Here is a 72,089-nt window from a genome sequence, read left to right as displayed (position 1 = left end):
GGGGTACCCTCACACATATTATTCCCTCATTTAGTGGATATTTTCACAAAAAAGTGAAATTTTCAAAAATCGAAAATATTGGCTGAAAATTCCTAAATATCAAGGACTCATTGGGCGAATCGCTCTGGAACTGAAATCGGAATGCTCACTGACATTTACCCTATCTGAAAGTCTGATAAACGCCGGAAAAACGACTAAGTCAAAAAAAATTTTTTTCAACTTTTTTCAATTTTACCCCCGTGGGATATATATTCAACCCACACATTTGGAACTCTCCTGGGGTACCCTCACACATATTATTCCCTCATTTAGTGGATATTTTCACAAAAAAGTGAAATTTTCAAAAATCCAGAAAATTGGCTGAAAACGACTAAATATCAAGGACTCATTGGGCGAATCACTCTGTAACTGAAATTGGAACGCTCACTGACATTTGCCCTATCTGAAAGTCTGATAAACGCCGGAAAAATGACAGTCCAAAAAAAAATAATTTTTCAACTTTTTTCAATTTTACCCCCATGGGATATAGATTCTACCCACACTCATTTGGAACTCTCCTGGGGTACCCTCACACATATTATTCCCTCATTTAGTGGATATTTAGACAAAAAACTGAAATTTTCAAAAATCCAAAATATTGGCTGAAAACGGCTAAATATCAAGGACTCATTGGGCGAAACGCTCTGGAAATGAAATCGTAACACTCACTGACATTTGCCCTATCTGAAAGTCTGATAAACGCCGGAAAAATGACAGTACAAAAAATAATAATTTTTCAACTTTTTTCAATTTTACCCCCATGGGATATATATTCTACCCACACTCATTTGGAACTCTCCTGGGGTACCCTCACACATATTATTCCCTCATTTAGTGGATATTTTCACAAAAAAATGACATTTTCAAATATTCAGAAAATTGCCTGAAAACGACGAAATATCAAGGACTCATCCGGCGAATCGCTCTGGAACTGAAATCGGAACGCTCGCTGACATTTCCCCTATCTGAAAGTCTGATAAACATCGGAAAAATGACTAAGTCCAAAAAAAAAAGTTTTTCAACTTTTTTCAATTTTACCCCCGTGGGATATATATTCTACCCACACACATTTGGAACTCTCCTGGGGTACCCTCACACATATTATTCCCTCGTTTAGTGGATATTTTCACAAAAAAGTGAAATTTTCAAAAATCCAGAAAATTGGCTGAAAATGACTAAATATCAAGAACTCATTGGGCGAATCGCTCTGGAACTGAAATTGGATCTCTCCCTGACATTTGCCCTATCTGAAAGTTTGATAAACGCCGGAAAAATGACAGTCCAAAAAAATAAAATTTTTAAACTTTTTTCTATTTTACCCCTGTGGGATATATATTCTACCCACACACATTTGGAACTCTCCTGGGGTACCCTCACACATCTTATTCCCTCATTTAGTGGATATTTTCACAAAAAAGTGAAATTTTCAAAAATCCAGAAAATTGGCTGAAAACGACTAAATATCAAGGACTCATTGGGCGAATCACTCTGTAACTGAAATTGGAACGCTCACTGACATTTGCCCTATCTGAAAGTCTGATAAACGCCGGAAAAATGACAGTCCAAAAAAAAATAATTTTTCAACTTTTTTCAATTTTACCCCCATGGGATATAGATTCTACCCACACTCATTTGGAACTCTCCTGGGGTACCCTCACACATATTATTCCCTCATTTAGTGGATATTTAGACAAAAAACTGAAATTTTCAAAAATCCAAAATATTGGCTGAAAACGGCTAAATATCAAGGACTCATTGGGCGAAACGCTCTGGAAATGAAATCGTAACACTCACTGACATTTGCCCTATCTGAAAGTCTGATAAACGCCGGAAAAATGACAGTACAAAAAATAATAATTTTTCAACTTTTTTCAATTTTACCCCCATGGGATATATATTCTACCCACACTCATTTGGAACTCTCCTGGGGTACCCTCACACATATTATTCCCTCATTTAGTGGATATTTTCACAAAAAAATGACATTTTCAAATATTCAGAAAATTGCCTGAAAACGACGAAATATCAAGGACTCATCCGGCGAATCGCTCTGGAACTGAAATCGGAACGCTCGCTGACATTTCCCCTATCTGAAAGTCTGATAAACATCGGAAAAATGACTAAGTCCAAAAAAAAAAGTTTTTCAACTTTTTTCAATTTTACCCCCGTGGGATATATATTCTACCCACACACATTTGGAACTCTCCTGGGGTACCCTCACACATATTATTCCCTCGTTTAGTGGATATTTTCACAAAAAAGTGAAATTTTCAAAAATCCAGAAAATTGGCTGAAAATGACTAAATATCAAGAACTCATTGGGCGAATCGCTCTGGAACTGAAATTGGATCTCTCCCTGACATTTGCCCTATCTGAAAGTTTGATAAACGCCGGAAAAATGACAGTCCAAAAAAATAAAATTTTTAAACTTTTTTCTATTTTACCCCTGTGGGATATATATTCTACCCACACACATTTGGAACTCTCCTGGGGTACCCTCACACATCTTATTCCCTCATTTAGTGGATATTTTCACAAAAAAGTGAAATTTTCAAAAATCCAGAAAATTGGCTGAAAACGACTAAATATCAAGGACTCATTGGGCGAATCACTCTGGAACTGAAATTGAAACGCTCACTGACATTTCCCCTATCTGAAAGTCTGATAAACGCCGGAAAAATGACTAAGTCCAAAAAAAAAAATGTTTCAACTTTTTTCAATTTTAACCCCGTGGGATATATATTCCACCCACACACATTTGGAACTCTCCTGGGGTACCCTCACACATATTATTCCCTCATTTAGTGGATATTTTCACAAAAAAGTGAAATTTTCAAAAATCCAGAAAATTGGCTGAAAACGACTAAATATCAAGGACCCATTGGGCGAATCGCTCTGGAACTGAAATCGGAATGCTCACTGACAGTTGCCCTATCTGAAAGTCTGATAAACGCCGGAAAAATGACTAAGTCCAAAAAAAAAATTTTTCAACTTTTTTCAATTTAATCCCCGTGGGATATATATTCTACCCACACACATTTGGAACTCTCCTGGGGTACCCTCACACATATTATTCCCTCATTTAGTGGATATTTTCACAAAAAAGTGAAATTTTCAAAAATCCAGAAAATTGGCTGAAAACGACTAAATATCAAGGACTCATTGGGCGAATCGCTCTGGAACTGAAATCGGAACGCTCACTGACATTTGCCCTATCTGAAAGTCTGATAAAATGACTAAGTCTTAAAAAAAAAATTTTCAACTTTTTTCAATATTACCCTCGTGGGATATATATTCTGCCCACACACATTTGGAACTCTCCTGGGGTACTCTCACACATATTATTTTCTCATTTAGTGGATATTTTCACAAAAAAGTGAAATTTTCAAAAATCCAGAAAATTGGCTGAAAACGACTAAATATCAAGGACTCATTGGGCGAATCGCTCTGGAACTGAAATCGGAACACTCACTGACATTTGCCCTATCTGAAAGTCTAATAAACGCCGGAAAAATGACAGTCCAAAAAAATAAAATTTTTAAACTTTTTTCAATTTTACCCCTGTGGGATATATATTCTACCCACACACATTTGGAACTCTCCTGGGGTACCCTCACACATATTATTCCCTCGTTTAGTGGATATTTTCACAAAAAAGTGAAATTTTCAAAAATCCAGAAAATTGGCTGAAAATGACTAAATATCAAGAACTCATTGGGCGAATCGCTCTGGAACTGAAATTGGATCTCTCCCTGACATTTGCCCTATCTGAAAGTTTGATAAACGCCGGAAAAATGACAGTCCAAAAAAATAAAATTTTTAAACTTTTTTCTATTTTACCCCTGTGGGATATATATTCTACCCACACACATTTGGAACTCTCCTGGGGTACCCTCACACATCTTATTCCCTCATTTAGTGGATATTTTCACAAAAAAGTGAAATTTTCAAAAATCCAGAAAATTGGCTGAAAACGACTAAATATCAAGGACTCATTGGGCGAATCACTCTGGAACTGAAATTGAAACGCTCACTGACATTTCCCCTATCTGAAAGTCTGATAAACGCCGGAAAAATGACTAAGTCCAAAAAAAAAAATGTTTCAACTTTTTTCAATTTTAACCCCGTGGGATATATATTCCACCCACACACATTTGGAACTCTCCTGGGGTACCCTCACACATATTATTCCCTCATTTAGTGGATATTTTCACAAAAAAGTGAAATTTTCAAAAATCCAGAAAATTGGCTGAAAACGACTAAATATCAAGGACCCATTGGGCGAATCGCTCTGGAACTGAAATCGGAATGCTCACTGACAGTTGCCCTATCTGAAAGTCTGATAAACGCCGGAAAAATGACTAAGTCCAAAAAAAAAATTTTTCAACTTTTTTCAATTTAATCCCCGTGGGATATATATTCTACCCACACACATTTGGAACTCTCCTGGGGTACCCTCACACATATTATTCCCTCATTTAGTGGATATTTTCACAAAAAAGTGAAATTTTCAAAAATCCAGAAAATTGGCTGAAAACGACTAAATATCAAGGACTCATTGGGCGAATCGCTCTGGAACTGAAATCGGAACGCTCACTGACATTTGCCCTATCTGAAAGTCTGATAAAATGACTAAGTCTTAAAAAAAAAATTTTCAACTTTTTTCAATATTACCCTCGTGGGATATATATTCTGCCCACACACATTTGGAACTCTCCTGGGGTACTCTCACACATATTATTTTCTCATTTAGTGGATATTTTCACAAAAAAGTGAAATTTTCAAAAATCCATAAAATTGGCTGAAAACGACTAAATATCAAGGACTCATTGGGCGAATCGCTCTGGAACTGAAATCGGAACGCTCACTGACATTTGCCCTATCTGAAAGTCTAATAAACGCCGGAAAAATGACAGTCCAAAAAAATAAAATTTTTAAACTTTTTTCAATTTTACCCCTGTGGGATATATATTCTACCCACACACATTTGGAACTCTCCTGGGGTACCCTCACACATATTATTCCCTCATTTAGTGGATATTGTCACAAAAAAGTGAAATTTTCAAAAATCCAGAAAATTGGCTGAAAACAACTAAATATCAAGGACTCATTGGGCGAATCGCTCTGGAACTGAAATCGAAACGCTCACTGACATTTCCCCTATCTGAAAGTCTGATAAACACCGGAAAAATGACAGTCCAAAAAAAAATAATTTTCAACTTTTTTAATTTTACCCCCGTGGGATATATATTCTACCCACACACATTTGCAACTCTCCTGGGGTACCCTCACACATATTATTCCCTCATTTAGTGGATATGTTCACAAAAAAGTGAAATTTTAAAAAATCGAAAATATTGGCTGAAAACGACTAAATATCAAGGAGTCATTGGGCGAATCGCTCTGGAACTGAAATCGGAATGCTCACTGACATTTGCCCTATCTGAAAGTCTGATAAACGCCGGAAAAACGACTAAGTCAAAAAAAAATTTTTTCAACTTTTTTCAATTTTACCACCGTGGGATATATATTCAACCCACACACATTTGGAACTCTCCTGGGGTACCCTCACACATATTATTCCCTCATTTTGTGGATATTTTCACAAAAAAGTGAAATTTACAAAAATTCAGAAAATTGCCTGAAAACAACGAAATATCAAGGACTCATCCGGCTAATCGCTCTGGAACTGAAATCGAAACGCTCACTGACATTTGCCCTATCTGAAAGTCTGATAAAATGACAAAGTCTTAAAAAAAAAATTTTTCAACTTTTTTCAATTTTACCCCCGTGGGATATATATTCTACCCACACACATTTGGAACTCTCCTGGGGTACCCTCACACATATTATTCCCTTATTTAGTGGATATTTTCACAAAAAAGTGAAATTTTCAAAAATCCAGAAAATTGACTGAAAACGACTAAATAACAAGGACTCATTGGGCGAATCGCTCTGGAACTGAAATCGGAACGCTCACTGACATTTGCCCTATCTGAAAGACTGATAAACGCCGGAAAAATGACAGTCCAAAAAAGAAATTTTTCAACTTTTTTCAATTTTACCCCCGTGGAATATATATTCTACCCACACACATTTGGAACTCTCCTGGGGTACCCTCACACATATTATTCCCTCATTTAGTGGATATTTTCACAAAAAAAGTGAAATTTTCAAAAATCCAGAATGTTAGAACCTTGCTGTTAGGTTTTTTTTCCTTTGCTGGTCACATGACCTTGTTGGCCTATTTAATCCTGCTCCGCCCTTCTGGCTTTGCTGGACTTCATTGTATATCTACTTTCTAGCTAGCCTGTGCTCTGTATCTAACTCTGTTAGTTTGCTTGGTCTACGGACCTCTAGGTTCTATCTATTTTGTTTGTTCGTCTGTCTGCTGCTATTTCTGTTAGGAGGTGTCCTATATTCCTCCCAGTCCTTAGTACTTGTAGGGATTCCCTCCCCAAATCTATAGGTCTCCGTACAGACTAGATTAGGACTTTAGCAGGTCTGATCGCAGGATCAGGTTCCCTGTTACATCGTAGGGATTCAGCTGAGTCTTATAGTAGGGACAGATCTCCTCTCTTTCCTTAGCTTTGGTAGCAGAACATAACAGTAAGTCCAGCCTGTAAATTCTCTAAGGAAAGATTTTTTTTTGTTCCATCATGGTGTCGGTTCAGGATTTGGCTAAACACCTGCAGGGACTCTCTCTGGAAGTGGCCGAGCTCCGTCAGCACGTGAGTAACTGTCCTGGAGCATATTTCTTGGAGCCTAAGGTATGTTTGCCGGATTTATTTTTTGGTGAACATCGAGAATTTTTTTCATTTAAAAATGCTTGCTTATTGTATTTTCGTTTGAGACCCAAGTCCTCTGGGGATGAATCCCAGCGCGTAGGGTTCATAATGTCACTTTTGCGCAAAGAGCCTCAGGAGTGGGCCTTTTCTTTGCAACCTAGTGATACATGCTTCAGATCAGTGGATAGTTTTTTTTCTGCTTTAGGACTATTATATGATGATCCTGACCGTGTGGCATCAGCTGAGACTGAGTTGAGACGTTTAAAACAAGGATCAGGTAATATGGAAAAATATTGTACACATTTTCGTCGTTGGTCCACTCAAACAGGGTGGAACGATTCTGCTCTGAAAAGTCTATTTCTTGCTGGGCTCAGTGAAAAGGTTAAAGACCTGCTAATTGCTTATCCTACACCTGAGGATTTGCAACAGGCTATGCAATTAGCTATACGGGTGGACAGAAGACTGCGTGCTAGGGTTAATGAGAGCAAATCCTCTGCTATGTCAGTTTCTGGTTATGATAATGTGTGTACTAACAGTGGTGAACCGATGGAGATTGGATCGGTGGCACCTCGCTCTCAAGAAAAACACCGTCGTTTTTCAGAAGGCTTGTGTTTCTATTGTGGAAAATCTGGTCATTTGATTAAAGGCTGTGAGCTTCGTATGAAGAAAGAAAAAAAAATGGTCAGTCACGCCCGTATTGCCTGTTTAAATTCCAAGGGTATATTTTTAGCTGCTTCCACGATTGCTCAGGAAAAATTAATGGAATTTCGGGTGTTTGTTGATTGCGGGTCTACACTGAATGTAATTGATGGGGGATTCGTGGAAAAACTCAATTTAAAACCTGAACCTTTATCATCCCCCATTGCTGTGGTTTCTGTGGATGGCTCCCCTTTGAAGAATATTACTCTCAAGGTCAGTGAATTTCCTCTCACTATTAATGGTGTTCACCATGAGAAATTGGATTTGGTAGTGTTGAATAACTTGCCTTCTCCAGTAATATTGGGTTTGCCCTGGTTAAAATTTCACAATCCTGTACTGGATTGGTCTACCAGTGAAATTAAATCCTGGAGCCATAAATGTTATGACAAGTGTTGTAACGGGCGTATTGCAGCTTTGGATAGGGGAGAATTGCCTGTTCCTATTCAGGATTTTTGGAGAGTTTTTTCTGAGAAAGAATCGCAGGTTTTGCCTCCCCATAGAGACTATGATTGTTCTATTGAATTTGTCCCTGGAGCGACTCTTCCTAAAAGTCGTTTATTTAACCTTACTATTCCTGAGAGGAAGGCTTTGGAGGAATACATACAGACAAGTTTGGCCGCCGGTCACATTAGGCCCTCTAAGTCTCCTGTGGCGGTTGGATTTTTTTTTGTAAAAAAAAAGGACGGCGGTTTACGTCCTTGTCTGGATTTTCGTGAGATTAACAAAATTACGGTACGCAATCCTTACCCACTGCCATTGATTCCTGATCTGTTTAACCAGTTATTGGGGGCCAAGTGGTTCTCTAAAATTGACCTTAAGGGGGCATACAATCTGTTGCGCATGAAGGAGGGTGATGAATGGAAGACTGCTTTTAACACTCCTGTGGGTCATTTTGAGAATCTGGTTATGCCTTTTGGTCTTACTAATGCTCCTGCATTTTTTCAGAATCTGATTAATGACATCCTTAGACCTTTGATCGGTAAAAATGTGGTTGTGTATTTGGATGACATTTTGATTTATTCGCCAGATCTGGAGTCTCATTGGCGGAGCGTGCGTGAGGTATTACAGTTATTAATGGACAATTCGCTTTTTGCTAAGCTGGAGAAATGTGAGTTCGCTGTACAGAGAATTAGTTTTTTGGGCTACATTATCTCCAGCAAAGGTTTTGAGATGGATCCGGTTAAGGTTCAGGCTGTGCAGGAATGGCCTAGGCCTATTGGTTTGAAATCAATACAGAGGTTTTTGGGTTTCGCCAATTACTATAGAAAATTCATAAAAAATTTTTCTAGTATTGTCAAACCTCTGACTGATCTCACCAGGAAAGGTGCTGATGCGGTTCAGTGGTCTTCTGAGGCCATTGAAGCTTTTGTGTATCTCAAGGAGAGGTTCACCTCTGCTCCCATCCTTATGCAGCCTGATGTTACTAGGCCGTTTTTGGTTGAGGTTGATGCTTCCTCTGTGGGGGTTGGCGCAGTATTGTCTCAGGATAACGGGGATGGATTACATCCCTGTGCATTTTTTTCAAAAAAATTTTCGGAGACTGAATTGAATTACGATATTGGTAATCGGGAATTATTGGCTATTAAACTCGCATTTGAACACTGGCGCCACTTCTTGGAAGGTGCGGAATTTCCCGTTCAGGTTCTTACGGATCATAAAAATCTGATATATCTTGACGCTGCCAAGCGCCTGAATGCCCGTCAGGCTAGGTGGGCACTGTTTTTCTCGCGGTTTAATTTCTCCGTTACTTACATCCCTGGTACTAAGAATGTTAAGGCGGATGCCTTGTCTCGCAGTTTTTCTCCCATAGTCGGTGCTGAGAAAGAGGAAAACATTTTACAAGAAGGTGTTGTGATAGCTGCTTTAGACTCCGTTTTGGAAGATGAGATTCTTAAAGCTCAGGAGAATGCCCCATCTAACACTCCTCATGGGAGGTTGTTTGTGCCTGGGACCTTTAGGAGAGATTTGTTTGTTGAGTGTCACGAATCTCGGTTGGCAGGTCATCCCGGAATCTCTGAGACCAAGAGACTGGTGGGTCGCAGTTTTTGGTGGCCTGGATGGCAGAAGGAAGTCATTAAGTGGGTGCGCCAATGTACTATATGTGCTAGATCTAAGTCCTCACATACTCCTGCTGCGGGGTTGCTTTGTCCTTTGGAGGTCCCCAGTGCTCCTTGGACACATTTGGCTATGGACTTTATAACTGACCTTCCCCCCTCTGAGGGTTTTACTGTCATCTGGGTGGTCGTGGACCGTTTTAGCAAGATGTGTCACTTGGTTCCCTTCGTCAAACTGCCCTGCGCTAAAACTCTCGCTAAGGCCTTTGTCAAGGAAATTGTCAGACTTCATGGCGTTCCTACTGACATTGTTTCTGATAGGGGTCCTCAGTTCGTGGCTCGTTTTTGGCGTGCCTTTTGTGACAGGTTGGGAATTCATTTGTCGTTTTCGTCCGGATATCATCCTGAATCTAATGGCCAGACAGAAAGGAAAAACCAGGATGTTGAGCAGTTCTTGCGTTGTTTTGTGGCAGACAATCAAGATGGGTGGTCTGAGTTTCTGCCACTTGCCGAATTTGCTCTGAACAATCATACATCTTCTTCTGCTGGTTGTTCGCCTTTTTTTTGTTGTTCTGGGAGACATCCGTCGTTTGGGTCGTTCTCCAAGTTGGGATCTGCCGTGCCTGAGGAGGAGAATTTTTCCGGTGATTTGGAAAGAGTTTGGACGGATGTGCGTGGTAATCTTCAGGAGGCCAACAGAAAATCTAAAGACTACTTTGATAGGAAACGACAGGAGGTTTTGTTCGCTGTTGGTGACATGGTTTGGTTGTCCTCTAGGAATCTGCGGTTGAGGATTCCTTCTAAGAAATTGGGTCCCAAGTTTGTAGGGCCCTTTAAGGTGCTTCAGGTTGTCAACCAATCTGCTGTTAGGTTGGAGGTTCCTACCTCCTGGAGAATTAATCCGGTCTTTCATGTCTCTCTGTTAAAAAAAGCTGTTGTGTCGGATGGTGACGCCTCTGCCTCTGTTCCTCCGGTGGTGGAGGACGGGGAATATGAAATTTCTCGCATCCTTGACTCTAGACGGTATAGAGGTAGTTTGCAGTATCTTGTGGCCTGGAAAGGTTTCGGACCCGAGGATAACTCTTGGGTGAGGTCAGATGATGTTTCCGCGTCCAGACTTATCAGAGCGTTTCACAGGAGATTTCCTGATAAGCCTGGTCCTAGGGGATCCGGAGGATCCTCTTAGAAGGGGGGGTACTGTTAGAACCTTGCTGTTAGGTTTTTTTTCCTTTGCTGGTCACATGACCTTGTTGGCCTATTTAATCCTGCTCCGCCCTTCTGGCTTTGCTGGACTTCATTGTATATCTACTTTCTAGCTAGCCTGTGCTCTGTATCTAACTCTGTTAGTTTGCTTGGTCTACGGACCTCTAGGTTCTATCTATTTTGTTTGTTCGTCTGTCTGCTGCTATTTCTGTTAGGAGGTGTCCTATATTCCTCCCAGTCCTTAGTACTTGTAGGGATTCCCTCCCCAAATCTATAGGTCTCCGTACAGACTAGATTAGGACTTTAGCAGGTCTGATCGCAGGATCAGGTTCCCTGTTACATCGTAGGGATTCAGCTGAGTCTTATAGTAGGGACAGATCTCCTCTCTTTCCTTAGCTTTGGTAGCAGAACATAACACAGAAACTTGGCTGAAAACGACTAAATATCAAGGACTCATTGGGCGAATCGCTCTGGAACTGAAATCGGAATGCTCACTGACATTTGCCCTATCTGAAAGTCTGATAAACGCTGGAAAAATGACAGTCCAAAAAAAAATTTTTTTCAACTTTTTTCAATTTTACCACCGTGGGATATATATTCTACCCACACACATTTGGAACTCTCCTGGGGTTCCCTCACACATATTATTCCCTCATTTAGTGAATATTTAGACAAAAAAGTGAAATTTTCAAAAATCCAAAATATTGTCTGAAAACGACTAAATATCAAGGACTCATTGAGCGAATCGCTCTGGAAGTGAAATCACAACGCTCACTGACATTTGCCCTATCTGAAAGTCTGATAAAATGACTAAGTCCCAAAAAAAAAAATTTTCAACTTTTTTCAATTTTACCCCTGTGGGATATATATTCTACCCACACACATTTGGAACTCTCCTGGGGTACCCTCACACATATTATTCCCTCATTTAGTGGATATTTTCACAAAAAAGTGAAATTTTCAAAAATCCAGAAAATTTGCTGAAAACGACTAAATATCAAGGACTCATTGGGCGAATCGCTCTGGAACTGAAATCGGAACGCTAACTGACATTTCCCCTATCTGAAAGTCTGATAAAAGCCGGAAAAATGACTAAGTCCAAAAAAAAAATGTTTTCAACTTTTTTCAATTTTACCCCCGTGGGATATATATTCTACCCACACACATTTGGAACTCTCCTGGGGTACCCTCACACATATTATTCCCTTATTTAGTGGATATTGTCACAAAAAAGTGAAATTTTCAAAAATCCAGAAAATTGGCTGAAAACGACTAAATATCAAGGACTCATTGGGCGAACCACTCTGGAACTAAAATCGGAATGCTCACTGACATTTGCCCTATCTGAAAGTCTGATAAACGCCGGAAAAATGACTAAGTAAAAAAATTTTTTTTCAACTTTTTTCAATTTTACCACCGTGGGATATATATTCTCCCCACACACATTTGGAACTCTCCTGGGGTTCCCTCACACATATTATTCCCTCATTTAGTGGATATTTTCACAAAAAAGTGAAATTTTGAAAAATTCTGAAAATTGCCTGAAAACGACGAAATATCAAGGACTCATCCGGCAAATCGCTCTGGAACTGAAATCGGAACGCTCACTGACATTTGCCCTATCTGAAAGACTGATAAACGCCGGAAAAATGACTAAATCCAAAAAAAAATTTTTTTCAGCTTTTTCAATTTTACCCCCGTGGGATATATATCCTACCCACACACATTTGGAACTCTCCTGGGGTACCCTCACACATTTGATTCCCTCATTTAGTGGATATTGTCACAAAAAAAGTGAAATTTTCAAAAATCCAGAAAATTGCCTGAAAACGACGAAATATCAAGGACTCATCCGGCAAATCGCTCTGGAACTGAAATCGGAACGCTCATTGACATTTTCCCTATCTGAAAGTCTGATAAACGCCGGAAAAATGACTAAGTGCAAAAAAAAATTTTTTTCAACTTTTTTCAATTTTACCCCCGTGGGATATATATTCTACCCACACACATTTGGATCTCTCCTGGGGTACCCTCACACATATTATTCCCTCATTTAGTGGATATTTTCACAAAAAAGTGAAATTATTAAAAATCCAGAAAATTGTCTGAAAACGACTAAATATCAAGGACGCATTGGGCAAATCGCTCTGGAACTGAAACCGGAATCCTCACTGACATTTGCCCTATCTGAAAGTCTGATAAACGCCGGAAAAATGACTAAGTAAAAAAAATTTTTTTTCAATTTTACCACCGTGGGATATTTATTCTACCCACACACATTTGGAACTCTCCTGGGGTTCCCTCACACATATTATTCCCTCATTTAGTGGATATTTTCACAAAAAGGTGAAATTTTCAAAAATTCAGAAAATTGCCTGAAAACGATGAAATATCAAGGACTCATCCAGCAAATCGCTCTGGAACTGAAATCGGAACGCTCACTGACATTTGCCCTATCTGAAAGTTTGATAAACGCCGGAAAAATGACTAAGTCGAAAAAGAAATTTTTTTCAACTTTTTTCAATTTTACCCCCGTGGGATATATATTCTACCCACACACATTTGGAACTCTCCTGGGGTCCCCTCACACATATTATTCCCTCAATTAGTGGATATTTTCACAAAAAAAGTGAAATTTTCAAAAATCCAGAAAATTGGCTGAAAACGACTAAATATCAAGTACTCATTGGCCGAATCGCTCTGGAACTGAAAACGGAACGCTGACTGACATTTGACCTATCTGAAAGTCTGATAAACGCCGGAAAAATGACTAAGTCCAAAAAAAAATTTTTTTCAACTTTTTCAATTTTACCCCCGTGGGATATATATCCTACCCACACACATTTGGAACTCTCCTGGGGTACCCTCACACATATGATTCCCTCATTTAGTGGATATTGTCACAAAAAAAGTGAAATTTTCAAAAATCCAGAAAATTGCCTGAAAACGACGAAATATCAAGGACTCATCCGGCAAATCGCTCTGGAACTGAAATCGGAACGCTCACTGACATTTTCCCTATCTGAAAGTCTGATAAACGCCGGAAAAATGACTAAGTGCAAAAAAAAATTTTTTTCAACATTTTTCAATTTTACCCCCGTGGGATAAATATTCTACCCACACACATTTGGATCTCTCCTGGGGTACCCTCACACATATTATTCCCTCATTTAGTGGATATTTTCACAAAAAAGTGAAATTTTTAAAAATCCAGAAAATTGTCTGAAAACGACTAAATATCAAGGACTCATTGGGCAAATCGCTCTGGAACTGAAACCGGAATCCTCACTGACATTTGCCCTATCTGAAAGTCTGATAAACGCCGGAAAAATGACTAAGTAAAAAAAAAATTTTTTCAATTTTACCACCGTGGGATATTTATTCTACCCACACACATTTGGAACTCTCCTGGGGTTCCCTCACACATATTATTCCCTCATTTAGTGGATATTTTCACAAAAAAGTGAAATTTTCAAAAATTCAGAAAATTGCCTGAAAACGGTGAAATATCAAGGACTCATTGGGCGAATCGCTCTGGAACTGAAATCGGAACGCTCACTGACATTTGCCCTATCTGAAAGTTTGATAAACGCCGGAAAAATGACTAAGTCCAAAAAGAAATTTTTTTCAACTTTTTTCAATTTTACCCCCGTGGGATATATATTCTACCCACACACATTTGGAACTCTCCTGGGGTACCCTCACACATATTATTCCCTCATTTAGTGGATATTTAGACAAAAAAGTGAAATTTTCAAAAATCCAAAATATTGTCTGAAAACGACTAAATATCAAGGACTCATTGGGCGAATCGCTCTGGAACTGAAATCGGAACGCTCACTGACATTTGCCCTATCTGAAAGTTTGATAAACGCCGGAAAAATGACTAAGTCCAAAAAGAAATTTTTTTCAACTTTTTTCAATTTTACTCCCGTGGGATATATATTCTACCCACACACATTTGGAACTCTCCTGGGGTCCCCTCACACATATTATTCCCTCAATTAGTGGATATTTTCACAAAAAAAGTGAAATTTTCAAAAATCCAGAAAATTGGCTGAAAACGACTAAATATCAAGTACTCATTGGGCGAATCGCTCTGGAACTGACATCGGAACGCTCACTGACATTTGCCCTATCTGAAAGTCTGATAAACGCCGGAAAAATGACTAAGTAAAAAAAAAATTTTTTCAACTTTTTTCATTTTTACCACCGTGGGATATATATTCTACCCACACACATTTAGAACTCTCCTGGGTTTCCCTCACACATATTATTCCCTCATTTAGTGGATATTTTCACAAAAAAGTGAAATTTTCAAAAATTCTGAAAATTGCCTGAAAACGACGAAATATCAAGGACTCATCCGGCAAATCGCTCTGGAACTGAAATCGGAATGCTCACTGACATTTCCCGTATCTAAAAGTCTGTTAAAAGACGGAAAAATGACTAAGTCCAAAGAAAAAATGTTTTCAACTTTTTTCAATTTTACCCCCGTGGGATATATATTCTACCCACACACATTTGGAACTCTCCTGGGGTACCCTCACACATATGATTCCCTCATTTAGTGGATATTGTCACTAAAAAGTGAAATTTTCAAAAATCCAGAAAATTGGCTGAAAATGACTAAACATCAAGGACTCATTGGGCGAATCGCTCTGGAACTGAAAATGGAACGCTGACTGACATTTGACCTATCTGAAAGTCTGATAAACGCCGGAAAAATGACTAAGTCCAAAAAAAAATTTTTTTCAACTTTTTCAATTTTACCCCCGTGGGATATATATTCTACCCACACACATTTGGAACTCTCCTGGGGTAACCTCACACATATTATTCCCTCATTTGATGGATATTTTCACAAAAAAGTGAAATTTTCAAAAATTCAGAAAATTGCCTGAAAACGACGAAATATCAAGGACTCATCTGGCAAATCGGTCTGGAACTGAAATCAGAACGCTCACTGACATTTCCCCTATCTGAAAGTCTGATAAACGCCGGAAAAATGACTAAGACCAAAAAAAAATTTTTTTTCAATTTTACTCCCGTGGGATATATATTATACCCACACACATTTGGAACTCTCCTGGGGTACCCTCACACATATTATTCCCTCATTTAGTGGATATTGTCACAAAAAAGTGAAATTTTCAAAAATCCAGAAAATTGGCTGAAAACGACTAAATATCAAGGACTCATTGTGCGAATCGCTCTGGAACTGAAATTGGAACGCTCACTGACATTTCCCCTATCTGAAAGTTTGATAAACGCCGGAAAAATGACTAAGACCAAAAAAAAATTTTTTTCAACTTTTTTCAATTTTACCCCCGTGGGATATATATTCTACCCACACACATTTGGAACTCTCCTGGGGTACCCTCACACATATTATTCCCTCATTTAGTGGATATTTTCACAAAAAAGTGAAATTTTCAAAAATCCAGAAAATTGGCTGAAAACGACTAAATATAGAGGACTCATTGTGCGAATCGCTCTGGAACTGAAATTGGAACACTCACTGACATTTCCCCTATCTGAAAGTTTGATAAACGCCGGAAAAATGACTAAGACCAAAAAAAAATTTTTTTCAACTTTTTTCAATTTTACCCCCGTGGGATATATATTCTACCCACACACATTTGGAACTCTCCTGGGGTACCCTCACACATATTATTCCCTCATTTAGTGGATATTTTCACAAAAAAGTGAAATTTCCAAAATCCAGAAAATTGGCTGAAAACGACTAAATATCAAGGACTCATTGGGCGAATCGCTCTGGAACTGAAATCGGAATGCTCACTGACATTTCCCCTATCTGAAAGTTTGATAAACGCCGGAAAAATGACTATGACTAAAAAAAATTTTTTTAAACTTTTTTCAGTTTTACCCCCGTGGGATATATATTCTACCCACACACAGTTGGAACTCTCCTGGGGTACCCTCACACATATTATTCCCTCATTTAGTGGATATTGTCACAAAAAAGTGAAATTTTCAAAAATCCTGAAAATTGGCTGAAAAAGACTAAATATCAAGGACTCATTGGGCGAATCGCTCTGGAACTGAAATCGGAACGCTCACTGACATTTCCCCTATCTGAAAGTTTGATAAACGCCGGAAAAATGACTAAGTCCAAAAAAAAATTGTTTTCAACTTTTTTCATTTTTATCCCCGTGGGATATATATTCTACCCAAACACATTTGGAATTCTCCTGGGGTACCCTCACACATATTATTCCCTCATTTAGTGGATATTTTCACAAAAAAGTGAAATTTTCAAAAATCCAGAAAATTGGCTGAAAACGACTAAATATCAAGGACTCATTGGGCGAATCGCTCTGGAACTGAAATCGGAACGCTCACTGACATTTGATCTATCTGAAAATCTGATAAACGCCGGAAAAATGACTAAGACCAAAAAAAAATTTTTTTTCAATTTTACTCCCGTGGGATATATATTATACCCACACACATTTGGAACTCTCCTGGGGTACCCTCACACATATTATTCCCTCATTTAGTGGATATTGTCACAAAAAAGTGAAATTTTCAAAAATCCAGAAAATTGGCTGAAAACGACTAAATATCAAGGACTCATTGTGCGAATCGCTCTGGAACTGAAATTGGAACGCTCACTGACATTTCCCCTATCTGAAAGTTTGATAAACGCCGGAAAAATGACTAAGACCAAAAAAAAATTTTTTTCAACTTTTTTCAATTTTACCCCCGTGGGATATATATTCTACCCACACACATTTGGAACTCTCCTGGGGTGCCCTCACACATATTATTCCCTCATTTAGTGGATATTTTCACAAAAAAGTGAAATTTTCAAAAATCCAGAAAATTGGCTGAAAACGACTAAATATCAAGGACTCATTGTGCGAATCGCTCTGGAACTGAAATTGGAACGCTCACTGACATTTCCCCTATCTGAAAGTTTGATAAACGCCGGAAAAATGACTAAGACCAAAAAAAAATTTTTTTCAACTTTTTTCAATTTTACCCCCGTGGGATATATATTCTACCCACACACATTTGGAACTCTCCTGGGGTACCCTCACACATATTATTCCCTCATTTAGTGGATATTTTCACAAAAAAGTGAAATTTTCAAAAATCCAGAAAATTGGCTGAAAACGACTAAATATCAAGGACTCATTGTGCGAATCGCTCTGGAACTGAAATTGGAACGCTCACTGACATTTCCCCTATCTGAAAGTTTGATAAACGCCGGAAAAATGACTAAGACCAAAAAAAAATTTTTTTCAACTTTTTTCAATTTTACCCCCGTGGGATATATATTCTACCCACACACATTTGGAACTCTCCTGGGGTACCCTCACACATATTATTCCCTCATTTAGTGGATATTTTCACAAAAAAGTGAAATTTTCAAAAATCCAGAAAATTGGCTGAAAACGACTAAATATCAAGGACTCATTGTGCGAATCGCTCTGGAACTGAAATTGGAACACTCACTGACATTTCCCCTATCTGAAAGTTTGATAAACGAGGGAAAAATGACTAAGACCAAAAAAAAATTTTTTTCAACTTTTTTCAATTTTACCCCCGTGGGATATATAGATATATATTCTACCCACACACATTTGGAACTCTCCTGGGGTACCCTCACACATATTATTCCCTCATTTAGTGGATATTTTCACAAAAAAGTGAAATTTTCAAAAATCCAGAAAATTGGCTGAAAACGACTAAATATCAAGGAGTCATTGGGCGAATCGCTCTAGAACTGAAATCGGAACGCTCACTGACATTTCCTCTATCTGAAAGTTTGATAAACGCCAGAAAAATCACTAAGTCCAGAAAAAAAAATGTTTTCAACTTTTTTCAATTTTACCCCCGTGGGATATATATTCTACCCACACACATTTGGAACTCTCCTGGGGAACCCTCACACATATTATTCCCTCATTTAGTGGATATTTTCACAAAAAAGTGAAATTTTCAAAAATCCAAAATATTGGCTGAAAACGTCTAAATATCAAGGACTCATCGGGCGAATCGCTCTGGTACTGAAATCGGAATGCTCACTGACATTTGCCCTATCTGAAAGTCTGATAAACGCAGGAAAAATGACTAAATCCCCAAAAAAAAATTTTTCAACTTTTTTCAATTTTACCCCCGAGGGATATATATTCTACCCACACACATTTGGAACTCTCCTGGGGTACACTCACACATATTATTCCCTCATTTAGTGGATATTTTCACAAAACAGTGAAATTTTCAAAAATCCAAAATATTGGCTGAAAACGACTAAATATCAAGGAGTCATTGGGCGAATCGCTCTGGAACTGAAATCGGAACGCTCACTGACATTTGCCCTATCTGAAAGTCTGATAAACGGCGGAAAAATGACTAAGTCCCAAAAAAATATGTTTTCAACTTTTTTCAATTTTACCCCCGTGGGATATATATTCTACCCACACACATTTGGAACTCTCCTGGGGTACCCTCACACATATTATTCCCTCATTTAGAAGATATTTTCAAAAAAAAGTGAAATTTTCAAAAATCCAGAAAATTGGCTGAAAACGACTAAACATCAAGGAGTCATTGGGCGAATCGCTCTGGAACTGAAATGAGAATGCTCACTGACATTTTCCCTATCTGAAAGTTTGATAAACGCCGGAAAAATGACTAAGTCCAAAAAAAAATTTTTTTCAACTTTTTTCAATTTTACCCCCGTGGAATATATATATTCTACCCGCACACATTTGGAACTCTCCTGGGGTACCCTCACACATATTATTCCCTCATTTAGTGGATATTTTCACAAAAAAAGTGAAATTTTCAGAAATTCAGAAAATTGTTTGAAAACGACTAAAAATCAAGGACTCATTGGGCGAATCGCTCTGGAACTGAAATCGGAACGCTCACTGACATTTGCCCTATCTGAAAGTCTGATAAATGCCGGAAAAATGACTAAGTCCAAAAATAAATTTTTTTCAACTTTTTTCAATTTTACCCCCGTGGGATATATATTCTACCCACACACATTTGGAACTCTCCTGGGGTACCCTCACACATATTATTCCCTCATTTAGTGGATATTTTCACAAAAAAGTGAAATTTTCAAAAATCCAGAAAATTGGCTGAAAACGACTAAATATCAAGGAGTCATTGGGCGAATCGCTCTAGAACTGAAATCGGAACGCTCACTGACATTTCCTCTATCTGAAAGTTTGATAAACGCCGGAAAAATCACTAAGTCCAGAAAAAAAAATGTTTTCAACTTTTTTCAATTTTACCCCCGTGGGATATATATTCTACCCACACACATTTGGAACTCTCCTGGGGAACCCTCACACATATTATTCCCTCATTTAGTGGATATTTTCACAAAAAAGTGAAATTTTCAAAAATCCAAAAAATTGGCTGAAAACGACTAAATATCAAGGACTCATTGGGCGAATCGCTCTGGAACTGAAATCGGAACGCTCACTGACATTTGCCCTATCTGAAAGTCTGATAAACGCCGGAAAAATGACTAAGTCCAAAAAAAAATTTTTTTCAACTTTTTTCAATTTTACCCCGTGGGATATATATTCTACCCACACACATTTGGAACTCTCCTGGGGTACAGTCACACATATTATTCCTTCATTTAGTGGATATTTTCACAAAAAAGTGAAATTTTCAAAAATCCAGAAAATTGGCTGAAAACGACTAAATATCAAGGAGTCATTGGGCGAATTGCTCTGAAATTGAAATCGGAATGCTCACTGACATTTGCCCTGTCTGAAAGTCTGAGAAACGCCGGAAAAATGACTAAATCCAAAAAAAAATTTTTTTCAACTTTTTTCATTTTAACCCCCGTGGGATATATATTCTACCCACACGCATTTGGAACTCTCCTTGGGTACCCTAACACATATTATTCCCTCCTTTAGTGGATATTTTCACAAAAAAGTGAAATTTTCAAAAATCCAAAATATTTGCTGAAAACGACTAAATATCAAGGACTCATTGGGCGAATCGCTCTAGAACTGAAATCGGAATGCTAACTGACATTTCCCCTATCTGAAAGTCTGATAAACGCCTGAAAAATGACTAAGTCGAAAAAAAAAATGTTTTCAACTTTTTTCAATTTTTACCCCCGTGGGTTATGTATTCTACCCACACACAATTGGAAGTCTCCTGGGGTACCCTCACACATATTATTCCCTCATTTAGTGGATATTTTTACAAAAAAGTAAAATTTTCAAAAATCGAAAATATTGGCTGAAAACGACTAAATATTAATGACTCATTGGGCGAATCGCTCTGGAACTGAAATGGGAGTGCTCACTGACATTTCCCCTATCTGAAAGTCTGATAAGCGCCGGAAAAATGACTAAGTCCAAAAAAAAATTTTTTCAACTTTTTTCAATTTTTACCCCCGTGGGTTATATATTCTACCCACACATATTTGGAACTCTCCTGGGGTACCCTCGCACATATTATTCCCTCATTTAGTGGATATTTTCACAAAAAAAGTGAAATTTTCAGAAATTCAGAAAATTGTTTGAAAACGACTAAAAATCAAGGACTCATTGGGCGAATCGCTCTGGAACTGAAATCGGAACGCTCACTGACATTTGCCCTATCTGAAAGTCTGATAAATGCCGGAAAAATGACTAAGTCCAAAAATAAATTTTTTTCAACTTTTTTCAATTTTACCCCCGTGGGATATATATTCTACCCACACACATTTGGAACTCTCCTGGGGTACCCTCACACATATTATTCCCTCATTTAGTGGATATTTTCACAAAAAAGTGAAATTTTCAAAAATCCAGAAAATTGGCTGAAAACGACTAAATATCAAGGAGTCATTGGGCGAATCGCTCTAGAACTGAAATCGGAACGCTCACTGACATTTCCTCTATCTGAAAGTTTGATAAACGCCGGAAAAATCACTAAGTCCAGAAAAAAAAATGTTTTCAACTTATTTCAATTTTACCCCCGTGGGATATATATTCTACCCACACACATTTGGAACTCTCCTGGGGAACCCTCACACATATTATTCCCTCATTTAGTGGATATTTTCACAAAAAAGTGAAATTTTCAAAAATCCAAAATATTGGCTGAAAACGTCTAAATATCAAGGACTCATCGGGCGAATCGCTCTGGTACTGAAATCGGAATGCTCACTGACATTTGCCCTATCTGAAAGTCTGATAAACGCAGGAAAAATGACTAAATCCCCAAAAAAAAATTTTTCAACTTTTTTCAATTTTACCCCCGAGGGATATATATTCTACCCACACACATTTGGAACTCTCCTGGGGTACACTCACACATATTATTCCCTCATTTAGTGGATATTTTCACAAAACAGTGAAATTTTCAAAAATCCAAAATATTGGCTGAAAACGACTAAATATCAAGGAGTCATTGGGCGAATCGCTCTGGAACTGAAATCGGAACGCTCACTGACATTTGCCCTATCTGAAAGTCTGATAAACGGCGGAAAAATGACTAAGTCCCAAAAAAACATTGTTTTCAACTTTTTTCAATTTTACCCCCGTGGGATATATATTCTACCCACACACATTTGGAACTCTCCTGGGGTACCCTCACACATATTATTCCCTCATTTAGAAGATATTTTCAAAAAAAAGTGAAATTTTCAAAAATCCAGAAAATTGGCTGAAAACGACTAAACATCAAGGAGTCATTGGGCGAATCGCTCTGGAACTGCAATGAGAATGCTCACTGACATTTTCCCTATCTGAAAGTTTGATAAACGCCGGAAAAATGACTAAGTCCAAAAAAAAATTTTTTTCAACTTTTTTCAATTTTACCCCCGTGGAATATATATATTCTACCCGCACACATTTGGAACTCTCCTGGGGTACCCTCACACATATTATTCCCTCATTTAGTGGATATTTTCACAAAAAAAGTGAAATTTTCAGAAATTCAGAAAATTGTTTGAAAACGACTAAAAATCAAGGACTCATTGGGCGAATCGCTCTGGAACTGAAATCGGAACGCTCACTGACATTTGCCCTATCTGAAAGTCTGATAAATGCCGGAAAAATGACTAAGTCCAAAAATAAATTTTTTTCAACTTTTTTCAATTTTACCCCCGTGGGATATATATTCTACCCACACACATTTGGAACTCTCCTGGGGAACCCTCACACATATTATTCCCTCATTTAGTGGATATTTTCACAAAAAAGTGAAATTTTCAAAAATCCAGAAAATTGGCTGAAAACGACTAAATATCAAGGAGTCATTGGGCGAATTGCTCTGAAATTGAAATCGGAATGCTCACTGACATTTGCCCTGTCTGAAAGTCTGAGAAACGCCGGAAAAATGACTAAATCCAAAAAAAAATTTTTTTCAACTTTTTTCATTTTAACCCCCGTGGGATATATATTCTACCCACACGCATTTGGAACTCTCCTTGGGTACCCTAACACATATTATTCCCTCCTTTAGTGGATATTTTCACAAAAAAGTGAAATTTTCAAAAATCCAAAATATTTGCTGAAAACGACTAAATATCAAGGACTCATTGGGCGAATCGCTCTAGAACTGAAATCGGAATGCTAACTGACATTTCCCCTATCTGAAAGTCTGATAAACGCCTGAAAAATGACTAAGTCGAAAAAAAAAATGTTTTCAACTTTTTTCAATTTTTACCCCCGTGGGTTATGTATTCTACCCACACACAATTGGAAGTCTCCTGGGGTACCCTCACACATATTATTCCCTCATTTAGTGGATATTTTTACAAAAAAGTAAAATTTTCAAAAATCGAAAATATTGGCTGAAAACGACTAAATATTAATGACTCATTGGGCGAATCGCTCTGGAACTGAAATGGGAGTGCTCACTGACATTTCCCCTATCTGAAAGTCTGATAAGCGCCGGAAAAATGACTAAGTCCAAAAAAAAATTTTTTCAACTTTTTTCAATTTTTACCCCCGTGGGTTATATATTCTACCCACACATATTTGGAACTCTCCTGGGGTACCCTCGCACATATTATTCCCTCATTTAGTGGATATTTTCACAAAAAATTGAAATTTTCAAAAATCCAAAATATTTGCTGAAAATGACTAAATATCAAGGACTCATTAGCCGAATTGCTCTGGAACTGAAATCGGAATGCTCACTGACTTTTCCCCTATCTGAAAGTCTGATAAATACCAGAAAAATGACTAAGACCAAAAAAAAAATTTTTTTCAACTTTTTTAAATTTTACCCCCGTGGGATATATATTCTACCCACACACATTTAGAACTCTCCTGGGGTACGCTCACACATATTATTCCCTCATTTAGTGGATATTTTCACAAAAAAGTGAAATTTTCAAAAATCCAGAAAATTGGCTGAAAACGACTAAATATCAAGGAGTCATTGGGCGAATTGCTCTGAAATTGAAATCGGAACGCTCACTGACATTTCCCCTATCTGAAAGTCTGAGAAACGCCGGAAAAATGACTAAATCCAAAAAAAAATTTTTTTCAACTTTTTTCATTTTAACCCCCTTGGGATATATATTCTACCCACACGCATTTGGAACTCTCCTTGGGTACCCTAACACATATTATTCCCTCCTTTAGTGGATATTTTCACAAAAAAGTGAAATTTTCAAAAATCCAAAATATTTGCTGAAAACGACTAAATATCAAGGACTCATTGGGCGAATCGCTATAGAACTGAAATCGGAATGCTAACTGACATTTCCCCTATCTGAAAGTCTGATAAACGCCTGAAAAATGACTAAGTCGAAAAAAAAAATGTTTTCAACTTTTTTCAATTTTACCCCCGTGGGTTATGTATTCTACCCACACACAATTGGAAGTCTCCTGGGGTACCCTCACACATATTATTCCCTCATTTAGTGGATATTTTTACAAAAAAGTAGAATTTTCAAAAATCGAAAATATTGGCTGAAAACGACTAAATATCAATGACTCATTGGGCGAATCGCTCTGGAACTGAAATCGGAGTGCTCACTGACATTTGCCCTGTCTGAAAGTCTGAGAAACGTCGGAAAAATGACTAAATCCCCAAAAAAAATTTTTTCAACTTTTTTCAATTTAACCCCCGTGGGATATATATTCTAGCCACACGCATTTGGAACTCTCCTTGGGTACCCTAACACATATTATTCCCTCATTTAGTAGATATTTTCACAAAAAAGTGAAATTTTCAAAAATCCAGAAAATTGGCTAAAAACGACTAATTATCAAGGACTCATTGGGCGAATCACTCTGGAACTGAAATTGGAACGCTCACTGACATTTGCCCTATCTGAAAGTCTGATAAACGCTGGAAAAATAACTAAGTCCAAAAAAAAATTTTTTCAACTCTTTTCAATTTTACCCCCGTGGGTTATATATTCTACCCACACACATTTGGAACTCTCCTGGGGCACCCTCACACATATTATTCCCTCATTTAGTGGATATTTTCACAAAAGGTGAAATTTTCAAAAATCCAAAATATTGGCTGAAAACGACTACATATCAAGGAGTCATTGGGCGAATCGCTCTGGAACTGAAATCGGAACGCTCACTGACATTTCCCCTATCTGAAAGTCTGATAAACGCAGGAAAAATGACTAAGTCCAAAGAAAAATTTTTTCAACTTTTTTCAATTTTACCCCCTTGGGATATATATTCTACCCCCACACATTTGGAACTCTCCTGGGGTACCCTCACACATATTATTCCCTCATTTAGTGGATATTGTCACAAAAAAGTGAAATTTTCAAAAATCCAGAAAATTGGCTGAAAACGACTAAATATCAAGGAGTCATTGGGCGAATCACTCTGGAACTGAAATCGGAACGCTCACTGACATTTCCCCTATCTGAAAGTCTGATAAACGCCAGAAAAATGACTAAATCCAAAAAAAAAAATTTTTCAACTTTTTTCAATTTTACCCCCGTGTGATATATATTCTACCCCCACACATTTGGAACTCTCCTGGGGTACCCTCACACATATTATTCCCTCATTTAGTGAATATTTTCACAAAAAAGTGAAATTTTCAACAATCGAGAAAATTGGCTGAAAACGACTAAATGTCAAGAACTCATTTTGGCGAATCGCTCTGGAAGTGAAATCGGAACGCTCACTGACATTTCCCCTATCTGAAAGTCTGATAATCGCTGGAAAAATGACTAAATACCAAAAAAAAATTTTTTCAACTTTTTTCAATTTTAACCCCTTGGGATATATATTCTACCCACACACATTTGGAACTCTCCTGGGGTACCCTCACACATATTATTCCCTCATTTAGTGGATATTTTCACAAAAAAGTGAAATTTTCAAAAATCCAAAATATTGGCTGAAAACGACTAAATATCAAGGAGTCATTGGGCGAATCGCTCTTGAACTGAAATCGGTACGCTCACTGACATTTCCCCTATCTGAAAGTTTGATAAACGCCGGAAAAATGACTAAGTCCAAAAAAAAAAATGTTTTCAACTTTTTTCAATTTTACCCCCGTGGGATATATATTCTACCCACACACATTTGGAACTCTCCTGGGGTACCCTCACACATATTATTCCCTCATTTAGTGGATATTTTCACAAAAAAGTGAAATTTTCAAAAATCCAGAAAATTGGCTGAAAACGACTAAATATCAAGGACTCATTGGGCGAATCGCTCTTGAACTGAAATCTGAACGCTCACTGACATTTCCCCTATCTGAAAGTTTGATAAACGCCGGAAAAATGACTAAGTCCAAAAAAAAAAATGTTTTCAACTTTTTTCAATTTTACCCCCGTGGGATATATATTCTACCCACACACATTTGGAACTCTCCTGGGGTACCGTCACACACAATATTCCCTCATTTAGTGGATATTGTCACAAAAAAGTGAAATTTTCAAAAATCCAGAAAATTGGCTGAAAACGACTAAATATCAAGGACTCATTGGGCGAATCGCTCTGGAACTGAAATCGGAACGCTCACTGACATTTCCCCATCTGAAAGTCTGATAAACGCCGGAAAAATGACTAAATTCCAAAAAAAAATTTTTTCAACTTTTTTCAATTTTACCCCCGTGGGATATATTCTACCCACACACATTTGGAACTCTCCTGGGGTACCCTCACACATATTATTCCCTCATTTAGTGGATATTTTCACAAAAAAGTGAAATTTTCAAAAATCCAGAAAATTGGCTGAAAACGACTAAATATCAAGGAGTCATTGGGCGAATCGCTCTGGAACTGAAATCGGAATGCTCACTGACATTTCCCCTATCTGAAATGTTGATAAACGCCGGAAAAATGACTAAATCCAAAAAAAAAAATTTTTCAACTTTTTTCAATTTTACCCCCTTGGAATATATATTTTACCCCCACACATTTGAAACGCTCCTGGGGTACCCTCACACATATTATTCCCTCATTTAGTGGATATTTTCACAAAAAAGTGAAATTTTCAAAAATCCAAAATATTGGCTGAAAACTACTAAATATCAAGGACTCATCAGGCGAATCGCTCTGGAACTGAAATCGGAACGCTCACTGACATTTCCCCTATCTGAAAGTCTGATAAACGGCGGAAAAATGACTAAATTCCAAAAAAAAATTTTTTCAACTTTTTTCAATTTTAACCCCGTGGGATATATATTCTACCCACACACATTTGGAACTCTCCTGGGGTACCCTCACACATATTATTCCCTCATTTAGTTGATATTTTCACAAAAAAGTGAAATTTTCAAAAATCCAAAATATTGGCTGAAAACGACTAAATATCAAGGAGTCATTGGGCGAATCGCTCTGGAACTGAAATCGGAATGCTCACTGACATTTCCCCTATCTGAAAGTCTGATAAACGCCGGAAAAATGACTAAATTCCCAAAAAAAAATTTTTCAACTTTTTTCAATTTTACCCCCGTGGGATATATATTCTACCCACACACATTTGGAACTCTCCTGGGGTACCCTCACACATATTATTCCCTCATTTAGTGGATATTTTCACAAAAAAGTGAAATTTTCAGAAATTCAGAAAATTGTTTGAAAACGACTAAATATCAAGGAGTCATTGGGCGAATCGCTCTGGAACTGAAATCCGAATGCTCACTGACATTTCCCCTATTTGAAAGTCTGATAAACGCCGGAAAAATGACTAAATTCCCCCAAAAAAATTTTTCAGCTTTTTTCAGTTTTACCCCCGTGGGATATATATTCTACCCACACACATTTGGAACTCTCCTGGGGTACCCTCACACATATTATTCCCTCATTTAGTGGATATTTTCACAAAAAAGTGAAATTTTCAAAAATCCAGAAAATTGGCTGAAAACGACTAAATATCAAGGAGTCATTGGGCGAATCGCTCTTTAACTGAAATCGGAACGCTCACTGACATTTCCCCTATCTGAAAGTCTGATAAACGCCGGAAAAATGACTAAATTCCAAAAAAAAATTTTTTCAACTTTTTTCAATTTTACCCCCGTGGGATATATATTCTACCCACACACATTTGGAACTCTCCTGGGGTACCCTCACACATATTATTCCCTCATTTAGTTGATATTTTCACAAAAAAGTGAAATTTTCAAAAATCCAAAATATTGGCTGAAAACGACTAAATATCAAGTTCACGTTTACTGGATAAGTTCTGTCAGTCACAGTGCCACGTAGTTCACTCACGTTTACTGAACACGTTCTGTCAGTTACAGTGCCACGTAGTTCAGACACGTTTACTGAATAAGTTCTGTCAGTCACAGTGCCACGTAGTTCACTCACGTTTACTGAACAAGTTCTGTCGGTCACAGTGCCACGTAGTTCACTCACGTTTACTGGATACGTTTTGTCAGATTGGGCGAATCGCTCTGGAACTGAAATCAGAATGCTCACTGACATTTCCCCTATCTGAAAGTCTGATAAACGCCGGAAAAATGACTAAATTCCCCCCAAAAATTTTTTCAACTTTTTTCAATTTTACCCCCGTGGGATATATATTCTACCCACACACATTTGGAACTCTCCTGGGGTACCCTCACACATATTATTCCCTCATTTAGTGGATATTTTCACAAAAAAGTGAAATTTTCAAAAATTCAGAAAATTGGCTGAAAACGACTAAATATCAAGGAGTCATTGGGCGAATCGCTCTGGAACTGAAATCGGAACGCTCACTGACATTTGCCCTATCTGAAAGTCTGATAAACGGCGGAAAAATGACTAAGTCCCAAAAAAAAATTTTTTCAACTTTTTTCAATTTTACCCCCGTGGGATATATATTCTACCCACACACATTTGGAACTCTCCTGGGGTACCCTCACACATATTATTCCCTCATTTAGTGGATATTTTCACAAAAAAGTGAAATTTTCAAAAATCCAGAAAATTGGCTGAAAACGACTAAATATCAAGGAGTCATAGGGCGAATCGCTCTAGAACTGAAATCGGAACGCTCACTGACATTTCCTCTATCTGAAAGTTTGATAAACGCCGGAAAAATCACTAAGTCCAGAAAAAAAAATGTTTTCAACTTTTTTCAATTTTACCCCCGTGGGATATATATTCTACCCACACACATTTGGAACTCTCCTGGGGAACCCTCACACATATTATTCCCTCATTTAGTGGATATTTTCACAAAAAAGTGAAATTTTCAAAAATCCAAAAAATTGGCTGAAAACGACTAAATATCAAGGACTCATTGGGCGAATCGCTCTGGAACTGAAATCGGAACGCTCACTGACATTTGCCCTATCTGAAAGTCTGATAAACGCCGAAAAAATGACTAAGTCCAAAAAAAAAATTTTTTCAACTTTTTTCAATTTTACCCCGTGGGATATATATTCTACCCACACACATTTGGAACTCTCCTGGGGTACAGTCACACATATTATTCCTTCATTTAGTGGATATTTTCACAAAAAAGTGAAATTTTCAAAAATCCAGAAAATTGGCTGAAAACGACTAAATATCAAGGACTCAATGTGCAAATCGCTCTTGAACTGAAATCGGAACCCTCACTGACATTTCCCCTATCTGAAAGTTTGATAAACGCCGGAAAAATGACTAAGTCCAAAAAAAAATTTTTTTCAACTTTTTTCAATTTTACCCCCGTGGGATATATATTCTACCCACACACATTTGGAACTCTCCTGGGGTACCATCACACATATTATTCCCTCATTTAGTGGATATTTTCACAAAAAAGTGAAATTTTCAAAAATCCAGAAAATTGGCTGAAAACGACTAAATATCAAGGAGTCATTGGGCGAATTGCTCTGAAATTGAAATCGGAACGCTCACTGACATTTCCCCTATCTGAAAGTCTGATAAACGCCAGAAAAATGACTAAGTCAAAAAAAAAAATTTTTCAACTTTTTTCAATTTTACCCCCGTGGGTTATATATTCTACCCACACGCATTTGGAACTCTCCTGGGGTACCCTCACACATATTATTCCCTCATTTAGTGGATATTTTCACAAAAAAGTGAAATTTTCAAAAATCCAAAATATTTGCTGAAAACGACTAAATATCAAAGACTCATTGGGCGAATCGCTCTAGAACTGAAATCGGAATGCTAACTGACATTTCCCCTATCTGAAAGTCTGATAAACGCCTGAAAAATGACTAAGTCGAAAAAAAAAATGTTTTCAACTTTTTTCAATTTTTACCCCCGTGGGTTATGTATTCTACCCACACACAATTGGAAGTCTCCTGGGGTACCCTCACACATATTATTCCATCATTTAGTGGATATTTTTACAAAAAAGTAAAATTTTCAAAAATCGAAAATATTGGCTGAAAACGACTAAATATTAATGACTCATTGGGCGAATCGCTCTGGAACTGAAATGGGAGTGCTCACTGACATTTCCCCTATCTGAAAGTCTGATAAGCGCCGGAAAAATGACTAAGTCCAAAAAAAAATTTTTTTCAACTTTTTTCAATTTTACCCCCGTGGGATATATATTCTACCCACACACATTTGGAACTCTCCTGGGGTACCCTCACACATATTATTCCCTCATTTAGTGGATATTTTCACAAAAAAGTGAAATTTTCAAAAATCCAAAATATTTGCTGAAAACGACTAATTATCAAGGACTCATTGGGCGAATCACTCTGGAACTGAAATCGGAAAGCTCACTGACATTTCCCCTATCTGAAAGTCTGATAAACGCCGGAAAAATGACTAAGTCCAAAAAAAAATTTTTTTCAACTTTTTTCAATTTTACCCCCGTGGAATATATATATTCTACCCGCACACATTTGGAACTCTCCTGGGGTACCCTCACACATATTATTCCCTCATTTAGTGGATATTTTCACAAAAAAAGTGAAATTTTCAGAAATTCAGAAAATTGTTTGAAAACGACTAAAAATCAAGGACTCATTGGGCGAATCGCTCTGGAACTGAAATCGGAACGCTCACTGACATTTGCCCTATCTGAAAGTCTGATAAATGCCGGAAAAATGACTAAGTCCAAAAATAATTTTTTTTCAACTTTTTTCAATTTTACCCCCGTGGGATATATATTCTACCCACACACATTTGGAACTCTCCTGGGGTACCCTCACACATATTATTCCCTCATTTAGTGGATATTTTCACAAAAAAGTGAAATTTTCAAAAATCCAGAAAATTGGCTGAAAACGACTAAATATCAAGGAGTCATTGGGCGAATCGCTCTAGAACTGAAATCGGAACGCTCACTGACATTTCCTCTATCTGAAAGTTTGATAAACGCCGGAAAAATCACTAAGTCCAGAAAAAAAAATGTTTTCAACTTTTTTCAATTTTACCCCCGTGGGATATATATTCTACCCACACACATTTGGAACTCTCCTGGGGAACCCTCACACATATTATTCCCTCATTTAGTGGATATTTTCACAAAAAAGTGAAATTTTCAAAAATCCAAAATATTGGCTGAAAACGTCTAAATATCAAGGACTCATCGGGCGAATCGCTCTGGTACTGAAATCGGAATGCTCACTGACATTTGCCCTATCTGAAAGTCTGATAAACGCAGGAAAAATGACTAAATCCCCAAAAAAAAATTTTTCAACTTTTTTCAATTTTACCCCCGAGGGATATATATTCTACCCACACACATTTGGAACTCTCCTGGGGTACACTCACACATATTATTCCCTCATTTAGTGGATATTTTCACAAAACAGTGAAATTTTCAAAAATCCAAAATATTGGCTGAAAACGACTAAATATCAAGGAGTCATTGGGCGAATCGCTCTGGAACTGAAATCGGAACGCTCACTGACATTTGCCCTATCTGAAAGTCTGATAAACGGCGGAAAAATGACTAAGTCCCAAAAAAATATGTTTTCAACTTTTTTCAATTTTACCCCCGTGGGATATATATTCTACCCACACACATTTGGAACTCTCCTGGGGTACCCTCACACATATTATTCCCTCATTTAGAAGATATTTTCAAAAAAAAGTGAAATTTTCAAAAATCCAGAAAATTGGCTGAAAACGACTAAACATCAAGGAGTCATTGGGCGAATCGCTCTGGAACTGAAATGAGAATGCTCACTGACATTTTCCCTATCTGAAAGTTTGATAAACGCCGGAAAAATGACTAAGTCCAAAAAAAAATTTTTTTCAACTTTTTTCAATTTTACCCCCGTGGAATATATATATTCTACCCGCACACATTTGGAACTCTCCTGGGGTACCCTCACACATATTATTCCCTCATTTAGTGGATATTTTCACAAAAAAAGTGAAATTTTCAGAAATTCAGAAAATTGTTTGAAAACGACTAAAAATCAAGGACTCATTGGGCGAATCGCTCTGGAACTGAAATCGGAACGCTCACTGACATTTGCCCTATCTGAAAGTCTGATAAATGCCGGAAAAATGACTAAGTCCAAAAATAAATTTTTTTCAACTTTTTTCAATTTTACCCCCGTGGGATATATATTCTACCCACACACATTTGGAACTCTCCTGGGGTACCCTCACACATATTATTCCCTCATTTAGTGGATATTTTCACAAAAAAGTGAAATTTTCAAAAATCCAGAAAATTGGCTGAAAACGACTAAATATCAAGGAGTCATTGGGCGAATCGCTCTAGAACTGAAATCGGAACGCTCACTGACATTTCCTCTATCTGAAAGTTTGATAAACGCCGGAAAAATCACTAAGTCCAGAAAAAAAAATGTTTTCAACTTTTTTCAATTTTACCCCCGTGGGATATATATTCTACCCACACACATTTGGAACTCTCCTGGGGAACCCTCACACATATTATTCCCTCATTTAGTGGATATTTTCACAAAAAAGTGAAATTTTCAAAAATCCAAAAAATTGGCTGAAAACGACTAAATATCAAGGACTCATTGGGCGAATCGCTCTGGAACTGAAATCGGAACGCTCACTGACATTTGCCCTATCTGAAAGTCTGATAAACGCCGGAAAAATGACTAAGTCCAAAAAAAAATTTTTTTCAACTTTTTTCAATTTTACCCCGTGGGATATATATTCTACCCACACACATTTGGAACTCTCCTGGGGTACAGTCACACATATTATTCCTTCATTTAGTGGATATTTTCACAAAAAAGTGAAATTTTCAAAAATCCAGAAAATTGGCTGAAAACGACTAAATATCAAGGAGTCATTGGGCGAATTGCTCTGAAATTGAAATCGGAATGCTCACTGACATTTGCCCTGTCTGAAAGTCTGAGAAACGCCGGAAAAATGACTAAATCCAAAAAAAAATTTTTTTCAACTTTTTTCATTTTAACCCCCGTGGGATATATATTCTACCCACACGCATTTGGAACTCTCCTTGGGTACCCTAACACATATTATTCCCTCCTTTAGTGGATATTTTCACAAAAAAGTGAAATTTTCAAAAATCCAAAATATTTGCTGAAAACGACTAAATATCAAGGACTCATTGGGCGAATCGCTCTAGAACTGAAATCGGAATGCTAACTGACATTTCCCCTATCTGAAAGTCTGATAAACGCCTGAAAAATGACTAAGTCGAAAAAAAAAATGTTTTCAACTTTTTTCAATTTTTACCCCCGTGGGTTATGTATTCTACCCACACACAATTGGAAGTCTCCTGGGGTACCCTCACACATATTATTCCCTCATTTAGTGGATATTTTTACAAAAAAGTAAAATTTTCAAAAATCGAAAATATTGGCTGAAAACGACTAAATATTAATGACTCATTGGGCGAATCGCTCTGGAACTGAAATGGGAGTGCTCACTGACATTTCCCCTATCTGAAAGTCTGATAAGCGCCGGAAAAATGACTAAGTCCAAAAAAAAATTTTTTCAACTTTTTTCAATTTTTACCCCCGTGGGTTATATATTCTACCCACACATATTTGGAACTCTCCTGGGGTACCCTCGCACATATTATTCCCTCATTTAGTGGATATTTTCACAAAAAAAGTGAAATTTTCAGAAATTCAGAAAATTGTTTGAAAACGACTAAAAATCAAGGACTCATTGGGCGAATCGCTCTGGAACTGAAATCGGAACGCTCACTGACATTTGCCCTATCTGAAAGTCTGATAAATGCCGGAAAAATGACTAAGTCCAAAAATAAATTTTTTTCAACTTTTTTCAATTTTACCCCCGTGGGATATATATTCTACCCACACACATTTGGAACTCTCCTGGGGTACCCTCACACATATTATTCCCTCATTTAGTGGATATTTTCACAAAAAAGTGAAATTTTCAAAAATCCAGAAAATTGGCTGAAAACGACTAAATATCAAGGAGTCATTGGGCGAATCGCTCTAGAACTGAAATCGGAACGCTCACTGACATTTCCTCTATCTGAAAGTTTGATAAACGCCGGAAAAATCACTAAGTCCAGAAAAAAAAATGTTTTCAACTTATTTCAATTTTACCCCCGTGGGATATATATTCTACCCACACACATTTGGAACTCTCCTGGGGAACCCTCACACATATTATTCCCTCATTTAGTGGATATTTTCACAAAAAAGTGAAATTTTCAAAAATCCAAAATATTGGCTGAAAACGTCTAAATATCAAGGACTCATCGGGCGAATCGCTCTGGTACTGAAATCGGAATGCTCACTGACATTTGCCCTATCTGAAAGTCTGATAAACGCAGGAAAAATGACTAAATCCCCAAAAAAAAATGTTTCAACTTTTTTCAATTTTACCCCCGAGGGATATATATTCTACCCACACACATTTGGAACTCTCCTGGGGTACACTCACACATATTATTCCCTCATTTAGTGGATATTTTCACAAAACAGTGAAATTTTCAAAAATCCAAAATATTGGCTGAAAACGACTAAATATCAAGGAGTCATTGGGCGAATCGCTCTGGAACTGAAATCGGAACGCTCACTGACATTTGCCCTATCTGAAAGTCTGATAAACGGCGGAAAAATGACTAAGTCCCAAAAAAACATTGTTTTCAACTTTTTTCAATTTTACCCCCGTGGGATATATATTCTACCCACACACATTTGGAACTCTCCTGGGGTACCCTCACACATATTATTCCCTCATTTAGAAGATATTTTCAAAAAAAAGTGAAATTTTCAAAAATCCAGAAAATTGGCTGAAAACGACTAAACATCAAGGAGTCATTGGGCGAATCGCTCTGGAACTGAAATGAGAATGCTCACTGACATTTTCCCTATCTGAAAGTTTGATAAACGCCGGAAAAATGACTAAGTCCAAAAAAAAATTTTTTTCAACTTTTTTCAATTTTACCCCCGTGGAATATATATATTCTACCCGCACACATTTGGAACTCTCCTGGGGTACCCTCACACATATTATTCCCTCATTTAGTGGATATTTTCACAAAAAAAGTGAAATTTTCAGAAATTCAGAAAATTGTTTGAAAACGACTAAAAATCAAGGACTCATTGGGCGAATCGCTCTGGAACTGAAATCGGAACGCTCACTGACATTTGCCCTATCTGAAAGTCTGATAAATGCCGGAAAAATGACTAAGTCCAAAAATAAATTTTTTTCAACTTTTTTCAATTTTACCCCCGTGGGATATATATTCTACCCACACACATTTGGAACTCTCCTGGGGAACCCTCACACATATTATTCCCTCATTTAGTGGATATTTTCACAAAAAAGTGAAATTTTCAAAAATCCAGAAAATTGGCTGAAAACGACTAAATATCAAGGAGTCATTGGGCGAATTGCTCTGAAATTGAAATCGGAATGCTCACTGACATTTGCCCTGTCTGAAAGTCTGAGAAACGCCGGAAAAATGACTAAATCCAAAAAAAAATTTTTTTCAACTTTTTTCATTTTAACCCCCGTGGGATATATATTCTACCCACACGCATTTGGAACTCTCCTTGGGTACCCTAACACATATTATTCCCTCCTTTAGTGGATATTTTCACAAAAAAGTGAAATTTTCAAAAATCCAAAATATTTGCTGAAAACGACTAAATATCAAGGACTCATTGGGCGAATCGCTCTAGAACTGAAATCGGAATGCTAACTGACATTTCCCCTATCTGAAAGTCTGATAAACGCCTGAAAAATGACTAAGTCGAAAAAAAAAATGTTTTCAACTTTTTTCAATTTTTACCCCCGTGGGTTATGTATTCTACCCACACACAATTGGAAGTCTCCTGGGGTACCCTCACACATATTATTCCCTCATTTAGTGGATATTTTTACAAAAAAGTAAAATTTTCAAAAATCGAAAATATTGGCTGAAAACGACTAAATATTAATGACTCATTGGGCGAATCGCTCTGGAACTGAAATGGGAGTGCTCACTGACATTTCCCCTATCTGAAAGTCTGATAAGCGCCGGAAAAATGACTAAGTCCAAAAAAAAATTTTTTCAACTTTTTTCAATTTTTACCCCCGTGGGTTATATATTCTACCCACACATATTTGGAACTCTCCTGGGGTACCCTCGCACATATTATTCCCTCATTTAGTGGATATTTTCACAAAAAATTGAAATTTTCAAAAATCCAAAATATTTGCTGAAAATGACTAAATATCAAGGACTCATTAGCCGAATTGCTCTGGAACTGAAATCGGAATGCTCACTGACATTTCCCCTATCTGAAAGTCTGATAAACGCCGGAAAAATGACTAAGTCCAAAAAAAAAATTTCTTCAACTTTTTTCAATTTTACCCCCGTGGGTTATATATTCTACCTATACCACATTTGGAACTCTCCTGGGGTACCATCACACATATTATTCCCTCATTTAGTGGATATTTTCACAAAAAAGAGAAATGTTCAAAAATCCAGAAAATTGGCTGAAAACGACTAAATGTCAAGGACTCATTTTGGCGAATCGCTCTGGAAGTGAAATCGGAACGCTCACTGACATTTCCCCTATCTGAAAGTCTGATAAACGCTGGAAAAATGACTAAATACCAAAAAAAAATTTTTTCAACTTTTTTCAATTTTACCCCCTTGGGATATATATTCTACCCCCACACATTTGGAACTCTCCTGGGGTACCCTCACACATATTATTCCCTCATTTAGTGGATATTGTCACAAAAAAGTGAAATTTTCAAAAATCCAGAAAATTGGCTGAAAACGACTAAATATCAAGGAGTCATTGGGCGAATCACTCTGGAACTGAAATCGGAACGCTCACTGACATTTCCCCATCTGAAAGTCTGATAAACGCTGGAAAAATGACTAAATTCCAAAAAAAAATTTTTTCAACTTTTTTCAATTTTACCCCCGTGGGATATATTCTACCCACACACATTTGGAACTCTCCTGGGGTACCCTCACACATATTATTCCCTCATTTACTGGATATTTTCACAAAAAAGTGAAATTTTCAAAAATCCAGAAAATTGGCTGAAAACGACTAAATATCAAGGAGTCATTGGGCGAATCGCTCTGGAACTGAAATCGGAATGCTCACTGACATTTCCCCTATCTGAAATGTTGATAAACGCCGGAAAAATGACTAAATCCAAAAAAAAAAATTTTTTAACTTTTTTCAATTTTACCCCCTTGGAATATATATTCTACCCCCACACATTTGAAACGCTCCTGGGGTACCCTCACACATATTATTCCCTCATTTAGTGGATATTTTCACAAAAAAGTGAAATTTTCAAAAATCCAAAATATTGGCTGAAAACGACTAAATATCAAGGACTCATCGGGCGAATCGCTCTGGAACTGAAATCGGAATGCTCACTGACATTTGCTCTATCTGAAAGTCTGATAAACGCTGGAAAAATGACTAAATCCCCCCAAAACAATTTTTCAACTTTTTTCAGTTTTACCCCTGTGGGATATATATTCTACCCACACACATTTGGAACTCTCCTGGGGTACCCTCACACATATTATTCCCTCATTTAGTTGATATTTTCACAAAAAAGTGAAATTTTCAAAAATCCAAAATATTGGCTGAAAACGACTAAATATCAAGGAGTCATTGGGCGAATCGCTCTGGAACTGAAATCGGAATGCTCACTGACATTTCCCCTATTTGAAAGTCTGATAAACGCAGGAAAAATGACTAAATTCCCCAAAAAAAAATTTTCAGCTTTTTTCAGTTTTACCCCCGTGGGATATATATTCTACCCACACACATTTGGAACTCTCCTGGGGTACCCTCACACATATTATTCCCTCATTTAGTGGATATTTTCACAAAAAAGTGAAATTTTCAAAAATCCAGAAAATTGGCTGAAAACGACTAAATATCAAGTTCACGTTTACTGGATAAGTTCTGTCAGTCACAGTGCCACGTAGTTCACTCACGTTTACTGAACATGTTCTGTCAGTTACAGTGCCACGTAGTTCAGACACGTTTACTGAATAAGTTCTGTCAGTCACAGTGCCACGTAGTTCACTCACGTTTACTGAACAAGTTCTGTCGGTCACAGTGCCACGTAGTTCACTCACATTTACTGGATACGTTTTGTCAGATTGGGCGAATCGCTCTGGAACTGAAATCAGAATGCTCACTGACATTTCCCCTATCTGAAAGTCTGATAAACGCCGGAAAAATGACTAAATTCCCCAAAAAAATTTTTTTAAACTTTTTTCAATTTTACCCCCGTGGGATATATATTCTACCCACACACATTTGGAACTCTCCTGGGGTACCCTCACACATATTATTCCCTCATTTAATGGATATTTTCACAAAAAAGTGAAATTTTCAAAAATCCAAAATATTGGCTGAAAACGTCTAAATATCAAGGACTCATCGGGCGAATCGCTCTGGTACTGAAATCGGAATGCTCACTGACATTTGCCCTATCTGAAAGTCTGATAAACGCAGGAAAAATGACTAAATCCCCAAAAAAAAATTTTTCAACTTTTTTCAATTTTACCCCCGAGGAATATATATTCTACCCACACACATTTGGAACTCTGATGGGGTACCCTCACACATATTATTCCCTCATTTAGTGGATATTTTCACAAAACAGTGAAATTTTCAAAAATCCAAAATATTGGCTGAAAACGACTAAATATCAAGGAGTCATTGGGCGAATCGCTCTGGAACTGAAATCGGAACGCTCACTGACATTTGCCCTATCTGAAAGTCTGATAAACGGCGGAAAAATGACTAAGTCCCAAAAAAAAATGTTTTCAACTTTTTTCAATTTTACCCCCGTGGGATATATATTCTACCCACACACATTTGGAACTCTCCTGGGGTACCCTCACACATATTATTCCCTCATTTAGTGGATATTTTCACAAAAAAGTGAAATTTTCAAAAATCCAGAAAATTGGCTGAAAACGACTAAATATCAAGGAGTCATTGGGCGAATCGCTCTAGAACTGAAATCGGAACGCTCACTGACATTTCCTCTATCTGAAAGTTTGATAAACGCCGGAAAAATCACTAAGTCCAAAAAAAAATTTTTTTCAACTTTTTTCAATTTTACCCCGTGGGATATATATTCTACCCACACACATTTGGAACTCTCGTGGGGTACCCTCACACATATTATTCTCTCATTTAGTGGATATTTTCACAAAAAAGTGAAATTTTCAAAAATTCAGAAGATTGGCTGAAAACGACTAAATATCAAGGACTCATTGGGCGAATCGCTCTGGAACTGAAATCGGAATGCTCACTGACATTTCCCCTATTTGAAAGTCTGATAAACGCAGGAAAAATGACTAAATTCCCCAAAAAAAAATTTTCAGCTTTTTTCAGTTTTACCCCCGTGGGATATATATTCTACCCACACACATTTGGAACTCTCCTGGGGTACCCTCACACATATTATTCCCTCATTTAGTGGATATTTTCACAAAAAAGTGAAATTTTCAAAAATCCAGAAAATTGGCTGAAAACGACTAAATATCAAGTTCACGTTTACTGGATAAGTTCTGTCAGTCACAGTGCCACGTAGTTCACTCACGTTTACTGAACATGTTCTGTCAGTTACAGTGCCACGTAGTTCAGACACGTTTACTGAATAAGTTCTGTCAGTCACAGTGCCACGTAGTTCACTCACGTTTACTGAACAAGTTCTGTCGGTCACAGTGCCACGTAGTTCACTCACATTTACTGGATACGTTTTGTCAGATTGGGCGAATCGCTCTGGAACTGAAATCAGAATGCTCACTGACATTTCCCCTATCTGAAAGTCTGATAAACGCCGGAAAAATGACTAAATTCCCCAAAAAAATTTTTTTAAACTTTTTTCAATTTTACCCCCGTGGGATATATATTCTACCCACACACATTTGGAACTCTCCTGGGGTACCCTCACACATATTATTCCCTCATTTAATGGATATTTTCACAAAAAAGTGAAATTTTCAAAAATCCAAAATATTGGCTGAAAACGTCTAAATATCAAGGACTCATCGGGCGAATCGCTCTGGTACTGAAATCGGAATGCTCACTGACATTTGCCCTATCTGAAAGTCTGATAAACGCAGGAAAAATGACTAAATCCCCAAAAAAAAATTTTTCAACTTTTTTCAATTTTACCCCCGAGGAATATATATTCTACCCACACACATTTGGAACTCTCCTGGGGTACCCTCACACATATTATTCCCTCATTTAGTGGATATTTTCACAAAACAGTGAAATTTTCAAAAATCCAAAATATTGGCTGAAAACGACTAAATATCAAGGAGTCATTGGGCGAATCGCTCTGGAACTGAAATCGGAACGCTCACTGACATTTGCCCTATCTGAAAGTCTGATAAACGGCGGAAAAATGACTAAGTCCCAAAAAAAAATGTTTTCAACTTTTTTCAATTTTACCCCCGTGGGATATATATTCTACCCACACACATTTGGAACTCTCCTGGGGTACCCTCACACATATTATTCCCTCATTTAGTGGATATTTTCACAAAAAAGTGAAATTTTCAAAAATCCAGAAAATTGGCTGAAAACGACTAAATATCAAGGAGTCATTGGGCGAATCGCTCTAGAACTGAAATCGGAACGCTCACTGACATTTCCTCTATCTGAAAGTTTGATAAACGCCGGAAAAATCACTAAGTCCAAAAAAAAATTTTTTTCAACTTTTTTCAATTTTACCCCGTGGGATATATATTCTACCCACACACATTTGGAACTCTCGTGGGGTACCCTCACACATATTATTCTCTCATTTAGTGGATATTTTCACAAAAAAGTGAAATTTTCAAAAATTCAGAAGATTGGCTGAAAACGACTAAATATCAAGGACTCATTGGGCGAAGCGCTCTGGAACTGAAATCGGAACGCTCACTGACATTTCCCCTATCTGAAAGTCTGATAAACGGCGGAAAAATGACTAAGTCCCAAAAAAAAATGTTTTCAACTTTTTTCAATTTTACCCCCGTGGGATATATATTCTACCCACACACATTTGAAACTCTCCTGGGGTACCCTCACACATATTATTCCCTCATTTAGTGGATATTTTCACAAAAAAGTGAAATTTTCAAAAATCCAGAAAATTGGCTGAAAACGACTAAATATCAAGGACTCATTGGGCGAATCGCTCTGGAACTGAAATCGGAATGCTCACTGACATTTGCCCTATCTGAAAGTCTGATAAACGCCGGAAAAATGACTAAGTCCAAAAAAAAAATTTTTTCATCTTTTTTCAATTTTACCCCGTGGGATATATATTCTACCCACACACATTTGGAACTCTCCTGGGGTACCCTCACACATATTATTCCCTCATTTAGTGGATATTTTCACAAAAAAGTGAAATTTTCAAAAATCCAGAAAATTGGCTGAAAACGACTAAATATCAAGGACTCAATGGGCAAATTGCTCTTGAACTGAAATCGGAAAGCTCACTGACATTTCCCCTATCTGAAAGTTTGATAAACGCCGGAAAAATGACTAAGTCCCAAAAAAAATTTTTTTCAACTTTTTTCAATTTTACCCCCGTGGGATATATATTCTACCCACACACATTTGGAACTCTCCTGGGGTACCCTCACACATATTATTCTCTCATTTAGTGGATATTTTCACAAAAAAGTGAAATTTTCAAAAATCCAGAAAATTGGCTGAAAATGACTAAATATCAAAGTCCTATTGGGCGAATCGCTCTGGAACTGAAATCGGAACGCTCACTGACATTTGCCCTATCTGAAAGTCTGATAAACGCCGGAAAAATCACTAAGTCCAAAAAAAAAATTTTTTCAACTTTTTTCAATTTTACCCCCGTGGGATATATATTCTACCCACACACATTTGGAACTCTCCTGGGGTACCCTCACACATATTATTCCCTCATTTAGTGGATATTTTCACAAAAAAGTGAAATTGTCAGAAATTCAGAAAATTGGCTGAAAACGACTAAAAATCAAGGACTCATTGGGCGAATCGCTCTGGAACTGAAATCGAAACGCTCACTGACATTTCCCCTATCTGAAAGTCTGATAAACGCCAGAAAAATGACTAAGTCCAAAAAAAAAAATTTTTCAACTTTTTTCCATTTTATCCCCGTGGGATATATATTCTACCCACACACATTTGGAGCTCTCCTGCGGTACCCTCACACATATTATTCCCTCATTTAGTGGATATTTTCACAAAAAAGTGAAATTTTCAAAAATCCAGAAAATTGGCTGAAAACGACTAAATATCAAGGACTCATTGGGCAAAGCGCTCTGGAACTGAAATCGGAATGCTCACTGACATTTGCCCTATCTGAAAGTCTGATAAACGCCGGAAAAATGACTAAGTCCAAAAAAAAATTTTTTTTAAACTTTTTTCAATTTTACCCCCGTGGGATATATATTCTACCGACACACATTTGGAGCTCTCCTTGGGTACCCTCACACATATTATTCCCTCATTTAGTGGATATTTTCACAAAAAAGTGAAATTTTCAAAAATCCAGAAAATTGGCTGAAAACGACTAAATATCAAGGACTCAATGGGCAAATCGCTCTTGAATTGAAATCGGAACGCTCACTGACATTTCCCCTATCTGAAAGTTTGATAAACGCCGGAAAAATGACTAAGTCCAAAAATAAAATTTTTTCAACTTTTTCAATTTTACCCCCGTGGGATATATATTCTACCCACACACATTTGGAACTCTCCTGGGGTACCGTCACACATATTATTCCCTCATTTAGTGGATATTTTCACAAAAAAGTGAAATTTTCAAAAATCCAGAAAATTGGCTGAAAACGACTAAATATCAAAGACTCATTTGGCGAATCGCTCTGGAACTGAAATCGGAATGCTCACTGATATTTGCCCTCTCTGAAAGTCTGATAAACGCCGGAAAAATGACTAAGTACAAAAAAAATTTTTTTTAAACTTTTTTCAATTTTACCCCCGTGGGATATATATTCTACCCACACACATTTGGAACTCTCCTGGGGTACCCTCACACATATTATTCCCTCATTTAGTGGATATTTTCACAAAAAAGTGAAATTTTCAGAAATTCAGAAAATTGGCTGAAAACGACTAAAAATCAAGGACTCATTGGGTGAATCGCTCTGGAACTGAAATCGGAATGCTCACTGACATTTGCCCTATCTGAAAGTCTGATAAATGCCGGAAAAATGACTAAGTCCAAAAAAAAAAATTTTTCAACTTTTTTCAATTTTATCCCCGTGGGATATATATTCTACCCACACACATTTGGAACTCTCCTGGGGTACCCTCACACATATTATTCCCTCATTTAGTGGATATTTTCACAAAAAAGTGAAATTGTCAGAAATTCAGAAAATTGGCTGAAAACGACTAAAAATCAAGGACTCATTGGGCGAATCGCTCTGGAACTGAAATCGAAACGCTCACTGACATTTCCCCTATCTGAAAGTCTGATAAACGCCAGAAAAATGACTAAGTCCAAAAAAAAAAATTTTTCAACTTTTTTCCATTTTATCCCCGTGGGATATATATTCTACCCACACACATTTGGAGCTCTCCTGCGGTACCCTCACACATATTATTCCCTCATTTAGTGGATATTTTCACAAAAAAGTGAAATTTTCAAAAATCCAGAAAATTGGCTGAAAACGACTAAATATCAAGGACTCATTGGGCAAAGCGCTCTGGAACTGAAATCGGAATGCTCACTGACATTTGCCCTATCTGAAAGTCTGATAAACGCCGGAAAAATGACTAAGTCCAAAAAAAAATTTTTTTTAAACTTTTTTCAATTTTACCCCCGTGGGATATATATTCTACCCACACACATTTGGAACTCTCCTGGGGTACCGTCACACATATTATTCCTTCATTTAGTGGATATTTTCACAAAACAGTGAAATTTTCAAAAATAAAAGAAAATTGGATGAAAACGATTAAATATCAAGGACTCAATGGGCGAATCGCTCTTGAACTGAAATCGGAACGCTCACTGACATTTCCCTTATCTGAAAGTTTGATAAACGCCGGAAAAATGACTAAGTCCCAAAAAAATTTTTTTCAACTATTTTCAATTTTACCCCCTTGGGATATATATTCTATCCACACACATTTGGAACTCTCCTGGGGTACCCTCACACATATTATTCTCTCATTTAGTGGATATTTTCACAAAAAAGTGAAATTTTCAAAAATCCAGAAAATTGGCTGAAAACGACTAAATATCAAGGACTCAATGGGCAAATCGCTGTTGAACTGAAATCGGAACGCTCCCTGACATTTCCCCTATCTGAAAGTTTGATAAACGCCGGAAAAATGACTAAGTCCAAAAAAAAAATTTTTTCTACTTTTTTCAATTTTACCCCCGTGGGATATATATTCTACCCACACACATTTGGAACTCTCCTGGGGTACCGTCAAACATATTATTCCTTCATTTAGTGGATATTTTCACAAAAAAGTGAAATTTTCAAAAATCCAGAAAATTGGCTGAAAACGACTAAATATCAAAGACTCATTGGGCGAATCGCTCTGGAACTGAAATCGGAACGCTCACTGACATTTGCCCTATCTGAAAGTCTGATAAATGCCTGAAAAATGAGTAAGTCCAAAAAAAAATTTTTTTCAACTTTTTTCAATTTTACCCCCGTGGGATATATATTCTACCCACACACATTTGGAACTCTCCTGGGGTACCCTCACACATATTATTCTCTCATTTAGTGGATATTTTCACAAAAAAGTTAAATTTTCAAAAATCCAGAAAATTGGCTGAAAACGACTAAATATCAAAGACTCATTGGGCGAATCGCTCTGGAACTGAAATCGGAATGCTCACTGACATTTGCCCTATCTGAAAGTCTGATAAACGCCGGAAAAATCACTAAGTCCAAAAAAAAATTTTTTTCAACTTTTTTCAATTTTACCCCGTGGGATATATATTCTACCCACACACATTTGGAACTCTCCTGGGGTACCGTCACACATATTATTCCTTCATTTAGTGGATATTTTCACAAAACAGTGAAATTTTCAAAAATCCAGAAAATTGGCTGAAAACGACTAAATATCAAGGACTCAATGGGCGAATCGCTCTTGAACTGAAATCGGAACGCTCACTGACATTTCCCTTATCTGAAAGTCTGATAAACGCCGGAAAAATGACTAAGTCCAAAAAAATTTTTTTTAAACTTTTTTCAATTTTACCCCCGTGGGATATATATTCTACCCACACACATTTGGAACTCTCCTGGGGTACCCTCACACATATTATTCCCTCATTTAGTGGATATTTTCACAAAAAAGTGAAATTTTCAGAAATTCAGAAAATTGGCTGAAAACGACTAAAAATCAAGGACTCATTGGGCGAATCGCTCTGGAACTGAAATCGGAACGCTCACTGAGATTTGCCCTATCTGAAAGTCTGATAAATGCCGGAAAAATGAGTAAGTCCAAAAAAAAATTTTTTTCAACTTTTTTCAATTTTACCCCCGTGGGATATATATTCTACCCAAACACATTTGGAACTCTCCTGGGGTACCGTCACACATATTATTCCTTCATTTAGTGGATATTTTCACAAAAAAGTGAAATTTTCAAAAATCCAGAAAATTGGCTGAAAACGACTAAATATCATGGACTCAATGGGCAAATCGCTCTTGAACTGAAATCGGAACGCTCACTGATATTTGCCCTATCTGAAAGTCTGATAAACGCCGGAAAAATGACTAAGTCCAAAAAAATTTTTTTTAAACTTTTTTCAATTTTACCCCCGTGGGATATATATTCTACCCACACACATTTGGAACTCTCCTGGGGTACCCTCACACATATTATTCCCTCATTTAATGGATATTTTCACAAAAAAGTGAAATTTTCAGAAATTCAGAAAATTGGCTGAAAACGACTAAAAATCAAGGACTCATTGGGCGAATCGCTCTGGAACTGAAATCGGAACGCTCACTGACATTTGCCCTATCTGAAAGTCTGATAAATGCCGGAAAAATGAGTAAGTCCAAAAAAAAATTTTTTTCAACTTTTTTCAATTTTACCCCCGTGGGATATATATTCTACCCACACACATTTGGAACTCTCCTGGGGTACCGTCACACATATTATTCCTTCATTTAGTGGATATTTTCACAAAAAAGTGAAATTTTCAAAAATCCAGAAAATTGGCTGAAAACGACTAAATATCATGGACTCAATGGGCAAATCGCTCTTGAACTGAAATCGGAACGCTCACTGATATTTGCCCTATCTGAAAGTCTGATAAATGCCTGAAAAATGACTAAGTCCAAAAAAAAATTTTTTCAACTTTTTTCAATTTTATCCCCGTGGGATATATATTCTACCCACACACATTTGGAACTCTCCTGCGGTACCCTCACACATATTATTCCCTCATTTAGTGGATATTTTCACAAAAAAGTGAAATTTTCAAAAATCCAGAAAATTGGCTGAAAACGACTAAATATCAAAGACTTATTGGGCGAATCGCTCTGGAACTGAAATCGGAATGCTCACTGATATTTGCCCTCTCTGAAAGTCTGATAAACGCCGGAAAAATGACTAAGTCCAAAAAAAATTTTTTTTAAACTTTTTTCAATTTTACCCCCGTGGGATATATATTCTACCCACACACATTTGGAACTCTCCTGGGGTACCCTCACACATATTATTCCCTCATTTAGTGGATATTTTCACAAAAAAGTGAAATTTTCAGAAATTCAGAAAATTGGCTGAAAACGACTAAAAATCAAGGACTCATTGGGTGAATCGCTCTGGAACTGAAATCGGAATGCTCACTGACATTTGAACTATCTGAAAGTCTGATAAATGCCGGAAAAATGACTAAGTCCAAAAAAAAAAATTTTTCAACTTTTTTCAATTTTATCCCCGTGGGATATATATTCTACCCACACACATTTGGAACTCTCCTGCGGTACCCTCACACATATTATTCCCTCATTTAGTGGATATTTTCACAAAAAAAGTGAAATTTTCAAAAATCCAGAAAATTGGCTGAAAACGACTAAATATCAAAGACTTATTGGGCGAATCGCTCTGGAACTGAAATCGGAATGCTCACTGACATTTGCCCTATCTGAAAGTCTGATAAACGCCGGAAAAATCACTAAGTCCAAAAAAAAATTTTTTTCAACTTTTTTCAATTTTACCCCGTGGGATATATATTCTACCCACACACATTTGGAACTCTCCTGGGGTACCGTCACACATATTATTCCTTCATTTAGTGGATATTTTCACAAAACAGTGAAATTTTCAAAAATAAAAGAAAATTGGATGAAAACGATTAAATATCAAGGACTCAATGGGCGAATCGCTCTTGAACTGAAATCGGAACGCTCACTGACATTTCCCTTATCTGAAAGTTTGATAAACGCCGGAAAAATGACTAAGTCCCAAAAAAATTTTTTTCAACTATTTTCAATTTTACCCCCTTGGGATATATATTCTATCCACACACATTTGGAACTCTCCTGGGGTACCCTCACACATATTATTCTCTCATTTAGTGGATATTTTCACAAAAAAGTGAAATTTTCAAAAATCCAGAAAATTGGCTGAAAACGACTAAATATCAAAGACTCATTGGGCGAATCGCTCTGGAACTGAAATCGGAATGCTCACTGACATTTGCAGTATCTGAAAGTCTGATAAACGCCGGAAAAATGACTAAGTCCAAAAAAAATTTTTTTTAAACTTTTTTCAATTTTACCCCCGTGGGATATATATTCTACCCACACACATTTTGAACTCTCCTGAGGTACCCTCACACATATTATTCCCTCATTTAGTGGATATTTTCACAAAAAAGTGAAATTTTCAGAAATTCAGAAAATTGGCTGAAAACGACTAAATATCAAAGACTCATTGGGCGAATCGCTCTGGAACTGAAATCGGAATGCTCACTGACATTTGCCCTATCTGAAAGTCTGATAAATGCCTGAAAAATGAGTAAGTCCAAAAAAAAATTTTTTTAAACTTTTTTCAATTTTACCCCGTGGGATATATATTCTACCCACACACATTTGGAACTCTCCTGGGGTACCGTCACACATATTATTCCTTCATTTAGTGGATATTTTCACAAAACAGTGAAATTTTCAAAAATCCAGAAAATTGGCTGAAAACGACTAAATATCAAGGACTCAATGGGCGAATCGCTCTTGAACTGAAATCGGAACGCTCACTGACATTTCCCTCATCTGAAAGTCTGATAAACGCCGGAAAAATGACTAAGTCCAAAAAAATTTTTTTTAAACTTTTTTCAATTTTACCCCCGTGGGATATATATTCTACCCACACACATTTGGAACTCTCCTGGGGTACCCTCACACATATTATTCCCTCATTTAATGGATATTTTCACAAAAAAGTGAAATTTTCAGAAATTCAGAAAATTGGCTGAAAACGACTAAAAATCAAGGACTCATTGGGCGAATCGCTCTGGAACTGAAATCGGAACGCTCACTGACATTTGCCCTATCTGAAAGTCTGATAAATGCCGGAAAAATGAGTAAGTCCAAAAAAAAATTTTTTCAACTTTTTTCAATTTTATCCCCGTGGGATATATATTCTACCCACACACATTTGGAACTCTCCTGCGGTACCCTCACACATATTATTCCCTCATTTAGTGGATATTTTCACAAAAAAGTGAAATTTTCAAAAATCCAGAAAATTGGCTGAAAACGACTAAATATCAAAGACTTATTGGGCGAATCGCTCTGGAACTGAAATCGGAATGCTCACTGACATTTGCCCTATCTGAAAGTCTGATAAACGCCGGAAAAATGACAGTCCAAAAAAAAATTTTTTTCAACTTTTTTAAATTTTACCCCCGTGGGATATATATTCTACCCACACACATTTAGAACTCTCCTGGGGTACCCTCACACATATTATTCCCTCATTTAGTGGATATTTTCACAAAAAAGTGAAATTTTCAGAAATTCAGAAAATTGGCTGAAAACGACTAAAAATCAAGGACTCATTGGGCGAATCGCTCTGGAACTGAAATCGGAACGCTCACTGACATTTGCCCTATCTGAAAGTCTGATAAATGTCTGAAAAATGACAGTCCAAAAAAAAAATTTTTTCAACTTTTTTCAATTTTACCCCCGTGGGATTTATATATTCTACCCACACACATTTGGAACTCTCCTGGGGTACCCTCACACATATTATTCCGTCATTTAGTGGATATTTTCACAAAAAAGTGAAATTTTCAGAAATTCAGAAAATTGGCTGAAAACGACTAAATATCAAGGACTCATTGGGCAAAGCGCTCTGGAACTGAAATCGGAATGCTCACTGACATTTGCCCTATCTGAAAGTCTGATAAACGCCGGAAAAATGACTAAGTCCAAAAAAATTTTTTTTTAAACTTTTTTAAATTTTACCCCCGTGGGATATATATTCTACCCACACACATTTGGAACTCTCCTGGGGTACCCTCACACATATTATTCCCTCATTTAGTTGATATTTTCACAAAAAAGTGAAATTTTCAGAAATTCAGAAAATTGGCTGAAAACGACTAAAAATCAAGGACTCATTGGGCGAATCGCTCTGGAACTGAAAACGGAATGCTCACTGACATTTGCCCTATCTGAAAGTCTGATAAATGGCGGAAAAATGACTAAGTCCAAAAAAAAATTTTTTTCAACTTTTTTCAATTTTACCCCCGTGGGATATGTATTCTACCCACACACATTTGGAACTCTCCTGGGGTACCGTCAAACATATTATTCCCTCATTTAGTGGATATTTTCACAAAAAAGTGAAATTTTCAAAAATCCAGAAAATTGGCTGAAAACGACTAAATATCAAAGACTCATTGGGCGAATCGCTCTGGAACTGAAATTGGAATGCTCACTGACATTTGCCCTATCTGAAAGTCTGATAAACGCCGGAAAAATGACTAAGTCCAAAAAAAATTTTTTTTAAACTTTTTTCAATTTTACCCCCGTGGGATATATATTCTACCCACACACATTTGGAAATCTCCTGAGGTACCCTCACACATATTATTCCCTCATTTAGTGGATATTTTCACAAAAAAGTGAAATTTTCAGAAATTCAGAAAATTGGCTGAAAACGACTAAAAATCAAGGACTCATTGGGCGAATCGCTCTGGAACTGAAATCGGAACGCTCACTGACATTTGCCCTATCTGAAAGTCTGATAAATGCCTGAAAAATGACTAAGTCCAAAAAAAAATTTTTTTCAACTTTTTTCAATTTTACCCCCATGTGATAAATATTCTACCCACACACATTTGGAACTCTCCTGGGGTACCCTCACACATATTATTCTCTCATTTAGTGGATATTTTCACAAAAAAGTGAAATTTTCAAAAATCCAGAAAATTGGCTGAAAACAACTAAATATCAAGGACTCATTGGGCAAAGCGCTCTGGAACTGAAATCGGAATGCTCACTGACATTTGCCCTATCTGAAAGTCTGATAAACGCCGGAAAAATGACTAAGTCCAAAAAAATTTTTTTTAAACTTTTTTCAATTTTACCCCCGTGGGATATATATTCTACCCACACACATTTGGAACTCTCCTGGGGTACCCTCACACATATTATTCCCTCATTTAGTGGATATTTTCACAAAAAAGTGAAATTTTCAGAAATTCAGAAAATTGGCTGAAAACGACTAAAAATCAAGGACTCATTGGGCGAATCGCTCTGGAACTGAAATCGGAATGCTCACTGACATTTGCCCTATCTGAAAGTCTGATAAATGCCGGAAAAATGAGTAAGTCCAAAAAAAAATTTTTTTCAACTTTTTTCAATTTAACCCCCGTGGGATATATATTCTACCCACACACATTTGGAACTCTCCTGGGGTACCGTCACACATATTATTCCTTCATTTAGTGGATATTTTCACAAAAAAGTGAAATTTTCAAAAATCCAGAAAATTGGGCTGAAAACGACTAAATATCATGGACTCAATGGGCAAATCGCTCTTGAACTGAAATCGGAACGCTCACTGATATTTGCCCTATCTGAAAGTCTGATAAACGCCGGAAAAATGACTAAGTCCAAAAAAAAAATTTTTTCAACTTTTTTCAATTTTATCCCCGTGGGATATATATTCTACCCACACACATTTGGAACTCTCCTGCGGTACCCTCACACATATTATTCCCTCATTTAGTGGATATTTTCACAAAAAAGTGAAATTTTCAAAAATCCAGAAAATTGGCTGAAAACGACTAAATATCAAAGACTTATTGGGCGAATCGCTCTGGAACTGAAATCGGAATGCTCACTGACATTTGCCCTATCTGAAAGTCTGATAAACGCCGGAAAAATGACAGTCCAAAAAAAAATTTTTTTCAACTTTTTTAAATTTTACCCTCGTGGGATATATATTCTACCCACACACATTTGGAACTCTCCTGGGGTACCCTCACACATATTATTCCCTCATTTAGTGGATATTTTCAAAAAAAAGTGAAATTTTCAGAAATTCAGAAAATTGGCTGAAAACGACTAAAAATCAAGGACTCATTGGGCGAATCGCTCTGGAACTGAAATCGGAACGCTCACTGACATTTGCCCTATCTGAAAGTCTGATAAATGTCTGAAAAATGACTAAGTCCAAAAAAAAAATTTTTTCAACTTTTTTCAATTTTACCCCCGTGGGATTTATATATTCTACCCACACACATTTGGAACTCTCCTGGGGTACCCTCACACATATTATTCCGTCATTTAGTGGATATTTTCACAAAAAAGTGAAATTTTCAGAAATTCAGAAAATTGGCTGAAAACGACTAAATATCAAGGACTCATTGGGCGAATCGCTCTGGAACTGAAAACGGAATGCTCACTGACATTTGCCCTATCTGAAAGTCTGATAAACGCCGGAAAAATGACTAAGTTAAAAAAAAAAAATTTTTTTAAACTTTTTTAAATTTTACCCCCGTGGGATATATATTCTACCCACACACATTTGGAACTCTCATGGGGTACCCTCACACATATTATTCCCTCATTTAGTGGATATCTTCACAAAAAAGTGAAATTTGCAGAAATTCAGAAAATTGGCTGAAAACTACTAAAAATCAAGGACTCATTGGGCGAATCGCTCTGGAACTGAAAACGGAATGCTCACTGACATTTGCCCTATCTGAAAGTCTGATAAACGCCGGAAAAATGACTAAGTCCAAAAAAAAAATTTTTTCAACTTTTTTCAATTTTACCCCCGTGGGATATATATTCTACCCACACACATTTGGAACCCTCCTGGGGTACCCTCACACATATTATTCCCTCATTTAGTCGATATTTTCACAAAAAAGTGAAATTTTCAGAAATTCAGAAAATTGGCTGAAAACGACTAAAAATCAAGGACTCATTGGGCGAATCGCTCTGGAACTGAAAACGGAATGCTCACTGACATTTGCCCTATCTGAAAGTCTGATAAATGGCGGAAAAATGACTAAGTCCAAAAAAAAATTTTTTTCAACTTTTTTCAATTTTACCCCCGTGGGATATGTATTCTACCCACACACATTTGGAACTCTCCTGGGGTACCGTCAAACATATTATTCCCTCATTTAGTGGATATTTTCACAAAAAAGTGAAATTTTCAAAAATCCAGAAAATTGGCTGAAAACGACTAAATATCAAAGACTCATTGGGCGAATCGCTCTGGAACTGAAATCGGAATGCTCACTGACATTTGCCCTATCTGAAAGTCTGATAAACGCCGGAAAAATGACTAAGTCCCAAAAAAATTTTTTTTAAACTTTTTTCAATTTTACCCCCGTGGGATATATATTCTACCCACACACATTTGGAAATCTCCTGAGGTACCCTCACACATATTATTCCCTCATTTAGTGGATATTTTCACAAAAAAGTGAAATTTTCAGAAATTCAGAAAATTGGCTGAAAACGACTAAAAATCAAGGACTCATTGGGCGAATCGCTCTGGAACTGAAATCGGAACGCTCACTGACATTTGCCCTATCTGAAAATCTGATAAATGCCTGAAAAATGACTAAGTCCAAAAAAAAATTTTTTTCAACTTTTTTCAATTTTACCCCCATGTGATAAATATTCTACCCACACACATTTGGAACTCTCCTGGGGTACCCTCACACATATTATTCTCTCATTTAGTGGATATTTTCACAAAAAAGTGAAATTTTCAAAAATCCAGAAAATTGGCTGAAAACGACTAAATATCAAGGACTCATTGGGCAAAGCGCTCTGGAACTGAAATCGGAATGCTCACTGACATTTGCCCTATCTGAAAGTCTGATAAACGCCGGAAAAATGACTAAGTCCAAAAAAAATTTTTTTTAAACTTTTTTAAATTTTACCCCCGTGGGATATATATTCTACCCACACACATTTGGAACTCTCCTGGGGTACCCTCACACATATTATTCCCTCATTTAGTGGATATTTTCACAAAAAAGTGAAATTTTCAAAAATCCAGAAAATTGGCTGAAAACGACTAAATATCAAAGACTCATTGGGTGAATCGCTCTGGAACTGAAATCGGAATGCTCACTGACATTTGCCCTATCTGAAAGTCTGATAAACGCCGGAAAAATGACTAAGTCCAAAAAAAATTTTTTTTAAACTTTTCTAAATTTTACCCCCGTGGGATATATATTCTACCCACACACATTTGGAACTCTCCTGGGGTACCCTCACACATATTATTCCCTCATTTAGTCGATATTTTCACAAAAAAGTGAAATTTTCAGAAATTCAGAAAATTGGCTGAAAACGACTAAAATTCAAGGACTCATTGGGCGAATCGCTCTGGAACTGAAAACGGAATGCTCACTGACATTTGCCCTATCTGAAAGTCTGATAAATGGCGGAAAAATGACTAAGTCCAAAAAAAAATTTTTTTCAACTTTTTTCAATTTTACCCCCGTGGGATATATATTCTACCCACACACATTTGGAACTCTCCTGCGGTACCCTCACACATATTATTCCCTCATTTAGTGGATATTTTCACAAAAAAGTGAAATTTTCAAAAATCCAGAAAATTGGCTGAAAACGACTAAATATCAAAGACTTATTGGGCGAATCGCTCTGGAACTGAAATCGGAATGCTCACTGACATTTGCCCTATCTGAAAGTCTGATAAACGCCGGAAAAATGACAGTCCAAAAAAAAATTTTTTTCAACTTTTTTAAATTTTACCCTCGTGGGATATATATTCTACCCACACACATTTGGAACTCTCCTGGGGTACCCTCACACATATTATTCCCTCATTTAGTGGATATTTTCAAAAAAAAGTGAAATTTTCAGAAATTCAGAAAATTGGCTGAAAACGACTAAAAATCAAGGACTCATTGGGCGAATCGCTCTGGAACTGAAATCGGAACGCTCACTGACATTTGCCCTATCTGAAAGTCTGATAAATGTCTGAAAAATGACTAAGTCCAAAAAAAAAATTTTTTCAACTTTTTTCAATTTTACCCCCGTGGGATTTATATATTCTACCCACACACATTTGGAACTCTCCTGGGGTACCCTCGCACATATTATTCCGTCATTTAGTGGATATTTTCACAAAAAAGTGAAATTTTCAGAAATTCAGAAAATTGGCTGAAAACGACTAAATATCAAGGACTCATTGGGCGAATCGCTCTGGAACTGAAAACGGAATGCTCACTGACATTTGCCCTATCTGAAAGTCTGATAAACGCCGGAAAAATGACTAAGTTAAAAAAAAAAAATTTTTTTAAACTTTTTTAAATTTTACCCCCGTGGGATATATATTCTACCCACACACATTTGGAACTCTCATGGGGTACCCTCACACATATTATTCCCTCATTTAGTGGATATCTTCACAAAAAAGTGAAATTTGCAGAAATTCAGAAAATTGGCTGAAAACTACTAAAAATCAAGGACTCATTGGGCGAATCGCTCTGGAACTGAAAACGGAATGCTCACTGACATTTGCCCTATCTGAAAGTCTGATAAATGCCGGAAAAATGACTAAGTCCAAAAAAAAAATTTTTTCAACTTTTTTCAATTTTACCCCCGTGGGATATATATTCTACCCACACACATTTGGAACCCTCCTGGGGTACCCTCACACATATTATTCCCTCATTTAGTCGATATTTTCACAAAAAAGTGAAATTTTCAGAAATTCAGAAAATTGGCTGAAAACGACTAAAAATCAAGGACTCATTGGGCGAATCGCTCTGGAACTGAAAACGGAATGCTCACTGACATTTGCCCTATCTGAAAGTCTGATAAATGGCGGAAAAATGACTAAGTCCAAAAAAAAATTTTTTTCAACTTTTTTCAATTTTACCCCCGTGGGATATGTATTCTACCCACACACATTTGGAACTCTCCTGGGGTACCGTCAAACATATTATTCCCTCATTTAGTGGATATTTTCACAAAAAAGTGAAATTTTCAAAAATCCAGAAAATTGGCTGAAAACGACTAAATATCAAAGACTCATTGGGCGAATCGCTCTGGAACTGAAATCGGAATGCTCACTGACATTTGCCCTATCTGAAAGTCTGATAAACGCCGGAAAAATGACTAAGTCCAAAAAAAATTTTTTTTAAACTTTTTTAAATTTTACCCCCGTGGGATATATATTCTACCCACACACATTTGGAACTCTCCTGGGGTACCCTCACACATATTATTCCCTCATTTAGTGGATATTTTCACAAAAAAGTGAAATTTTCAAAAATCCAGAAAATTGGCTGAAAACGACTAAATATCAAAGACTCATTGGGTGAATCGCTCTGGAACTGAAATCGGAATGCTCACTGACATTTGCCCTATCTGAAAGTCTGATAAACGCCGGAAAAATGACTAAGTCCAAAAAAAATTTTTTTTAAACTTTTCTAAATTTTACCCCCGTGGGATATATATTCTACCCACACACATTTGGAACTCTCCTGGGGTACCCTCACACATATTATTCCCTCATTTAGTCGATATTTTCACAAAAAAGTGAAATTTTCAGAAATTCAGAAAATTGGCTGAAAACGACTAAAAATCAAGGACTCATTGGGCGAATCGCTCTGGAACTGAAATCGGAACGCTCACTGACATTTGCCCTATCTGAAAGTCTGATAAACGCCGGAAAAATGACTAAGTCCAAAAAAAAATTTTTTAAACTTTTTTCAATTTTACCCCCGTGGGATATATATTCTACCCACACACATTTGGAACTCTCCTGCGGTACCCTCACACATATTATTCCCTCATTTAGTGGATATTTTCACAAAAAAGTGAAATTTTCAGAAATTCAGAAAATTGGCTGAAAACGACTAAATATCAAGGACTCATTGGGCAAAGCGCTCTGGAACTGAAATCGGAATGCTCACTGACATTTGCCCTATCTGAAAGTCTGATAAACGCCGGAAAAATGACTAAGTCCAAAAAAAATTTTTTTTAAACTTTTTTAAATTTTACCCCCGTGGGATATATATTCTACCCACACACATTTGGAACTCTCCTGGGGTACCCTCACACATATTATTCCCTCATTTAGTGGATATTTTCACAAAAAAGTGAAATTTTCAAAAATCCAGAAAATTGGCTGAAAACGACTAAATATCAAAGACTCATTGGGCGAATCGCTCTGGAACTGAAATCGGAATGCTCAGTGACATTTGCCCTATCTGAAAGTCTGATAAACGCCGGAAAAATGACTAAGTCCAAAAAAATTTTTTTTAAACTTTTTTCAATTTTACCCCCGTGGGATATATATTCTACCCACACACATTTGGAACTCTCCTGGGGTACCCTCACACATATTAGTCCCTCATTTAGTGGATATTTTCACAAAAAAGTGAAATTTTCAAAAATCCAGAAAATTGGCTGAAAACGACTAAATATCAAAGACTCATTTGGCGAATCGCTCTGGAACTGAAATCGGAATGCTCACTGATATTTGCCCTATCTGAAAGTCTGATAAACGGCGGAAAAATGACTAAGTCCAAAAAAATTTTTTTTAAACTTTTTTCAATTTTACCCCCGTGGGATATATATTCTACCCACACACATTTGGAACTCTCCTGGGGTACCCTCACACATATTATTCCCTCATTTAGTGGATATTTTCACAAAAAAGTGAAATTTTCAGAAATTCAGAAAATTGGCTGAAAACGACTAAAAATCAAGGTCTCATTGGGCGAATCGCTCTGGAACTGAAATCGGAACGCTCACTGACATTTGCCCTATCTGAAAGCCTGATAAATGCCTGAAAAATGACTAAGTCCAAAAAAAAATTTTTTTCAACTTTTTTCAATTTTACCCCCATGGGATAAATATTCTATCCACACACATTTGGAACTCTCCTGGGGTACCCTCACACATATTATTCTCTCATTTAGTGGATATTTTCACAAAAAAGTGAAATTTTCAGAAATTCAGAAAATTGGCTGAAAACGACTAAATATCAAGGACTCATTGGGCAAAGCGCTCTGGAACTGAAATCGGAATGCTCACTGACATTTGCCCTATCTGAAAGTCTGATAAACGCCGGAAAAATGACTAAGTCCAAAAAAAAATTTTTTTAAACTTTTTTAAATTTTACCCCCGTGGGATATATATTCTACCCACACACATTTGGAACTCTCCTGGGGTACCCTCACACATATTATTCCCTCATTTAGTGGATATTTTCACAAAAAAGTGAAATTTTCAAAAATCCAGAAAATTGGCTGAAAACGACTAAATATCAAAGACTCATTGGGCGAATCGCTCTGGAACTGAAATCGGAATGCTCAGTGACATTTGCCCTATCTGAAAGTCTGATAAACGCCGGAAAAATGACTAAGTCCAATAAAAAATTTTTTAAACTTTTTTCAATTTTACCCCCGTGGGATATATATTCTACCCACACACATTTGGAACTCTCCTGGGGTACCCTCACACATATTATTCCCTCATTTAGTGGATATTTTCACAAAAAAGTGAAATTTTCAAAAATCCAGAAAATTGGCTGAAAACGACTAAATATCAAAGACTCATTTGGCGAATCGCTCTGGAACTGAAATCGGAATGCTCACTGATATTTGCCCTATCTGAAAGTCTGATAAACGCCGGAAAAATGACTAAGTCCAAAAAAATTTTTTTTAAACGTTTTTCAATTTTACCCCCGTGGGATATATATTCTATCCACACACATTTGGAACTCTCCTGGGGTACCGTCACACATATTATTCCCTCATTTAGTGGATATTTTCACAAAAAAGTGAAATTTTCAAAAATCCAGAAAATTGGCTGAAAACGACTAAATATCAAAGACTCATTGGGCGAATCGCTCTGGAACTGAAATCGGAATGCTCAGTGACATTTGCCCTATCTGAAAGTCTGATAAACGGCGGAAAAATGACTAAGTCCAAAAAAATTTTTTTTAAACTTTTTTCAATTTTACCCCCGTAGGATATATATTCTACCCACACACATTTGGAACTCTCCTGGGGTACCCTCACACATATTATTCCCTCATTTAGTGGATATTTTCACAAAAAAGTGAAATTTTCAGAAATTCAGAAAATTGGCTGAAAACGACTAAAAATCAAGGTCTCATTGGGCGAATCGCTCTGGAACTGAAATCGGAACGCTCACTGAGATTTGCCCTATCTGAAAGCCTGATAAATGCCTGAAAAATGACTAAGTCCAAAAAAAAATTTTTTTCAACTTTTTTCAATTTTACCCCCGTGGGATATATATTCTACCCAAACACATTTGGAACTCTCCTGGGGTACCGTCACACATATTATTCCTTCATTTAGTGGATATTTTCACAAAAAAGTGAAATTTTCAAAAATCCAGAAAATTGGCTGAAAACGACTAAATATCATGGACTCAATGGGCAAATCGCTCTTGAACTGAAATCGGAACGCTCACTGATATTTGCCCTATCTGAAAGTCTGATAAACGCCGGAAAAATGACTAAGTCCAAAAAAATTTTTTTTAAACTTTTTTCAATTTTACCCCCGTGGGATATATATTCTACCCACACACATTTGGAACTCTCCTGGGGTACCCTCACACATATTATTCCCTCATTTAATGGATATTTTCACAAAAAAGTGAAATTTTCAGAAATTCAGAAAATTGGCTGAAAACGACTAAAAATCAAGGACTCATTGGGCGAATCGCTCTGGAACTGAAATCGGAACGCTCACTGACATTTGCCCTATCTGAAAGTCTGATAAATGCCGGAAAAATGAGTAAGTCCAAAAAAAAATTTTTTTCAACTTTTTTCAATTTTACCCCCGTGGGATATATATTCTACCCACACACATTTGGAACTCTCCTGGGGTACCGTCACACATATTATTCCTTCATTTAGTGGATATTTTCACAAAAAAGTGAAATTTTCAAAAATCCAGAAAATTGGCTGAAAACGACTAAATATCATGGACTCAATGGGCAAATCGCTCTTGAACTGAAATCGGAACGCTCACTGATATTTGCCCTATCTGAAAGTCTGATAAATGCCTGAAAAATGACTAAGTCCAAAAAAAAATTTTTTCAACTTTTTTCAATTTTATCCCCGTGGGATATATATTCTACCCACACACATTTGGAACTCTCCTGCGGTACCCTCACACATATTATTCCCTCATTTAGTGGATATTTTCACAAAAAAGTGAAATTTTCAAAAATCCAGAAAATTGGCTGAAAACGACTAAATATCAAAGACTTATTGGGCGAATCGCTCTGGAACTGAAATCGGAATGCTCACTGATATTTGCCCTCTCTGAAAGTCTGATAAACGCCGGAAAAATGACTAAGTCCAAAAAAAATTTTTTTTAAACTTTTTTCAATTTTACCCCCGTGGGATATATATTCTACCCACACACATTTGGAACTCTCCTGGGGTACCCTCACACATATTATTCCCTCATTTAGTGGATATTTTCACAAAAAAGTGAAATTTTCAGAAATTCAGAAAATTGGCTGAAAACGACTAAAAATCAAGGACTCATTGGGTGAATCGCTCTGGAACTGAAATCGGAATGCTCACTGACATTTGCCCTATCTGAAAGTCTGATAAATGGCGGAAAAATGACTAAGTCCAAAAAAAAATTTTTTTCAACTTTTTTCAATTTTACCCCCGTGGGATATGTATTCTACCCACACACATTTGGAACTCTCCTGGGGTACCGTCAAACATATTATTCCCTCATTTAGTGGATATTTTCACAAAAAAGTGAAATTTTCAAAAATCCAGAAAATTGGCTGAAAACGACTAAATATCAAAGACTCATTGGGCGAATCGCTCTGGAACTGAAATCGGAATGCTCACTGACATTTGCCCTATCTGAAAGTCTGATAAACGCCGGAAAAATGACTAAGTCCAAAAAAAAATTTTTTTAAACTTTTTTCAATTTTACCCCCGTGGGATATATATTCTACCCACACACATTTGGAAATCTCCTGAGGTACCCTCACACATATTATTCCCTCATTTAGTGGATATTTTCACAAAAAAGTGAAATTTTCAGAAATTCAGAAAATTGGCTGAAAACGACTAAAAATCAAGGACTCATTGGGCGAATCGCTCTGGAACTGAAATCGGAACGCTCACTGACATTTGCCCTATCTGAAAATCTGATAAATGCCTGAAAAATGACTAAGTCCAAAAAAAAATTTTTTTCAACTTTTTTCAATTTTACCCCCATGTGATAAATATTCTACCCACACACATTTGGAACTCTCCTGGGGTACCCTCACACATATTATTCTCTCATTTAGTGGATATTTTCACAAAAAAGTGAAATTTTCAAAAATCCAGAAAATTGGCTGAAAACGACTAAATATCAAGGACTCATTGGGCAAAGCGCTCTGGAACTGAAATCGGAATGCTCACTGACATTTGCCCTATCTGAAAGTCTGATAAACGCCGGAAAAATGACTAAGTCCAAAAAAAATTTTTTTTAAACTTTTTTAAATTTTACCCCCGTGGGATATATATTCTACCCACACACATTTGGAACTCTCCTGGGGTACCCTCACACATATTATTCCCTCATTTAGTGGATATTTTCACAAAAAAGTGAAATTTTCAAAAATCCAGAAAATTGGCTGAAAACGACTAAATATCAAAGACTCATTGGGCGAATCGCTCTGGAACTGAAATCGGAATGCTCACTGACATTTGCCCTATCTGAAAGTCTGATAAACGCCGGAAAAATGACTAAGTCCAAAAAAAATTTTTTTTAAACTTTTCTAAATTTTACCCCCGTGGGATATATATTCTACCCACACACATTTGGAACTCTCCTGGGGTACCGTCAAACATATTATTCCCTCATTTAGTCGATATTTTCACAAAAAAGTGAAATTTTCAAAAATCCAGAAAATTGGCTGAAAACGACTAAATATCAAAGACTCATTGGGCGAATCGCTCTGGAACTGAAATCGGAATGCTCACTGACATTTGCCCTATCTGAAAGTCTGATAAACGCCGGAAAAATGACTAAGTCCAAAAAAAATTTTTTTTAAACTTTTTTCAATTTTACCCCCGTGGGATATATATTCTACCCACACACATTTTGAACTCTCCTGAGGTACCCTCACACATATTATTCCCTCATTTAGTGGATATTTTCACAAAAAAGTGAAATTTTCAGAAATTCAGAAAATTGGCTGAAAACGACTAAAAATCAAGGACTCATTGGGCGAATCGCTCTGGAACTGAAAACGGAATGCTCACTGACATTTGCCCTATCTGAAAGTCTGATAAATGCCGGAAAAATGACTAAGTCCAAAAAAAACATTTTTTTCAACTTTTTTAAATTTTACCCCCGTGGGATATATATTCTACCCACACACATTTGGAACTCTCCTGGGGTACCGTCACACATATTATTCCCTCATTTAGTGGATATTTTCACAAAAAAGTGAAATTTTCAAAAATCCAGAAAATTGGCTGAAAACGACTAAATATCAAAGACTCATTGGGCGAATCGCTCTGGAACTGAAATCGGAACGCTCACTGACATTTGCCCTATCTGAAAGTCTGATAAATGCCTGAAAAATGAGTAAGTCCAAAAAAAAATTTTTTTCAACTTTTTTCAATTTTACCCCGTGGGATATATATTCTACCCACACACATTTGGAACTCTCCTGGGGTACCGTCACACATATTATTCCTTCATTTAGTGGATATTTTCACAAAACAGTGAAATTTTCAAAAATCCAGAAAATTGGCTGAAAACGACTAAATATCAAGGACTCAATGGGCGAATCGCTCTTGAACTGAAATCGGAACGCTCACTGACATTTCCCTCATCTGAAAGTCTGATAAACGCCGGAAAAATGACTAAGTCCAAAAAAATTTTTTTTAAACTTTTTTCAATTTTACCCCCGTGGGATATATATTCTACCCACACACATTTGGAACTCTCCTGGGGTACCCTCACACATATTATTCCCTCATTTAATGGATATTTTCACAAAAAAGTGAAATTTTCAGAAATTCAGAAAATTGGCTGAAAACGACTAAAAATCAAGGACTCATTGGGCGAATCGCTCTGGAACTGAAATCGGAACGCTCACTGACATTTGCCCTATCTGAAAGTCTGATAAATGCCGGAAAAATGAGTAAGTCCAAAAAAAAATTTTTTCAACTTTTTTCAATTTTATCCCCGTGGGATATATATTCTACCCACACACATTTGGAACTCTCCTGCGGTACCCTCACACATATTATTCCCTCATTTAGTGGATATTTTCACAAAAAAGTGAAATTTTCAAAAATCCAGAAAATTGGCTGAAAACGACTAAATATCAAAGACTTATTGGGCGAATCGCTCTGGAACTGAAATCGGAATGCTCACTGACATTTGCCCTATCTGAAAGTCTGATAAACGCCGGAAAAATGACAGTCCAAAAAAAAATTTTTTTCAACTTTTTTAAATTTTACCCCCGTGGGATATATATTCTACCCACACACATTTAGAACTCTCCTGGGGTACCCTCACACATATTATTCCCTCATTTAGTGGATATTTTCACAAAAAAGTGAAATTTTCAGAAATTCAGAAAATTGGCTGAAAACGACTAAAAATCAAGGACTCATTGGGCGAATCGCTCTGGAACTGAAATCGGAACGCTCACTGACATTTGCCCTATCTGAAAGTCTGATAAATGTCTGAAAAATGACTAAGTCCAAAAAAAAAATTTTTTCAACTTTTTTCAATTTTACCCCCGTGGGATTTATATATTCTACCCACACACATTTGGAACTCTCCTGGGGTACCCTCACACATATTATTCCGTCATTTAGTGGATATTTTCACAAAAAAGTGAAATTTTCAGAAATTCAGAAAATTGGCTGAAAACGACTAAATATCAAGGACTCATTGGGCAAAGCGCTCTGGAACTGAAATCGGAATGCTCACTGACATTTGCCCTATCTGAAAGTCTGATAAACGCCGGAAAAATGACTAAGTCCAAAACAATTTTTTTTTAAACTTTTTTAAATTTTACCCCCGTGGGATATATATTCTACCCACACACATTTGGAACTCTCCTGGGGTACCCTCACACATATTATTCCCTCATTTAGTGGATATTTTCACAAAAAAGTGAAATTTTCAGAAATTCAGAAAATTGGCTGAAAACTACTAAAAATCAAGGACTCATTGGGCGAATCGCTCTGGAACTGAAAACGGAATGCTCACTGACATTTGCCCTATCTGAAAGTCTGATAAACGCCGGAAAAATGACTAAGTCCAAAAAAAAAATTTTTTCAACTTTTTTCAATTTTACCCCCGTGGGATATATATTCTACCCACACACATTTGGAACTCTCCTGGGGTACCCTCACACATATTATTCCCTCATTTAGTTGATATTTTCACAAAAAAGTGAAATTTTCAGAAATTCAGAAAATTGGCTGAAAACGACTAAAAATCAAGGACTCATTGGGCGAATCGCTCTGGAACTGAAAACGGAATGCTCACTGACATTTGCCCTATCTGAAAGTCTGATAAATGGCGGAAAAATGACTAAGTCCAAAAAAAAATTTTTTTCAACTTTTTTCAATTTTACCCCCGTGGGATATGTATTCTACCCACACACATTTGGAACTCTCCTGGGGTACCGTCAAACATATTATTCCCTCATTTAGTGGATATTTTCACAAAAAAGTGAAATTTTCAAAAATCCAGAAAATTGGCTGAAAACGACTAAATATCAAAGACTCATTGGGCGAATCGCTCTGGAACTGAAATTGGAATGCTCACTGACATTTGCCCTATCTGAAAGTCTGATAAACGCCGGAAAAATGACTAAGTCCAAAAAAAATTTTTTTTAAACTTTTTTCAATTTTACCCCCGTGGGATATATATTCTACCCACACACATTTGGAAATCTCGTGAGGTACCCTCACACATATTATTCCCTCATTTAGTGGATATTTTCACAAAAAAGTGAAATTTTCAGAAATTCAGAAAATTGGCTGAAAACGACTAAAAATCAAGGACTCATTGGGCGAATCGCTCTGGAACTGAAATCGGAACGCTCACTGACATTTGCCCTATCTGAAAGTCTGATAAATGCCTGAAAAATGACTAAGTCCAAAAAAAAATTTTTTTCAACTTTTTTCAATTTTACCCCCATGTGATAAATATTCTACCCACACACATTTGGAACTCTCCTGGGGTACCCTCACACATATTATTCTCTCATTTAGTGGATATTTTCACAAAAAAGTGAAATTTTCAAAAATCCAGAAAATTGGCTGAAAACGACTAAATATCATGGACTCAATGGGCAAATCGCTCTTGAACTGAAATCGGAACGCTCACTGATATTTGCCCTATCTGAAAGTCTGATAAACGCCGGAAAAATGACTAAGTCCAAAAAAAAAATTTTTTCAACTTTTTTCAATTTTATCCCCGTGGGATATATATTCTACCCACACACATTTGGAACTCTCCTGCGGTACCCTCACACATATTATTCCCTCATTTAGTGGATATTTTCACAAAAAAGTGAAATTTTCAAAAATCCAGAAAATTGGCTGAAAACGACTAAATATCAAAGACTTATTGGGCGAATCGCTCTGGAACTGAAATCGGAATGCTCACTGACATTTGCCCTATCTGAAAGTCTGATAAACGCCGGAAAAATGACAGTCCAAAAAAAAATTTTTTTCAACTTTTTTAAATTTTACCCTCGTGGGATATATATTCTACCCACACACATTTGGAACTCTCCTGGGGTACCGTCAAACATATTATTCCCTCATTTAGTCGATATTTTCACAAAAAAGTGAAATTTTCAAAAATCCAGAAAATTGGCTGAAAACGACTAAATATCAAAGACTCATTGGGCGAATCGCTCTGGAACTGAAATCGGAATGCTCACTGACATTTGCCCTATCTGAAAGTCTGATAAACGCCGGAAAAATGACTAAGTCCAAAAAAAATTTTTTTTAAACTTTTTTCAATTTTACCCCCGTGGGATATATATTCTACCCACACACATTTTGAACTCTCCTGAGGTACCCTCACACATATTATTCCCTCATTTAGTGGATATTTTCACAAAAAAGTGAAATTTTCAGAAATTCAGAAAATTGGCTGAAAACGACTAAAAATCAAGGACTCATTGGGCGAATCGCTCTGGAACTGAAAACGGAATGCTCACTGACATTTGCCCTATCTGAAAGTCTGATAAATGCCGGAAAAATGACTAAGTCCAAAAAAAACATTTTTTTCAACTTTTTTAAATTTTACCCCCGTGGGATATATATTCTACCCACACACATTTGGAACTCTCCTGGGGTACCGTCACACATATTATTCCCTCATTTAGTGGATATTTTCACAAAAAAGTGAAATTTTCAAAAATCCAGAAAATTGGCTGAAAACGACTAAATATCAAAGACTCATTGGGCGAATCGCTCTGGAACTGAAATCGGAACGCTCACTGACATTTGCCCTATCTGAAAGTCTGATAAATGCCTGAAAAATGAGTAAGTCCAAAAAAAAATTTTTTTCAACTTTTTTCAATTTTACCCCGTGGGATATATATTCTACCCACACACATTTGGAACTCTCCTGGGGTACCGTCACACATATTATTCCTTCATTTAGTGGATATTTTCACAAAACAGTGAAATTTTCAAAAATCCAGAAAATTGGCTGAAAACGACTAAATATCAAGGACTCAATGGGCGAATCGCTCTTGAACTGAAATCGGAACGCTCACTGACATTTCCCTCATCTGAAAGTCTGATAAACGCCGGAAAAATGACTAAGTCCAAAAAAATTTTTTTTAAACTTTTTTCAATTTTACCCCCGTGGGATATATATTCTACCCACACACATTTGGAACTCTCCTGGGGTACCCTCACACATATTATTCCCTCATTTAATGGATATTTTCACAAAAAAGTGAAATTTTCAGAAATTCAGAAAATTGGCTGAAAACGACTAAAAATCAAGGACTCATTGGGCGAATCGCTCTGGAACTGAAATCGGAACGCTCACTGACATTTGCCCTATCTGAAAGTCTGATAAATGCCGGAAAAATGAGTAAGTCCAAAAAAAAATTTTTTCAACTTTTTTCAATTTTATCCCCGTGGGATATATATTCTACCCACACACATTTGGAACTCTCCTGCGGTACCCTCACACATATTATTCCCTCATTTAGTGGATATTTTCACAAAAAAGTGAAATTTTCAAAAATCCAGAAAATTGGCTGAAAACGACTAAATATCAAAGACTTATTGGGCGAATCGCTCTGGAACTGAAATCGGAATGCTCACTGACATTTGCCCTATCTGAAAGTCTGATAAACGCCGGAAAAATGACAGTCCAAAAAAAAATTTTTTTCAACTTTTTTAAATTTTACCCCCGTGGGATATATATTCTACCCACACACATTTAGACTCTCCTGGGGTACCCTCACACATATTATTCCCTCATTTAGTGGATATTTTCACAAAAAAGTGAAATTTTCAGAAATTCAGAAAATTGGCTGAAAACGACTAAAAATCAAGGACTCATTGGGCGAATCGCTCTGGAACTGAAATCGGAACGCTCACTGACATTTGCCCTATCTGAAAGTCTGATAAATGTCTGAAAAATGACTAAGTCCAAAAAAAAAATTTTTTCAACTTTTTTCAATTTTACCCCCGTGGGATTTATATATTCTACCCACACACATTTGGAACTCTCCTGGGGTACCCTCACACATATTATTCCGTCATTTAGTGGATATTTTCACAAAAAAGTGAAATTTTCAGAAATTCAGAAAATTGGCTGAAAACGACTAAATATCAAGGACTCATTGGGCAAAGCGCTCTGGAACTGAAATCGGAATGCTCACTGACATTTGCCCTATCTGAAAGTCTGATAAACGCCGGAAAAATGACTAAGTCCAAAACAATTTTTTTTTAAACTTTTTTAAATTTTACCCCCGTGGGATATATATTCTACCCACACACATTTGGAACTCTCCTGGGGTACCCTCACACATATTATTCCCTCATTTAGTGGATATTTTCACAAAAAAGTGAAATTTTCAGAAATTCAGAAAATTGGCTGAAAACTACTAAAAATCAAGGACTCATTGGGCGAATCGCTCTGGAACTGAAAACGGAATGCTCACTGACATTTGCCCTATCTGAAAGTCTGATAAACGCCGGAAAAATGACTAAGTCCAAAAAAAAAATTTTTTCAACTTTTTTCAATTTTACCCCCGTGGGATATATATTCTACCCACACACATTTGGAACTCTCCTGGGGTACCCTCACACATATTATTCCCTCATTTAGTTGATATTTTCACAAAAAAGTGAAATTTTCAGAAATTCAGAAAATTGGCTGAAAACGACTAAAAATCAAGGACTCATTGGGCGAATCGCTCTGGAACTGAAAACGGAATGCTCACTGACATTTGCCCTATCTGAAAGTCTGATAAATGGCGGAAAAATGACTAAGTCCAAAAAAAAATTTTTTTCAACTTTTTTCAATTTTACCCCCGTGGGATATGTATTCTACCCACACACATTTGGAACTCTCCTGGGGTACCGTCAAACATATTATTCCCTCATTTAGTGGATATTTTCACAAAAAAGTGAAATTTTCAAAAATCCAGAAAATTGGCTGAAAACGACTAAATATCAAAGACTCATTGGGCGAATCGCTCTGGAACTGAAATTGGAATGCTCACTGACATTTGCCCTATCTGAAAGTCTGATAAACGCCGGAAAAATGACTAAGTCCAAAAAAAATTTTTTTTAAACTTTTTTCAATTTTACCCCCGTGGGATATATATTCTACCCACACACATTTGGAAATCTCGTGAGGTACCCTCACACATATTATTCCCTCATTTAGTGGATATTTTCACAAAAAAGTGAAATTTTCAGAAATTCAGAAAATTGGCTGAAAACGACTAAAAATCAAGGACTCATTGGGCGAATCGCTCTGGAACTGAAATCGGAACGCTCACTGACATTTGCCCTATCTGAAAGTCTGATAAATGCCTGAAAAATGACTAAGTCCAAAAAAAAATTTTTTTCAACTTTTTTCAATTTTACCCCCATGTGATAAATATTCTACCCACACACATTTGGAACTCTCCTGGGGTACCCTCACACATATTATTCTCTCATTTAGTGGATATTTTCACAAAAAAGTGAAATTTTCAAAAATCCAGAAAATTGGCTGAAAACGACTAAATATCATGGACTCAATGGGCAAATCGCTCTTGAACTGAAATCGGAACGCTCACTGATATTTGCCCTATCTGAAAGTCTGATAAACGCCGGAAAAATGACTAAGTCCAAAAAAAAAATTTTTTCAACTTTTTTCAATTTTATCCCCGTGGGATATATATTCTACCCACACACATTTGGAACTCTCCTGCGGTACCCTCACACATATTATTCCCTCATTTAGTGGATATTTTCACAAAAAAGTGAAATTTTCAAAAATCCAGAAAATTGGCTGAAAACGACTAAATATCAAAGACTTATTGGGCGAATCGCTCTGGAACTGAAATCGGAATGCTCACTGACATTTGCCCTATCTGAAAGTCTGATAAACGCCGGAAAAATGACAGTCCAAAAAAAAATTTTTTTCAACTTTTTTAAATTTTACCCTCGTGGGATATATATTCTACCCACACACATTTGGAACTCTCCTGGGGTACCCTCACACATATTATTCCCTCATTTAGTGGATATTTTCACAAAAAAGTGAAATTTTCAGAAATTCAGAAAATTGGCTGAAAACGACTAAAAATCAAGGACTCATTGGGCGAATCGCTCTGGAACTGAAATCGGAACGCTCACTGACATTTGCCCTATCTGAAAGTCTGATAAATGTCTGAAAAATGACTAAGTCCAAAAAAAAAATTTTTTCAACTTTTTTCAATTTTACCCCCGTGGGATTTATATATTCTACCCACACACATTTGGAACTCTCCTGGGGTACCCTCACACATATTATTCCGTCATTTAGTGGATATTTTCACAAAAAAGTGAAATTTTCAGAAATTCAGAAAATTGGCTGAAAACGACTAAATATCAAGGACTCATTGGGCAAAGCGCTCTGGAACTGAAATCGGAATGCTCACTGACATTTGCCCTATCTGAAAGTCTGATAAACGCCGGAAAAATGACTAAGTCCAAAAAAAATTTTTTTTAAACTTTTTTAAATTTTACCCCCGTGGGATATATATTCTACCCACACACATTTGGAACTCTCATGGGGTACCCTCACACATATTATTCCCTCATTTAGTGGATATCTTCACAAAAAAGTGAAATTTTCAGAAATTCAGAAAATTGGCTGAAAACTACTAAAAATCAAGGACTCATTGGGCGAATCGCTCTGGAACTGAAAACGGAATGCTCACTGACATTTGCCCTATCTGAAAGTCTGATAAATGCCGGAAAAATGACTAAGTCCAAAAAAAAAATTTTTTCAACTTTTTTCAATTTTACCCCCGTGGGATATATATTCTACCCACACACATTTGGAACTCTCCTGGGGTACCCTCACACATATTATTCCCTCATTTAGTCGATATTTTCACAAAAAAGTGAAATTTTCAGAAATTCAGAAAATTGGCTGAAAACGACTAAAAATCAAGGACTCATTGGGCGAATCGCTCTGGAACTGAAAACGGAATGCTCACTGACATTTGCCCTATCTGAAAGTCTGATAAATGGCGGAAAAATGACTAAGTCCAAAAAAAAATTTTTTTCAACTTTTTTCAATTTTACCCCCGTGGGATATGTATTCTACCCACACACATTTGGAACTCTCCTGGGGTACCGTCAAACATATTATTCCCTCATTTAGTGGATATTTTCACAAAAAAGTGAAATTTTCAAAAATCCAGAAAATTGGCTGAAAACGACTAAAAATCAAGGACTCATTGGGCGAATCGCTCTGGAACTGAAATCGGAACGCTCACTGACATTTGCCCTATCTGAAAATCTGATAAATGCCTGAAAAATGACTAAGTCCAAAAAAAAATTTTTTTCAACTTTTTTCAATTTTACCCCCATGTGATAAATATTCTACCCACACACATTTGGAACTCTCCTGGGGTACCCTCACACATATTATTCTCTCATTTAGTGGATATTTTCACAAAAAAGTGAAATTTTCAAAAATCCAGAAAATTGGCTGAAAACGACTAAATATCAAGGACTCATTGGGCAAAGCGCTCTGGAACTGAAATCGGAATGCTCACTGACATTTGCCCTATCTGAAAGTCTGATAAACGCCGGAAAAATGACTAAGTCCAAAAAAAATTTTTTTTAAACTTTTTTAAATTTTACCCCCGTGGGATATATATTCTACCCACACACATTTGGAACTCTCCTGGGGTACCCTCACACATATTATTCCCTCATTTAGTGGATATTTTCACAAAAAAGTGAAATTTTCAAAAATCCAGAAAATTGGCTGAAAACGACTAAATATCAAAGACTCATTGGGCGAATCGCTCTGGAACTGAAATCGGAATGCTCACTGACATTTGCCCTATCTGAAAGTCTGATAAACGCCGGAAAAATGACTAAGTCCAAAAAAAATTTTTTTTAAACTTTTCTAAATTTTACCCCCGTGGGATATATATTCTACCCACACACATTTGGAACTCTCCTGGGGTACCCTCACACATATTATTCCCTCATTTAGTCGATATTTTCACAAAAAAGTGAAATTTTCAGAAATTCAGAAAATTGGCTGAAAACGACTAAAATTCAAGGACTCATTGGGCGAATCGCTCTGGAACTGAAAACGGAATGCTCACTGACATTTGCCCTATCTGAAAGTCTGATAAATGGCGGAAAAATGACTAAGTCCAAAAAAAAATTTTTTTCAACTTTTTTCAATTTTACCCCCGTGGGATATGTATTCTACCCACACACATTTGGAAATCTCCTGAGGTACCCTCACAC

Source organism: Phyllobates terribilis, unplaced genomic scaffold (genome assembly GCF_046119375.1).
Source record: "Phyllobates terribilis strain yellow unplaced genomic scaffold, ASM4611937v1 Scaffold_2__4_contigs__length_985480577, whole genome shotgun sequence".
Lineage (NCBI taxonomy): Eukaryota > Metazoa > Chordata > Amphibia > Anura > Dendrobatidae > Phyllobates > Phyllobates terribilis.
Note: the sequence above shows the minus strand (reverse complement) of the source record.